Source organism: Zophobas morio, unplaced genomic scaffold (genome assembly GCF_036711695.1).
Source record: "Zophobas morio isolate AGI-343-1 ecotype UQ-CSIRO unplaced genomic scaffold, CSIRO_AGI_Zmor_V1 ptg000027l, whole genome shotgun sequence".
NCBI classification, from domain to species: Eukaryota; Metazoa; Arthropoda; class Insecta; order Coleoptera; family Tenebrionidae; genus Zophobas; species Zophobas morio.
Genome location: NW_026972132.1, coordinates 598,679 through 651,857, shown reverse-complemented (window position 1 = coordinate 651,857; position 53,179 = coordinate 598,679). Strand labels below are relative to the sequence as shown.

General features: G+C 27.0%; 1 protein-coding gene across 1 annotated transcript; it reads right to left on the bottom strand.

Annotated features, from left to right (window-relative positions):
• Positions 1–450: 450 nt before the first annotated feature.
• Positions 451–43,340, bottom strand: LOC135136807 (uncharacterized). Its single transcript, XM_064066227.1, has 9 exons — positions 43,199–43,340; positions 42,771–42,983; positions 31,560–32,114; positions 19,427–20,828; positions 12,211–12,514; positions 11,916–12,163; positions 11,439–11,868; positions 1,147–1,270; positions 451–1,091 (listed from the first exon to the last, which is right to left on the bottom strand). Exons 2-9 carry the CDS (start codon positions 42,979–42,981, stop codon positions 805–807), a joined length of 3,561 nt encoding a protein of 1,186 aa, XP_063922297.1. The 5' UTR covers positions 42,982–42,983; positions 43,199–43,340; the 3' UTR covers positions 451–804.
• Positions 43,341–53,179: the final 9,839 nt, after the last annotated feature.

Below are 53,179 nucleotides of genomic sequence, written 5' to 3'. Positions count from 1 at the left end.
GACCTTTGTGTATCTTCATCAATTTTTTCAAAGTGCAAAAAGTAGCCCCGCCCACCCACCCTCTCTTTTCTTAGAGGACATGTCATTTGCTAAAATCAGTTTCATCTTAGCAAATACTAACTTTTACAAAAAGTTATCAAAATTTGAAACATTAGGAGCTTACTTAGACAGGAATTTTGAACATCTTCTCTAGTGTTTAGTTGGTTATGCTTTAATGGATTTTTCTTTTGTTGGTTTTGTTTTTGTGTATAATTTATAAATGTTTTTTTTTGGTTTATTTATTAATGAAAAATAACAGCTTGTTTTATTAATAATAATGCACGATTACTGGTTGCTATGGCTATTGTCTTAAAAAAAAAATAAAAGGTGGATTTCAGTCACCATTGTTTTTTAGACAGCCATTGGCGTCACAACCCGGGATTGGGTGACCAGGTCAGAAAAAACCCGTCCCACTTGATAAAATCTGTAATTATCTGCATCATTTATATCACATCGAATTTGATTTCCTACGTACATAGTGGATAAAATCTATCACAGTGATGACACCTCCGACGCTTTCTCTGGAAGCATTACCGCGCCCCAGAAAAACCCGTCGGAAAAGTCACAACAAAATAAAATCTTCATCTAGACATAACAAGTCATATAAAAACCATAAACAAGTAGTAAAGACGTGTAGAAAAAACGTACAAATCAAACATCAGTCTATGCTAAGGCTTAGGAAATTCACTCTAAAACAATTCGCAAATAATCCCGGAGTTTGTGCTTTAGTTTCACGTTTGGTCGAAGCGATAGAATTTGGAAAAATTACAAGTTGAGGGTGCAGAGGAGCTGCTGGCCCGTCGTGTTAATAAGCTTGTTGATTTGATTCGCGTGCATGGTTTCCTTGCAGATGATCACGAAGGGCTCGTAGTTCTGGATCTCGTTGAGGATGTCGAGCTCGTTCTCGATATATCCCAGGTCGTTGCCGCCGACGTAGTTCAGCTCGGCGGCCTTGTTGTCGCAGTCGGCGGCCGCGGAGGTGCTGAAGCGCTGCGGAAAGACCTGGACGAGCTGGTCGAGGGTCATGGAAGTGGCGACGTGGGTCAGAATATCTGGATTTTGCGCAATAATAATAATAACGACGACAATTACCACTAGATAACTAACCTTTGAGGAGTTTCTTGTGGAAAAAGCAAACCCTTTTCAGTACTTCGTTCTGACTCAGCCGCAAAATTCGCCTCTGCACCGTCGCTATAAGAAACTTCCATTCGTCAGTGCGTGAGAACCGGTCCTAAAACGTCTTCATTGTAAAAAAATTGGTCAAAGATTGTTTCAACAGAACTTCCCTTGCCCCTGAAGCGTCCAATAAATTGCGCTCCATTGAAAAATTATAATAAATTTTTGCGGATTTTGTTTACTGATAAAGTGATAGTCTCTATAAGGTAAAAAACCAGTGGCAATTTTTTGTTTCGGTTTGTTATTTTAAAGATTTCCTCAATTACCTGATTTTTCAATGTTTAGATTTTATAGTTTTTTGTTTTTTCAATTTTAATTTTTTGAATTTTTTGTTTCTTCAATTTTTCATTTCTTCAAATTTTCGACTTGCAATTTTTGGTTTGGGATTTTTATTTTCTTTACTTTTACAATTTTTCGGTTTTTCAATGTTTTGACTTTATAATTTTTTTGGTTTTTTTATTTTAGATTTTGCAATTTTTCGGTTTAAAATTTCTCGAATTCTCAATTTTTAATTTTTCGATTCTCTAATTTTTCATTTCTTCACATTTTTGACTTTTTTTTATTTAGGTCTTTTATTTTTCCTTTTTGTACAATTGTGCGATTTTATAAACATTTGTTTTTCCAATTACAAGTTTTTCAATATTTCGATTTGGGTTTCTCAAGTTTTCGTTTCGGTTTTTCATTTTCTTTATTTCTTCAATTATTCGATTTTTTAGTGTTTGAATTTTAATTTTTTCAATTTCTTGTTTCTTCAATTTTTATATCTTGCAATTTTTAGGTTTAAATTTAATTCTTTAATTAAGTATTCATTTCTTCTATTTTCGATTCAAAATTTTTTTGTTTTGAGTTTTTATTTTCTTTATTTATATAATTTTTCGATTTTTCATTGTTTCGGTTGTATAATTTTTTGATTTTCCAATTTAAATTTTTCCCAATTTTTCGTTTCAAAATTTCGATTTCAATCATTTTCCAACATTTTGCAGTTCGTCGTTTTTTGTTTTCAAACTTCGATGTTTCCCAATATTAATTTTTTCGAATTTTCCACATTTTGTGTCCCCAGTTTTTCGATTTTTCAAATTTTGAATTTTTCAGTTATCAAATTTTTCAAATTTTAGATATCCTAAGTACTCATTTCGTCAGTTTCTCAAGTTTTAAAATTTAATTTAACTGTTTTGAATTTTTTGTTGCTTTAATTTTTCGATTTGTTCGACTTTTGGATTTTTAAAGTTTACGAATTTTGAAGTTTTCTTTAAATATACGATTGTACAAGGTTTCGATTCTTCAATATTTACGATCTTTAATTCTTGGGATGTTCACTTTTTCGATTTTACGACTTCGAAAATTTCTGGAATTTTAATTCTCAAAATAAAAAAATTCAAAAGTTAATTCGAAAATCGAAGAACTGTAAAATCGAAAATGCAAAATGGAAAAAGTTTAATTCAAAAACTTAAAAAACGGAAAAATTTGTTTGAATTAAAAAAAAAAATAAAAATGAAAAATTGACGTTTCTAAAAATTGTAAAATTTAAATGAAAGTTTAAATAATTGTAAAATTGAAAAAATCCAAAAGTCGAAAAATTGAAAAATTTTAATTTAAAAACTTGAAAAACCGAAAAATGGGAAACTGAAAAAACAAAATTGTAAAATAGCGAAACGAAATTCAAAAATCAGAAAACTGAAAAATTGAAAAATTTTAAATCGGAAAACTTGAAAACTGAAGAAACGTAAAATGAAAAATCCAAAAAAAACAAAAATCGTTTCTTTAATTCAATGATTTTTCAATTTTTCGACTTTCGTTTTTTTAGGTTTACGAATTTTAAAGTTGTTTTAAATTTACAGTTTTACAATTTTTCGATTCTTCAATATTACCAATTTTTATTTTTAATTTTATCGGGTCTTAACTTTTTCGATTTTGCAAAGAAATCTCAATTTTTCGTTTTTTCAAATTTTAGAAACTTTAATTTTTTGGGTTTTACACATTTCGTTTCCACAATTTTTTCTTTAAATTTCCGATTTTCAATTTTTCAGCTTCTTGTTTTTTAATTTTTCGATTTTTTAATTCTTCCGGTGTTTTTCAGTTTTCGAGTTTTTGACATTCTTTTGAATTTTTCCTTTTTTTCCGGTTTTTAGATTTTCTTCAACTTTTCGATTGTTATCTATTTCTCAATTTTCGGTTCATTGGTTTTCGAGTTTTCAAATTTAAGTGTTGCTCAGGTTTTTTTTATATTTTCCAGTTTTTATGTTTTTACAATTTTTCGATTTTATAAAATTTTGCTTTTCCAATTTCATTTTGTTAAATTTTTCGATATGCACTTTTATCATTTTTATTTTTTTTTGGTTTCCTCAGTTTCTAAATTTTCGTGATTTTGAAATTTTCATTTATTCAATTTTGCAATTTTTCGATTTCCAGTTTTCATTTTGGTTTTTTATTTTCTTTATTTCTCCAATTATTCGATTTTTCAGTGTTCCGATTTTATAATTTTTTGTTTTTTCAATTTTTATATTTTGCAATTTTTCGGTTTAAAATTTCTTGAGTTTTCAATTTTTGATTTTTTCTATCCTTTAATTTTTCATTTCTTCATATTTTCGACTTTTCAATGATTTTATAAACTGTTGTTTCTTCAATTTCAATTTTTTCCATTTTATTTTTCATTTCTTCAATTTTTCGATTTGCATTTTCCAATTTTTCATTTTTTTTTTGTTTCTTCAGTTTTCCAGATTTTGAATTTTTCAATTCTTAGATTATGCATTTTTTCGATTTAAGTTTCACGAGCTTTCAATTATTTTTTCGATTTTGTAATTTTTTGTTTTTTCAATTTTAATTTTTCATTCTTCGGTTCTTCAATTTTTAGAGTCTAAAATTTTTTGGCTTTAACTTTCTCGAGTTTTCAATTTTTAATTTTTTTGATTCTATAATTTTCATTTTTTCAAATTTTGGGTTTTTATTTTCCTTTCCTATTTCACATTTTTGGATTTTTCAATGTTTAGATTTTACAAATTTTTGTTTTTCCAATTTTTCGTTTCTTCAGTTTTTTTAATTTTCTAAAAATTGGAAACTCGAGAAATTTTATTGCAATTCGATTTTATAATTTTTTGTGGTTTCAATTTTTCGATTTGCGATTTTTCAATTTTTTATTTTTTTTGTTTTTTCATTTTTAGATTTTGCAATTTTTCGGTTTAAAATTTCTCGAGTTTCCAATTCTTAATTTTTCGATTCTTTAATTTTTCATTTCTTCAAATTTTCGATTTTTCAATGTTGCGATTTCATAAATTTTTGTTTTTCAACTTCAATGTTTTCAGTTTTAGTTTTTCTTTCTTCAACTTTTCGATTTTGCATTTTTTATTTTTAATTTTTTTTGTTTCTTTCATTTTTCAACTTTCCAGATTTTAGATTTTGCAATTTTTGGATTTCAGTTTCTCGAGTTTACAATTTTTGATTTAATTTCTCGATTTTCAATTTTTCGTTTCGGACTTTCATTTTCTCTCTTTCTTCGATTATTCGATTTTTCAGTGTTCCAATTTTATGATTTTTTGTATTTTCAATTTTAATTTTTTCGATTCTTTAATTTTTCATCTCTTCAAATTTTCAATTTTTCAATATTGCGATTTTACAAATTTTCGTTTTTTTTGGTTTCTTTAGTTTTTCAACTTTTCCAGATCTTGAATTTTTCAATTTTTACATTTTGCAATTTTTCGATTCGATTTTCTCCAGTTTTTAAATTTTAATTTTTGATTTGGGTTTCTTATTTTTCCTATTTTTATAATTTCTCGATTTTTCCAATTTCAATGTTTGCATTTACGATTTGCATTTTTCAATTTTCATTTTTTTGTATTCCAAATTTTGAATTTTTCAATTTTTCATTTCGGTTTTGTATTTTCTTTCTTTCTTCGATTATTCGATTTTTCAGTGTTCCAATTTTATAATTTTTTGTAATTTCAATTTTAATTTTTTCAATTTTTCGTTTCTTCAATTTTTAGATTTTGCAATTTTTCGGTTTAAGACTTCTCGAGTTTTCAATCTTTAATTTTTTCGATTCTTTAATTTTTCATTTCTTCAAATTTTCAATTTTTTAATATTGCGATTTTACAAATTTTCGTTTTTTCAATTTCAATTTTTTCAATTTTGTTTTTCCTTTCAATTTTCGGTATTTGCATTTTTCAATTTTTCATTTTTTTTTTGTTTCTTTAGTTTTTCACTTTTTCCAGATTTTGAATTTTTCAATTTTTACATTTTGCAATTTTTCGTTTCTTCTAATTTTCGATTCGTAATTTTTGATTTGGGTTTCTTATTTTCCCTATTTTTATAATTTCTCGATTTTTCCAATTTCAATGTTTCCATTTACGATTTGCATTTTTCAATTTTTCATTTTTTTGTTTTCCAAATTTTGAATTTTTCAATTTTTCATTTCGGGTTTTTATTTTCTTTGTTTCTTCGATTATTCGATTTTCAGTGTTCCGATTACAATTTTTTGTATTTTCAATTTCAATTTTTTCAATTTTTCGTTTCAATTTTTGCAATTTTTCGGTTTAAAACTTCTCGAGTTTTCAATCTTTAATTTTTTCGATTCTTTAATTTTTCATTTCTTCAAATTTTCAATTTTTTAATATTGTGATTTTACAAATTTTCGTTTTTTCAATTTTGTTTTTCCTTTCAATTTTTCGATTTGATTTTCTCCAGTGTTTAAATTTAAATTTTTCAATTTTTCGTTTCTTCTAATTTTCGATTCGTAATTTTTGATTTGGGTTTCTTATTTTCCCTATTTTTATAATTTCTCGATTTTTCCAATTTCAATGTTTGCATTTACGATTCGCATTTTTCAATTTTTAATTTTTTTTGTTTTCCAAATTTTGAATTTTTCAATTTTTCATTTCGGGTTTTTATTTTCTTTCTTTCTTCGATTATTCGATTTTTCAGTGTTCCGATTTTATAATTCTTCAATTTTAATTTTTTCATTTTTTCGTTTCTTCAATTTTTATATTGCAATTTTTCGGTTTAAAATTTCTCTAGTTTTCAATCTTTAATTTTTCATTTCTTAAAATTTTCAATTTTTCAATATTGCGATTTTACAAATTTTCGTTTTTTCAATTTCAATTTTTTCAATTTTGTTTTTCCTTTCAATTTTCGGTATTTGCATTTTTCAATTTTTCATTTTTTTTTTGGTTTCTTTAGTTTTTCAATTTTTCCAGATTTTGAATTTTTCAATTTTTACATTTTGTAATTTTTCGTTTCTTCTAATTTTCGATTTGTAATTTTTGATTTGGGTTTCTTATTTTCCCTATTTTTATAATTTCTCGATTTTTCCAATTTCATTTACGATTTGCATTTTTCAATTTTTAATTTTTTTTTGTTTTCCAAATTTTTAATTTTTCTATTTTTCATTTCGGGTTTTTATTTTCTTTATGTCTTCAATGTTTCGATTTCATAATTTTTTGTTTCAATTTTAATCTTTAAAATTTTTTTGTTTCTTCAATTTTTCAGTTTTGCAATTCTTTAGTCATTTCTTCAAAACGTTTTTTTATCTTCAATTTTCCGATATGCAACTCTTCAGGCTTTCAATTTTAAACTTTTCCGATTTTCCATCTGTTGGATGTTTTTTGGATTTGCAATTTTTCATATCGGGTTTTTATTTTCTTTATTTCTTCAACTATTCGATTTTTCAGTATTTCGGTTTTATAATTTGTTGTTTTTTCAATTTTATTGAATAAACGGTAGGTTTTTCTTGTTTTTTTCGAGTTTTCAAACCAAGTTGTTTCTCAGTTTTTCGATTTTTCAACTTTTGAATTTTTCAGTTGTCCAATTTATCAATTTTTAGATATCCTACGTATTCGTTTCGTCAGTTTTTCAAGTCTCATTAAATTTTTTTTTTGCTTTAATTTTGTCATTTTGAATTTTTGTTTTCAATTTTTCAATTTGTTGGACTTTTGGATTTTTTTTTTCATGTTTTCTTTAAATTTACAAAATATTTACGATTTTAAAAATTTTCAAGTTTTCGATTTTTCAGGTTTACGAATTTGAACATAAAAATAAGAAAATTCAGACAAACGTTAAAATTTAAAAATTCGAAAATCGAAAAACTCTAAAATCGAAAATTGCAAAGTTGAAAAATGGAAAAATTTTAATTGAAAAACTTGAAAATGAAAAAACGAAAATCTAAAATCCGAAAAAATTATTGAAAAATAAAAAATTAAAATTTAAAAAAATTGTAAAAAAAAGTTTAAAAAATCGTGAAATTGAAAAATCAAAAGTTGAAAAATTGAAAAAACAGAAAACGTGAAACGAAAATTTACAAAGTCGGGAAATTGCAAAATCGTAAAATTAACGAAACGAAAAATTCAAAAATCGTAAAACTGTAAAAAACAAAAGCTGAAAAATCTAAAAATTGCGAAGTAAATAGAAAGGAAAAATTCGAAAATTATAAAGTAAAAAATCGAAAAATTTTAATTCGAAAACTTGAAAAACTGAAGAAACGTAGAATGGAAAAATAAAGAAAACAGAAATCGTTTTTTCAATTTTATAATTTTGCAATTTTTAGATTTCTTAATTTTTCGAAGTTTTTTTCAGATTTCCGAATTTTGCAGTTTTTTTTTAAATTACAGTTTTATAATTTTTCGACTCTCCAATATTTACGATTTTTTATCTTTCAGTTGTTCGAGTTTTTACTTTTACGATTTTGCAAAGAAAAGAAATTTTAAATTTTTGGATTTTTAATTTTTCGTTTCCACAATGTTTCAAGTTTTCGATTTTTTCTTTCTACTTTTTGATTTTTCCTTTCTTTAAATTTATGATTTTAAGTTTCCCATTTTTCAATTTTTCAGCTTCTTATTTTTTAACTTTTGATTTTTTAATTTTTCAGTGTTTTTCGATTTTCGAGGTTTTTACTACTTTCGAGTTTTCAAATTTAAATGTTGCGCAATTATTTTTTAACTTCCTAATTTTCATGGTTTTACAATTTTTCGATTTTTATAAATTTTTGCTTTTCGAATGTCAATTTTTCATATTTTTTTGTTTCTTCAGTTTTTCAATTTCCCAGATTTTGAATTTTTCAATTTCCAATTTTTTGTTTAGCTATTTAATTTTCTTTATTTCTTCAATTCTCCGATTTTTCAGTGTTTCGATTTTATACTTTTCTGTTTGTCCAATTCTGATTTTTTTTGTTTCTTCAAATCACCAATTTTTCATTTTTAAATTTTTTCGATTTTCTATTTTTTGGATATTTTCGTACGGTTTTTTATTTTCTTTATTTTTTCAGTTTTCCGGTTTTTAAATGTTCTACTTTTCTATTTTTCAGTTTTTCAAGTTTTTTCAATTTTCTTTTGGATTTTCCATTTTCGTTTCTTAATTTCTCAAGTTTTTAGAATTTTTTCTTTCTTTAAACTTACAACTTTTCAGATTTTCACCTTATTTTTTAATTTTTCGATTTAACAATTTTTCAATTTTTCAGGTTTTCACTTTTTCGATTTAGCAAAGAAATCTGAATTTTTCGTTTTTTCAAATTTTAGAAATTTAAATTTTTTGGATTTTTCCATTTTTTCTTTCCACAATTTTTTAAGTTTTCGAATCAAAATTTTTCGATATTTCACTTTTGATTTTCAATTTTTCCTTTCTTTAAATTTATATGTTACTCATAGTTTTTCCAATGTCAATTTTTCATATTTTTTTGTTTCTTCAGTTTTTCAATTTTTCGATTTCCAATTTTTTGTTTAGGTATTTCATTTTCTTTATTTCTTCAATTCTTCGATTTTTCAGTGTTTCGATTTTATACTTTTTTGTTTGTCCAATTCTGATTTTTTCGTTTCTTCAAATTACCAATTTTTCATTTTAAAATTTTTTCGATTTTCTATTTTTTGGATATTTTCGTACGGTTTTTTGTTTTCTTTATTTTTTCAATTGTCCGGTTTTTAAATGTTCTACTTTTCTATTTTTTTCATTTTTTTTAATTTGAAATTTTCATTTTATTATTTTTCGAATTTTCAACTTTTAGATCTTTTAATACTTCGTTTTTTCAATTTTAGACTTTTCAGTTTCTCGATTTTTCAATTTTTCGATTTCATAGTTTTTCGTTTCTTCAATTTTCGACTTTTTATTACTTATTTTTAATTTTTTGTTCTCTCCGGTTTTTCGATTTTCGATTTACAACTTTTCGTTTTTTTTTTTTTAATTTTTTATATTTCTCAGATTTTCGATTTTTCAGTTTTCGAGATTTCATATTAAATATTTCCCAACTTTCCATTTTTCGCGTTTTCAGTTTATCAAATTTTTGAAACTTAAATTTTCCAATTTTTCGAATTTTGGCCCTTTTTTGAATTTATGATTTTCCAATTTTTCAATTTTTCGGGTTTTTGCTTTTTCGATTTTGCAATTTTTAAAAATTTAACTTTTTCTTTATCAATTTTTGGAAATTTGAATTTTCTAATTTTTCAGGTTCTCGTTTTTTATTATTTTCCAAATTTTCGAAATCAATTGTTTCGATTTTATACTTTTAATTTTCGAATTTTTCGATTTTTCAATTTTTCAGTCTCTTGTTTTTTAGTTATTCGATTTTATAATTTTTCGTTTCTTTAATTTTATGGTTTTTCTATTTCTCGATTTTTCAATTTTTCGTTTCTTCAATTTTCGACTTTTTATTATTTTTTTTTTATTTTTTGTTCTCTCCAGTTTTTCGATTTTCGATTTACAACTTTCCGCTTTTTTTAATTTTTTATATTTCTCAGATTTTCATTTTTTTCAGTTTTCGAGATTTCATATTAAAATATTTCGCAATTTTCCACCTTTCGTTTTTTCAGTTTATCAAATTTTTGAAACTTAAATTTTCCAATTTTTCGAATTTTGGCGTTTTTTTGAATTTATGATTTTCCAATCTTTCAATTTTTCGGGTTTTTGCTTTTTCGATTTTGCAAGTTTTAAAAATTAAAATTTTTCTTTATCAATTTTTGGAAATTTGAATTTTCTAATTTTTCAGGTTCTCGTTTTTTATTATTTTCCAAATTTTCGAAATCAATTGTTTCGATTTTATACTTTTAATTTTTGAATTTTTCGATTTTTCAATTTTTCAGTCTCTTGTTTTTTAGTTATTCAATTTTATAATTTTTCGTTTCTTCAATTTTCGTTTCTTTATTTTATTTTTATGGTTTTTCAATTTCTCAATTTTCCACCTTCCGTTTTTTCAGTTTATCAAACTTTCGAAACTTAACTTTTCCAATCTTTCGGGTTTTTACTTTTTCGATTTTTCAGTTTTTAAGAATTTTAATTTTTCATTGTCAATTTTTGGAAATTTTGGGGGTTTTCGGTCCTTATTTTTTCGGATTTACTATTTTCTGTTTTCTTAGTTTCTCAAATTTTCGAATTAAAGTGTTTCCATTTTACATTTTTTCATATTTTAATTATTGCTTAAAAATTTTTATTTTGCAATTTTTCGATTTTTCAATTTTTCGCCTTATTGTTTTTAATTGTTCGATTTTATAATTTCTCATTTCTTAATTTTCGAGGTTTCTTTTTAATTTTCAAGTTTTTTGTTTTCCCCAGTTTTTCGATTTTTCACTTTCTTTTCTCAAATTTTCGATTCTTCAACTTTTCGAATAAAAAAAAAAAAAGAAAAATTGATTGCAAGATTGTAAAATCAAAAATGAAAAAACGGAAAACTATGAAATGAAAACTTTGAAAACTCTAAAATTGGAAATTAAAAACTTGAAATATTGAAGAAACGAAAAATCGGGAATTTGAAGAACTGAATACACGAAAAATTATAACATCAAAACAAACATTGAAAAAATAAAGGAAATGAAAAACGAAAAAAAAAATTGTGTTATAAAAAAATTGGTCGAAGGTAAGTCCAGATTTTTCGAAAAATTATAAGCTTCGATTTTGTTTTTTTTCCATTACAAAATTTTGTGACGTCATCAATTTTTTGAAAGGGCGAATACATTTTGATTAACGATTTACCATGCTTACGATAACTTTTAAATGTCTGCAAGATTCCAGAGTATTCGGCTTTGCAGTTTCAAAGTTAAAACGCAAAATATTTTATAATTTTGATTTTTTTTTCAAAAATTCGCAACTGCATTGGGAAAACTCAAAACGGATTCATACACCACAAATATAGTATCTTATTCTATGTAAAAATAATCAGTGTGTAATAAAAATCCGGACAGACAGCAGACAGACAGACAGACAGACAGACAGACGGAAACAGGACACCTAATTCTTAAACGAAAAATAAAATCTACCTTTCCAAACTGCAACAAACACTGCGGACACGCGTCAATCAACAACTGCACGGCATCATTAGTGTTCATGATGATTGACTGCAAACTCAAACTCCCCCTCAGATTCTCGTTCAACGACAAAAACGCATTCACTTCGCCTATCACTTGCTTCGAAACGATCTGACTCGACAAAACCGCCTGCAACTTCTTCAACACAAAGTCGGCATCTTCGTTCGCTCTAAACGTCTCCTTCGCCGTATAATTCTCCAGACACGCCTCGTACAACTTCGACGTAATCTCGACCTGAAACGGCGCCATTTTGTCCAAATAGTCGTACCTGAAGCTCGCGAACAAGTAACTCTCCTGCGACTTCTTATCATTCTTATCGTCGAAGTACGGCTTCGGCTTATCATCCCCCTCCCCCAGAATCTCGCGCTCGAGTTTGCTGAAACTAATTGACTTAAGTAAGTTTAGTCTGCGGTCCGCGTACTTACTCACCTTGACGTCATCTCCTCCTTCTTCGACACGTCTTCCTTGAGTTGGAGGATTTGGAGCTGCGACAAGTACGACCGGACTAGGAGTTTCATGGCCTCGTTGGCCCCGCGCTCGTATATGATTTTGGAGATGTCGGTGTCGCCGACCTTGACGAAGTACTGCTTGAAGTACATTTCGAGGGTTTTCTGGAGGACCAGGCTGGCGGTGTTGCTGTCGCTGCCGATGCTCGAGGGGAGGTACTCGAGGAACACCTGGAACGATCGGGTGAGTCTAATACGGGGAGGCAGTGGCGGCTCACCTTGATCAGTTTGTTCAGGTTGATGGCTTTTTTGTCCATTATGAGGACGACGAGGGTCTCGGAGATGGTGTCGGGGTAGGAGCTTATCAAGACGACGGCGAATTCGGAGAAGGTGGTTACGATTTTTGTTTTGTTTTGGTAGTTTTGGGTGGTGTCGAAGAGGAGTTCCCAGTTGTCGGATAAGGAGGTGAGGAGGGAGCCTTGGGGGATTTCGGAGAGGCAATCTTGAGCTTTTTTGATGTTGCATTTTTGGGTGTAGAGGATGGCGAGGGCTAGGGAGAGGTCGGCGGATTTTGTGTCGTCTCTGGAATATAGTTTTGATTTAGAATTAATACAGTGGTGTATATCAAGCTAATATAGGCGTAGTATGTGGTGGGTCATCTGGTCCACTATATGACAGTTTTTATAATTTTTTTAACTTTCTAGGTATGTGTAATAAAGAAGAGAGAAGAAAAACGATGAAAATAGAACTATTTTTAAACAATTATACGCCCGAGACGCAGCCGAGAATTGTAAAACAATCGCAAAGTTTGGATTTTCGATTTCAGTAATTTTGTATTTTGCAGTTCGTCTCTAAATGTTTTTTATCTCCCGATGTTTAGAGTTTTCAAACAAAGATTTTTCAACTTTTAAATTTTTCAATTTTTTTGAATCAATCTAAATTTTTTTGAATTTTTCGACTTTTAGATTTTTCAAGTTTACGAATTTTAAAGTTTCAATTTTACAATGTTTCGATTCTTGAGTTGAAAAATGGAAAAATTTTAACCCAAAAATTATAAAAATGAAGAAACGATAATTTCAAAAATTTGAAAAAAAAACAACAATCAAAATTTCTAAAAATTGTAAATCGAAAAATTGAAAAATACAAAATTGTAAAATCCAAAGTCGAAAAATTGAAAATTCGACTTTTGTATTTTTCAAGTTTACGAATTTATAATTTTTTTCTAATTTAGGGTTTTACAATTTTTCGGATTTTCACTTTTTTGGTTTTGCAAACAATTTTCAATTTTTCGTTTTACCAAACTTTGGAAATTTTAATTTTCTGGATTTTTCACTTTTTAATTTTTGATTTTCCTTTCTTTTCTTCAGCTTCTTGTATTTTTCGATTTTACAATTTTCGAGTTTCTTTAATTCCATAATTTTGCAATTTCTCAGTTGTTTTTTTAATTTTCCAGTTTTTATTTTTTCAGTTTCTTTAAATTTAGATTTTTGAATTTTACGATTTTTGGAAGTTTTCTTTAAATCGACGATTTTGCAATTTTTCCGAGTCTCCAATATTTAGATTAAGAATTTTTCCATTTTTTGATTTTTCAGTACCTCGATTTTTATTTTTTGGATTTTCCATTTTCGTTTCTTCATTTTTCATGTTTTTGAATAAAAATTTTTAGAATTTTTCCTTTGTTGAAATTTACGATTTTTCAGATTTTCACCTTATTTTTTAATTTTTCGATTTAGCAATTTTCCGTTTTTTTAATTTTCCGATTTTGAATTTGTCGTTTCTTTAATTTTAATTTTCGACTTTTGGATTTTTCAAACATACGAATTTTAAAGTTTTCTTTAAGTTTTCGGCTTTATAATTTTTCGATTCTTCAATAGTTACGATTTTTTATTTTTCAATTTTTCTGGTTTTCACTTTGTCGACTTTGCAAAAATTAGAATTTTTCGTTTTTTCAAATTTTAGAACTTTTATTCCATTTTTCGTTTCCACAATTTTTCAAGTTTTTGAATCAAAATTTTTCCATTTTGCAATTTTAATTTTTCGTTTTTTTCATATTTCGAGTTTTTTAATTTCTTCTGAATTTTTCATTGTTTGTTTCTCCACTTTTTCAATTTTTCCATTTTTGATTTTTTAAAATTTAAATGTTTCTCAGTAGTTTTTTCAATGTTCGAGTTTTCATGTTTTGAGTTTTTCAAGCTTTCCAAATTTATATTTTTCAATTTTACGATTTTTCAAAGTTTTCTTTAAATCCATGATTTAGCAATTTTTCCGACTGTCCAATATTTAGATTTTCAATTTTTTGAAAAATTAAAAAGTGGAAAATCGACAATTTTTAACTCGAAAACTTGAAAAACTCAAGAACGTAATCCAAAAAAAAATCCTTTCTTTTACGATTCTGCAAATTTTCGATTATTCAATTTTTAGCTTTCCCAATATTTTAACTTTTGTATTTTTCAAGTATTATCCTTCAATACGTTAGATTTTTCATTTTTTAATTTTTCGGGTTTTCATTTTTTCGATTTCAAATTTTAGAAATTCTAATATTTTGGATTTTCCGTTTTTCGTTCCCACAATTTTTCAAGTTTCCGAACCAAAATTTTTCGATTTTTCATTTTTTAATTTAGATTTATGAGGTTGAAAGTTTCCGAGTTTTCAATTTTTCAGGTTCTTTTTTAATTTTTGGATCTTTCAATTCTTCGGCTGTTGCAGTTTTCGAGTTTTTTACTTTCTTTTGAATTTTTCATTTTTTGTTTCTCCAGTTTTTCGGTATTTCTACTTTTAATAGTATCAAATTTCCGAATTTTTAATTTTTCGTTTCTTTAATTCTATGATTTTTCGGTCCTTCGGATTTCCGAGTTTTCAAATTTAAATATTTTTCACTTGTTCTTTCAATTTTCCAATTTTCACTTTTTCAAGTTTTTTCAAATTTAATGTTTCTCAATTTTCCGATTTTTGAAAGTTTTTAATTTTTTTTCCGACTTTCCAGTATTTAGATTTTGAATTTTGCAATTTTTCGGGTTTTCACTTTTCAGATTCTGCAATTTTTGGAAATTTTAATTTTTCTATTGTTCAATTTTTCATGTTCTCGATTTTTTTTTTTTGGATTTTAACTTTCATTTTTCAATTTTTTGCATTAAAATTTTTCAACCTCTGAATTTTAGAATTTTTCCTTTATTTTTTAATTTTCGATTTTACAATTTTTCAATTTATCAAATTGATATTTTTGATTTTGAATGTCGTTTCTTTAATTTTAATTTTCGATTTTTGGATTTTCCAAGGATACAAATTTTAAACTTTTATTTAAATTTAGGGTTTTTTCATTCTTTAATATTTAGGACTTTCAATTATTCAACTTTTCGGGTTTTCACTTTTTCAACGTTGATTTTTCGAATTTTCATTTTTTTACTCAAATTTTAGAAATTTTAATTCTTCACTTTCTTCCACTTTTCGATTCTTCGCTTATAATTTTTGATTTGCCCTTTCTTTAAATTTATGATTTTGAAAGTTTTGAATTTATTTTTTTAATTTTTCGATTTTTTCGATTTTCGAGATTTTTACTTTCTTTTCAATTTCTCATTTTTTGTTTTTATCACTTTTCAGATTCTGCAATTTTTAGAAATATTAATTTTTCGATTTTTCGAATTTTCAGGTTCTCGATTTTTATTTTTTTGGGATTTCGTTTTATCATTTTTTCAAGTTTTTCAATTTTTTGACTTTTCAATCCTTAAATTTTAGAATTTTTCCTTTGTTTAAATTTATGATTTTTCAGATTTTCACCTTATTTTTTAATTTTTCAATTTATCAATTTTTCGTTTTTTCAATTTTCCGAGTTTGAATTTGTTGTTTCTTTAATTTTGATTTTCGATTTTGGATTTTCAAATTTTCAAACTCTCTTTAAATTTTGGTCTTACAAATTTTTTGATTTTTTAATATTTAGAAGTTTCAAATATTTGAGTTTTCAATTTATAGATTTCTTAATTTTTTGATTTCTCAATATTTAGAAGTTTCAATTATTTGATTTTTCAATTTATAGATTTCTTAATTTTTCGATTTTTCAATTTTTAGAAATTTTAATTTTTCACTTTTAATTTTTAATTTTTCCTTTTATGATTTTGAAAGTTTTCAGCTTCTTGTTTTTTAATTTTTCGATTTTTTCAATTTTCCAGTTTCTTTTGAATTTCTCATTTTTTGTTTCTCCAGTTTTACGATTTTTCCACTTTTGATTTTTTCAACTATCCGATTTTTGATTTTTCGTTTCTTTAATTCTTAATGATTTTGCAATTTCTCGTTTTTAGAATTTTTCCAATTCTCAATTTTTCGTTTCTTCGGTTTCCGAGTTTTCAAATTTAAGTGTTTCTCAGTTGTTTTTTCAATTTTCCAGTACTGATTTTTGTAGTTTTTCAAGTTTTTCCAAATTTAAATTTTTCAAGTTTACGATTTTTGGAAGTTTTCTTTAAATTTACGTTTTCGGTTTGGGAGATTTTTGATTTTTATTTTTTCGAATTTTCCATTTTCATTTCTTCATTTTCGGAGTTTTCAAATTTAAATGTCTCATGATTTAATTTTTTTCGAATATTTCCATTTTCCGATTTTGAGTCTGTCGCTTCTTTAATTTTACTTTTCGAGTTTGGATTTTTCAAGCATACGAATTTTAAATTTACGGTTTTATAATTTTTCGGTATTCAATATTTAGGAGCTTCAATTTTTTGGGGTTTTCATTTTTTCGATTTTTCGAATTTTCAGGTTCTCAATTTTTATTTTTTGAGATTTTCCATTTTCGTTGCTTCATTTTTAAAGTTTTTGATTTTTTTGACTTTTCAATCCTTAAATTTTAGAATTTGTTCTTTGCTTAAATTTATGATTTTTTAGATTTTCACCTTATTTTTTAATTTTTCAATTTATCAATTTTTCGCTTTTTCAATTTTCCGAATTTGAATTTGTTGTTTCTTTAATTTTGATTTTCGATTTTGGATTTTCAGGCATACGAATTTTAAAACCTTCTTTAAATTTACGGTTCTAGAATTTTTTAATTTTTAGTATTTAGAAGTTTCAATTTTTAGAAATTTTAATTTTTCACTTTTTTCCATTTTTCGATTTTTTTCTTTTAATTTTTGACTTTTCCTTTTATGATTTTGAAAGTTTTCAGTGTTCTTGTTTTTTAGTTTTTCAATTTTTTTCAATTTTCGCGTATTTACTTTCTTTGGAATTTAACATTTTTTGTTTCTTCAGTTTTACGATTTTTCTACTTTTGATCCGATTTTTTGATTTTTCGTTTCTTTAATTCTTAATTAATGATTTTGCAGCTTCTGGTTTTTAGAATTTTTCAAATTTAAGTGTCTCTCAGTTGTTTTTTTCAATTTTCCAGTACTGATTTTTTAGTTTTTCAAGTTTTTCCAAGTTTAATTTTTTCAAGTTTACGATTTTTGGAAGTTTTCTTTAAATTCACGTTTTCGGTTTTTGAGATTTTCGATTTTTATTTTTCGGAGTTTTCAAATTTAAATGTCTCATGATTTAATTTTTTTTTAATATTTCCATTTACCGATTTTGAGTTTATCGCTTCTTTAATTTTACTTTTCGATTTTGGATTTTTCAAGCGTACGAATTTTAAATTTTCTTTAAATTTTCGGTCTTCAATATTTAGGAACTTCAATTTTTCGGGGTTTCATTTTTCCGATTTTTCAATTTTTAGATTTCTCTATTTTTTGTTAATTTTTTTTTCAATTTTTAGAAATATTAACTTCTCGATTTTTTGAATTTTCAGGTTCTCAATTTTTATTTTTTGAGATTTTCCATTTCCGTTGCTTCATTTTTCAAGTTTTTGATTTTTTTGACTTTTCAATCCTTAAATTTTAGAATTTGTTCTTTGTTTAAATTTATAATTTTTTAGATTTTCACCTTATTTTTTAATTTTTCAATTTATCAATTTTTCGTTTTTTCAAATTTCCGAATTTGAATTTGTTGTTTCTTTAATTTTGATTTTCGATTTTGGATTTTCAGGCATACGAATTTTAAAACCTTCTTTAAATTTACGGTTCTAGAATTTTTTAAGTTTTAGTATTTAGAAGTTTCAATTTTTAGAAATTTTAATTTTTCACTTTTTTCCATTTTTCGATTTTTTTCTTTTAATTTTTGACTTTTCCTTTTATGATTTTGAAAGTATTCAGTTTTCTTGTTTTTTAATTATTAAATTTTTTTCAATTTTCGCGTATTTACTTTCTTTGAAATTTATCATTTTTTGTTTCTTCAGATTTACGATTTTTCTACTTTTGATCCGATTTTTTGATTTTTCGTTTCTTTAATTCTTAATTAATGATTTTGCAGCTTCTGGTTTTTAGAATTTTTCAAATTTAAGTGTTTCTCAGTTGTTTTTTTCGATTTTCCAGTACTGATTTTTTTAGTTTTTCAAGTTTTTCCAAATTTAATTTTTCAAGTTTACGATTTTTGGAAGTTTTCTTTAAATTCACGTTTTCGGTTTTTGAGATTTTCGATTCTTATTTTTCGGAGTTTTCAAATTTAAGTGTCTCATGATTTAATTTTTTTCGAATATTTCCATTTTCCGATTTTGAGTTTGTCGCTTCTTTAATTTTACTTTTCGATTTTGGATTTTTCAAGCATACGAATTTTAAATTTACGGTTTTACAATTTTTCGGGTTTTTATTTTTTCGATTTTTCAATTTTTAGATTTCTCTATTTTTGATTTTTTTTTTCAATTTTTAGAAATTTTAATTTTTCTGTTCGATTTTTCAGGCTCTAGATTTTTATATTTTTGGATCTTCAATTTCACGTTCCTTCGGTTTTTCAAGTTTTCGAACCAAAATTTTTTCGATTTTTCAACTTCTAATTTTGAAATTTTTCCTATTTTCAATTTTTGGAGTTTTTACTTTTCTTGAATTTTTAACCTTCGATTTCTTCAATTTTGCAATGTTTGTTTTTTTCGTTTCTTTAAATTTACGATTTTGCAATTTTTCCGACTCTTCAATATTTAGATTTAGAATTTTTCAATTTTTGGGAATGAATTTCTCAATTTTTCAATTTCCCGATTTTTATTTTTTTATTCAATGTTTAGATTTTTTTTCAATCTTTCAATTTTTCAGGTTCTTGATTTTTATCTTTTCGGGTTTTTCATTTTTGCATCTTCAGTTTTTTCGACTTAAAATCTTTCGATTTTTTGACTTTTTACGTTTGAATTTTCTTTAAATTTATGATTTTGCAATTTTTGGATTTAAATTTTTAAATTTTGAAGAACCAATTTATTCAAACTGCGATTTTTAAAAATCAAAAAATCGCCAAATTAAATCGGAAAGTTGAAAAAACGAAAAATCGGAAAAATAAAAGATGTATACGTAAAACAAACGTCAAAACTGTCAAAACGGAAGTTAGGTTCACCATCTACGAGAGGCGCATTTGGATCCGTATACCCAAAAACCTCTCGAAAACGGTTAATTTGTGAACCGCTCTATAAACATACTACACCCATACTACATCCACTCCCCTTACCTTGCGATTTTGTCGCTCAAAATATGAATCAACCTATCCGTGGAGTACTCCCTCAAAATACTACTCTTCAAAATCAAACTGGCCAAATCATCAAAATCGTGACTCTCCAACAACCCCAAAATCGTCTCAGCGAAACTCTGCTTCGACCCCCCACTGAAAAACTTATCAGCCTCCCAACTGTGCCTCACCTCCAACAAAATCGCCTTCAAATAATTAATCAACCCCCTAGTCTGATGATTATTCGACTGCTCTTGAATCTTCTTCACCCTCCTCAAAACCTCAGTGGGCGACACCCGCGCCATCTTGTAGTACGGAATCGCCAAACAATAATCCTCCTCATTACCACACATGATATAATGATCAGCCAATAACGCACACGACGTCCTATACGTCTCGATGACGTCATCGTTATTACTCTTAACCGCCAATATCAACTTGACGTTCTCGTCGACCACGCCCCACTTTTTCAAAACAAGCGCCACCCGCAAGATCACGTGAGCCTCGCTCATCAAATGACAGTAGGTCTGGCTGGACGTGAACCTATGAACGTTGGCCAGGATCGAAATGTCGTTGAAAATGGTCTTCGGGGTCGGCAGTTCAAGGTTGTACAATGTCCAATAGGCAGCGGTCGAGCTACTATTCGAACTGACCGAGTGGGTGGGGGAACTGTCAGAATTCGCAAGGAGGACTAGATTATGCTCTGACAACAAAATCTGCTCCACTCCTAGAAACGGTCGCAAACCCACTAAACAAATGCTGTCGTTGATCGAAGGGCACGCCACACTGACGTCATCCACTATCTCGAAACTCCTGAAGAGTTTGTGTCCGAAACGTAGCGTGTACGACTCGAGCCCGGTTTCGGTCAACGCGTGCAGAAAATAATCTTCCATTACGAGTTTGTGTACGGGGGCGGTGAAGGGGTATACAGCTATGCAATGATCGCCTTCTACGCACTCCGCTTCGCTGAAATAGTGTAAATAACCCTCTTGTTGCGTAGCAACCATGCAAACGACGCTGTTCAAGCTCTTTCGGTAGTCGCTTCTGAGTAGGCGGCTTTCGCCGTCCTTGACTTTGTTCAGGCTCTCGTCGATGTAGAGCGGCTTCAGGATCATGCATTTGAACTCTTCGGTGATTTGGCGCTGCGCGCTCTCCACCAGGATCGGGATTAGTTTCAACTGGATTAGGTTTTTGATGACGTAGTTGAATATTTTTATGTCGCCGCCTAGGTTGGAGTGGATTTTGGCCGTCATTTCTTTGTCGGTGAAGGTGAAAGGGCTGTGTTTGTGGATTATGCTGTTGTCGCGGATTATGGTGGGGAGGTGCACGGTTAGTTTGGTTTTGGATACGCCGAAGGCTTCGTCGCGGACGAGTTTTTTGTAGTCGAGGGGCTCGTCGTGGGAATCTGGAACGGTTTTGAGTAGGTTGAAATTTAGCTGGTTCTGTTCGGTGTTTGTTGACCAGATATTTGATTAGATAACAATATTATCAAGATAGAATAACTTTTTCTAATAATTTTGAATGATAATTCAATATTTGTCTTTCATACAGTAACAGGTTATGGACCCAAATTTGAGAATGCTGTACTGTTATTATTAATATTACACTGCCTCTATTCAAACTGATTTACGTGCCCTTGTAAAAATGTTGACGTCATTTAGTAAAAAAAATTTTCGAACTGCATTTTTCAGTTTTGCAATTTTTCTATATTACAGTGTTTCATTTTTCGATTTTTCGTTTCCTTAGTTTTTCCAAGTTCTTGTTTTTCATTTTTCCGAATTTTTAATTTTCATTTCTTCGATTTTATGTCACAATTCTCCGCTTTTTCATTTCTTTTACTTTTCAGTGTTTCTTTCGGTTTTATAATTTTTCGTTTATTCGATTCTTCAAATTTTAAATCTGTGATTTTTCAGTTCCCCGATTTTCCAATTTTGCAATTTTTGGATTTCTCAATAATTCGATTTTCCGATTTCTTTAATTTTCAATGTTTCGATTTCACAATATTTCGCTTTTTCGATTTTGCAGTTTTTCAATTCTTCAAGGTCATGACTTTCCATTTTTTGATTTTTCAAGTTTTCATTTTAAACTTCTTTGTTTTTTTATTTTTTTTTCAATTCTACAATTTTACCATTGTTCCATTTTTTTTAATTAGAAAAATAAAAAAATCGGAAAAATTGAAAAACTGAAAAAACGGGAAATTGCAAAAATTGAAAAAGTGGAAATTCGATTTTATAATTTTTGCTTTTCCATTTTCCATTTTTTCGATTCTTTTCTCCAATTTTTTGATTTGCACGAGTTTTCAATTTTTCGGTTTTTCAATTTATTTCCAAATTTACGATTTCTGAACTATTCGTTTTTTCAATTTTTCATTTCTTCAGTTTTTGAGTTTTCCAATTTTTCAATGTTTTGTTATCAAATTTGCATTCGTCTTTTTTAGTTTTGCAGATTTTAAAATTTAAATTTTTGGGCTTTCGGATTTTTAAAATTTTTCAATTTTACGATTTTTCGAAGATTTTTCTACATTTACGATTTTGCAATTTTTTCAACTTTTCATGAAGTTTTGAATTTTTCAGTTTCTAGGGTTTTACTATTTTTCCAATTTTTGGGAATTTAAATTTTTCAATTTTTTGACTTTTCAGTTTTATGATTTTCATTCATTTCAGTTTTTGTTTCTTGAGTTTTCAAATTTTTCAGTAAAATTTTTTCGATTTTTCAGTTTTTTAATTTTAGCACTTTTTTCCTTCCTTTAAATTTACGATTTTTCAGTTCTTCATCATCTTACTTTTTAATTTTTTGACTTTTGGATTTATTCAGTTTACGAATTTTTGAAGTTTTTTTTAAATTTAGTTTTAGAATTTGTCGATTCTCCAATATTTATGATTTTTCAGGTTCTGCATTTTAATTTTTTTGGATTTTCCGTTTTCCGTTTTTTCAGTTTTTCAAGTTTTCGAAAGAATTTTTTTTGATTTTACACTTTTTATTTTTTTAATTTTTCCTTTCTTTAAATTTACGTTTTTGCAAGTTTTCGGTTTTTCAATTCTTCAGCTTGTCTTTTAATTCTTCGATTTTTCAATATTTCGATTTTTTCAATTTTCGAGTTTTTTACTTTCTTTTGAATTTACATTTTCTTTCTCTAGTTTTTCGATTTTTCCACTTTTGATTTTTTCAACTTTCTCATTTTTTAATTTTTCGTTTCTTAAATTTTTTTATTTTACAACTTTGTTTTTAGAATTTTTCAATTTCTCAGTTTTTTGATTCTTCGGTGTTCTAGATTCTGGAATATTTTGAAAAATATTTTGGATTTTCCAGTTTCGTTTCTTCATTTTTCAAGTTTATAAATTGAGGTTTTTCGATTTTTCAACCTTTAAATTTTAGAATTTTCCCTTTCTTTAAATGATTTTCCGAATTTTCACCTTATATTTTTTATTTTTCGAATTTACAATTATCCAATTTATCAGTTTTTGTATTTCAGTTTTCGAGTTTTCAAATTTAAATGTTCCATGATTTAATTTTTTCGAGTTTTCGTTTCGGCAATTTTCGAGTTTTCAAATTTAAATGTTTTTCAATTTGTCAGTTTTCCGATTTTGCATTTTTTTTTCAAAATTTAGAAATAAATTTTTCAATTTTTCAAGTTACTGAATTAAAATTTTTTGTTTTTCAACTTCTTAATTTCAATTTTTCAGGTTCTTGATTCCCAGTTTTTAGATTTTATAAAGTTTTCAACATAGAACACTTTTTTATTTTTTCATTTTTGATTTTTATTTTTACAGTTTTGCATTTTTCCACTTTTTTATTCGAAAAGTAGAAAAATTGAAAAATCGAAAAACTAAAATATCGGAAAAAGTGAAAAATCGAAAAACTGAAAAAAGGAAAAATTGCAAAATTGAAAAGTGGAAAACCGAAAATTGCAAAATGAAGAACTGAAGAAACGAAAAATCAACACATGAAAAACTGAAAAACCTAGAATCGAAAAAATGGAGAAGTAAAAGATCTAAAAGTTGAAAAATTGAAAGTTGAAAACCGAAAAAGGCAAATCGAAAAATTGCAAAATCCAAAAACTGAAAATTTTCCCATTGAAAAAAAGAAAAATTATAAAATTAGAACATGGAAATGGGAAAAAATTATTCAAAAACTTGAAAACTGAAGAAACGAAAATGTAAATTTCTAATAAATAAAGATCAGGAAAAAACGGGAAATTGCAAAATCGAAAAAGTGAAAATTCGATTTTATAATTTTTGTTATTCCGTTTTCCATTTTTTCCATTCTTTTGTCCAATTTTTTGATTTGCAATTTCACGAGTTTTCAATTTTTCGGTTTTTCAATTTATTTCCAAATTTACGATTTCTGAATTATTCGTTTTTTCAATTTTTCATTTCTTCAGTTTTTGAGTTTTCAAATTTTTCAATGTTTTGTTATCAAATTTGCATTTCGTCTTTTTTAGTTTTGCAGATTTTAAAATTTAAATTTTTGGGCTTCCGGATTTTTAAAATTTTTCAATTTTACGATTTTTCGAAGATTTTTCTACATTTACGATTTTGCAATTTTTTCAACTTTTCATGAAGTTTTGAATTTTTCAATTTTTTGACTTTTCAGTTTTATGATTTTCATTCATTTCAGTTTTTGTTTCTTGAGTTTTCAAATTTTTCAGTAAAATTTTTTCGATTTTTCAGTTTTTTAATTTTAGCACTTTTTTCCTTCCTTTAAATTTACGATTTTTCAGTTCTTCATCATCTTACTTTTTAATTTTTTGACGTTTGGATTTATTTAGTTTACGAATTTTTGAAGTTTTTTTAAATTTAGTTTTAGAATTTGTCGATTCTCCAATATTTATGATTTTTAATTTTTCAATTTTTCACTGTTCCAATTCTCAGTTTTTGATTTTTCAGGTTCTGCATTTCTATTTTTTTGGATTTTCCGTTTTCCGTTTTTTCAGTTTTTCAAGTTTTCGAAAGAATTTTTTTTTGATTTTACACTTTTTATTTTTTGAATTTTTCCTTTCTTTAAATTTACGTTTTTGCAAGTTTTCGGATTTTCAATTCTTCAGCTTCTTGTCTTTTAATTCTTCGATTTTTCAATATTTCGATTTTTTCAATTTTCGAGTTTTTTACTTTCTTTTGAATTTACATTTTCTTTCTCCAGTTTTTCGATTTTTCCACTTTTGATTTTTTCAACTTTCTGATTTTTTAATTTTTCGTTTCTTAAATTTTTTTATTTTACAACTTTGTTTTTAGAATTTTTCAATTTCTCGGTTTTTCGATTCTTCGGTGTTCTAGATTATGGAATATTTTGAAAAATATTTTGGATTTTCCAGTTTTGTTTCTTCATTTTTCAAGTTTCTAAATTGAGGTTTTTCGATTTTTCAACCTTTAAATTTTAGAATTTTCCCTTTCTTTAAATGATTTTCCGAATTTTCACCTTATATTTTTTATTTTTCGATTTTACAATTATCCGATTTAATTTTTTCTAATTTTTCAATTCAAGAAATTATTATTATTATTATTATTTTTCGTTTCGGCAATTTTCGAGTTTTCAAATTTAAATGTTTTTCAATTTGTCAGTTTTCCGATTTTGCATTTTTTTTTTCAAATTTTAGAAATAAATTTTTCAATTTTTCAAGTTACTGAATTAAAATTTTTTGTTTTTCAACTTCTTAATTTCAATTTTTCAGGTTCTTGATTCCCAATTTTTAAATTTTATAAAGTTTTCAATATAGAACACTCTTTTGTGTTTTCATTTTTGATTTTTTATTTTTACAGTTTTGCATTTTTCCACTTTTTTATTCGAAAAGCAGAAAAATTGAAAAAATCGAAAAATTAAAAATCGAAAAACTAAAATATCGGAAAAAGTGAAAAATCGAAAAACTGAAAAAAGGAAAAATTGCAAAATTGAAAAGTGGAAAACCGAAAATTGCAAATTGAAGAACTGAAGAAACCAAAAATCAAAACATAAAAAACTGAAAAACCTAGAATCGAAAAAATGGAAAAGTAAAATATCTAAAAGTTGAAAAATTGAAAGTTGAAAACCGAAAAAAGGCAAATCGAAAAATTGCAAAATCCAAAAACTGAAAATTTTCCCATTGAAAAAAAAGAAAAATTATAAAATTAGAACATGGAAATGGGAAAAAATTATTCAAAAACTTGAAAACTGAAGAAACGAAAATGGAAATTTCTAATAAATAAAGATCGGAAAATCGAAAAATTAAAATTTCCAAAAATTCGAAAAAAAAAAATTAAAATTTCTAAAAATCTCGAAATCGAACATGTGGAAACCCTAAAATTCAAAATCTACATACGTATTGAAACGTCAGAAAATTTGGAAAATCGTAAATTGATAGAACTTTGGAAAACCGAAAAATTGAAATCTCGCAAAATCCAAGAATTGAAACATCCAAAAGTTGGAAATTGAAAAACTGAAAAATATCGTAAAATTGAGGGAACAAAAAAAAGAAAAATTGCAAATCGAAAAATTGAAGAAAGGAATTGAAAAAAATGAAAATCAAAAAACAAAAAATTAAAAAATTGGAACATTGAAAAATCGAAAAAAAATTGTAAAAACAAAGTTTCTCGATTTTTAGTGTTATGATGTTTCACTTTTTCGATTTCGCAATTTTTCGTTTTTTCAGTTTTTTCCAATTTTTTAGTTTTTCGACTTTTCAATTTTTCAACTTTTCGAAACCGAAAAAATGGAAAAAATTACAAAATTGAAAAATAAAAAATGAGAAAACGAATAAATATAAAACGAAAAACTGAAAAAACGAAAAATTAAAAATTGAGAAACTTGAAAATCGAAAAAATTGAATATTTAAAACTGAGAAATTCAAAAATTGCAAAATTGAAAAATTAAAAAATCGGAAAACTGAGGAACTGAAAAAATAAAAAATTGGAATTTTGAAAAATTGAATAAACGAAAAATTGTGACACGAAAAATTGTGACACGAAAACGAGAAACTGGTAATTAAAATGTCGGGAAAATGAAAAATAAAAATCAAGAACTTGAAAAACTGAGGAAACGAAACACTGAAAAATCGAGGAAACTAAAAATCTAAAATTGAGAAAATGTAAAACTAAAAGTTTTCAAAAATGAAAAATTTCACATTAAAAAAAGATAGGATCAGTAACGAAAAACCGAAAAATTGAAAAATAAAAAAAATAATTAAAAAACCGAAACGAAAAATTGACGAAATGAAAACTGAAAACTCGAGAAATTACAAATCCAAAAGTAGGAAAATCGGAAAAGTGAAGAATTGAAAAAATTGAAATTGAAAAACAAAAAATTATAAAATGAAAAATCGAAAAATTATAAAAATAAAGTTTCTCAATTTTTGGGGCTTCAATGTTTCAATCTTTCGTTTCTTCAGGAAAAAATTTTTCAACAACTTGAAAACTGAAGAAACGAAAATGGAAATTTCTAATAAATAAAGATCAGGAAGTTGAAAAGTCGAAAAATCGAAAAATTAAAATTTCCAAAAATTCGAAAAAAAAATTAAAATTTCTAAAAATCCCAAATTCGAACATGTGGAAACCCTAGAAATTGAAAATTCAAAATCTAAATACGTATCAGAAAATTTGGAAAATCGTAAATTGATAGAACTTTGGAAAACCGAAAAATTGAAATCTCGCAAAATCCACGAATTGAAACATCCAAAAGTTGGAAATTGAAAAACTGAAAAATATCGTAAAATTGAGGGAACAAAAAAAAAGAAAAATTGCAAATCGAAAAATTGAAGAAAGGAATTGAAAAAAATGAAAATCAAAAAACAAAAAATTATAAAATTGGAGCATTGAAAAATCGAAAAATTGTAAAAACAAAGTTTCTCGATTTTTAGTGTTACGATATTTCACTTTTTCAATTTTGCAATTTTTAGTTTTTTCAGTTTTTTCCAACTTTTTAGCTTTTCGACTTTTTAATTTTTCAACTTTTCGAAACCAAAAAATGGAAAAAATTACAAAATTGAAAAATAAAATATGAGAAAACGAATAAATATAAAACGAAAAACTGAAAAAACGAAAAATTAAAAATTGAGAAACTTGAAAATCGAAAAAATTTAATATTTAAAACTGAGAAATTCAAAAATTGCGAAATTGAAAAATTAAAAAATCGGAAAACTGAGGAACTGAAAAAATAAAAAATTGGAATTTTGAAAGATTGAATAAACGAAAAATTGTGACACGAAAACGAGAAACTGGTAATTAAAATGTCGGGAAAATGAAAAATAAAAATCAAGAACTTGAAAAACTGAGGAAACGAAACACTGAAAAATTGAGGAAACTAAAAATCTAAAATTGAGAAAATGTAAAACTAAGTTTTCAAAAATGAAAAATTTCACATTAAAAAAAGATAGGATCAGTGCAACGAAAAACCGAAAAATTGAAAAATAAAAAAATAATTAAAAAACCAAAACGAAAAATTGACGAAATGAAAACTGAAAACTCGAGAAATTACAAATCCAAAAGTAGGAAAATCGGAAAAGTGAAGAATTGAAAAAATTGAAATTGAAAAACAAAAAATTATAAAATGAAAAATCGAAAAATTGTAAAAATAAAGTTTCTCAATTTTTGGAGCTTCAATGTTTCAATCTTTAGTTTCTTCAGGAAAAAATTTTTCAAAAACTTGAAAACTGAAGAAACGAAAATGGAAATTTCTAATAAATAAAGATCAGGAAGTTGAAAAGTCGAAAAATCGAAAAATTAAAATTTCCAAAAATTCGAAAAAAAAATTAAAATTTCTAAAAATCCCAAATTCGAACATGTGGAAACCCTAGAAATTGAAAATTCAAAATCTAAATACGTATCAGAAAATTTGGAAAATCGTAAATTGATAGAACTTTGGAAAACCGAAAAATTGAAATCTCGCAAAATCCACGAATTGAAACATCCAAAAGTTGGAAATTGAAAAACTGAAAAATATCGTAAAATTGAGGGAACAAAAAAAAAGAAAAATTGCAAATCGAAAAATTGAAGAAAGGAATTGAAAAAAATGAAAATCAAAAAACAAAAAATTATAAAATTGGAGCATTGAAAAATCGAAAAATTGTAAAAACAAAGTTTCTCGATTTTTAGTGTTACGATATTTCACTTTTTCAATTTTGCAATTTTTAGTTTTTTCAGTTTTTTCCAACTTTTTAGCTTTTCGACTTTTTAATTTTTCAACTTTTCGAAACCAAAAAATGGAAAAAATTACAAAATTGAAAAATAAAATATGAGAAAACGAATAAATATAAAACGAAAAACTGAAAAAACGAAAAATTAAAAATTGAGAAACTTGAAAATCGAAAAAATTTAATATTTAAAACTGAGAAATTCAAAAATTGCGAAATTGAAAAATTAAAAAATCGGAAAACTGAGGAACTGAAAAAATAAAAAATTGGAATTTTGAAAGATTGAATAAACGAAAAATTGTGACACGAAAACGAGAAACTGGTAATTAAAATGTCGGGAAAATGAAAAATAAAAATCAAGAACTTGAAAAACTGAGGAAACGAAACACTGAAAAATTGAGGAAACTAAAAATCTAAAATTGAGAAAATGTAAAACTAAGTTTTCAAAAATGAAAAATTTCACATTAAAAAAAGATAGGATCAGTGCAACGAAAAACCGAAAAATTGAAAAATAAAAAAATAATTAAAAAACCAAAACGAAAAATTGACGAAATGAAAACTGAAAACTCGAGAAATTACAAATCCAAAAGTAGGAAAATCGGAAAAGTGAAGAATTGAAAAAATTGAAATTGAAAAACAAAAAATTATAAAATGAAAAATCGAAAAATTGTAAAAATAAAGTTTCTCAATTTTTGGAGCTTCAATGTTTCAATCTTTAGTTTCTTCAGGAAAAAATTTTTCAAAAACTTGAAAACTGAAGAAACGAAAATGGAAATTTCTAATAAATAAAGATCAGGAAGTTGAAAAGTCGAAAAATCGAAAAATTAAAATTTCCAAAAATTCGAAAAAAAAATTAAAATTTCTAAAAATCCCAAATTCGAACAAGTGGAAACCCTAAAAATTGAAAATTCAAAATCTAAATACGTATCAGAAAATTTGGAAAATCGTAAATTGATAGAACTTTGGAAAACCGAAAAATTGAAATCTCGCAAAATCCAAGAATTGAAACATCCAAAAGTTGGAAATTGAAAAACTGAAAAATATCGTAAAATTGAGGGAACAAAAAAAAAGAAAAATTGAAAATCGAAAAATTGAAGAAAGGAATTGAAAAAAATGAAAATCAAAAAACAAAAAATTATAAAATTGGAGCATTGAAAAATCGAAAAATTGTAAAAACAAAGTTTCTCGATTTTTAGTGTTACGATATTTCACTTTTTCGATTTTGCAATTTTTAGTTTTTTCAGTTTTTTCCAAGTTTTTAGCTTTTCGACTTTTTAATTTTTCAACTTTTCGAAACCGAAAAAATGGAAAAAATTACAAAATTGAAAAATAAAAAATGAGAAAACGAAAAATTAAAAATTGAGAAACTTGAAAATCGTAAAAATTGAATATTTAAAACTGAGAAATTCAAAAATTGCAAAATTGAAAAATTAAAAAATCGGAAAACTGAGGAACTGAAAAAATAAAAAATTGGAATTTTGAAAAATTGAATAAACGAAAAATTGTGACACGAAAACGAGAAACTGGTAATTAAAATGTCGGGAAAATGAAAAATAAAAATCAAGAACTTGAAAAACTGAGGAAACGAAACACTGAAAAATCGAGGAAACTAAAAATCTAAAATTGAGAAAATGTAAAACTAAAAGTTTTCAAAAATGAAAAATTTCACATTAAAAAAAGATAGGATCAGTGAAACGAAAAACCGAAAAATTGAAAAATAAAAAAAAATAATTAAAAAACCGAAACGAAAAATTGACGAAATGAAAACTGAAAACTCGAGAAATTACAAATCCAAAAGTAGGAAAATCGGAAAAGTGAAGAATTGAAAAAATTGAAATTGAAAAACAAAAAATTATAAAATGAAAAATCGAAAAATTGTAAAAATAAAGTTTCTCAATTTTTGGAGCTTCAATGTTTCAATCTTTCGTTTCTTCAGTGCTTTGTTTTGCAATTTTGCAATTTTCCACTTTTTCGATTTTGTAATTTTCGTTTTCAGTTTTTCGATTATTGAATTTTTTCCGATTGTTCTTCAATTTTTCAAAAAAATGGGAATCAAGAACTCGAAAAAATGAAGCAACGAAAAACTGAAAAATCGAAAGAATAAACATTGAGATACTTAAAAAATGAACAAGTGCGAAATCGAAAAAAAAAATGTGAAATCGATATGTTGAAAATTAAAGAAATAAAAAAATCCGATAATTGAGAAATCCAAAAATTGCCAAATTGAAGCACAATTTTTCGTTTTTTCATTTTCTTGATTTTTTTCAATGTTTCTTTCGATTATTATTTTTCAAAATTTTTCATCTTTTATGTATTTATCAATTCATTGGTATTCCAGTTTTTAAATTCTTATGAAAAAATTGTAAAAATCGAAAAAAATGAAAAACTCGAAAGTAAACAAATTCAGATTTTTTGAAAAATTATAAGATTTGATTTTTAGAATTTTATTTTTTTATGATAACTCGGCGAAATTCTGAGACGTACCTACGTCATCAATTTTTTGAGAGGGGATCAACGAATAAATTTTGATTAAGGATTTACCATGCTTGCGATAACCAGAAGACGTTTGCAAGATTTCAGGGCATTATTATTAAAACCCACCACCATTATTATTACTATTATTAATATTATTACTATTATTATTAAACAATTTTGTTTTTTTTTTCAAAAATCTTGAGGTGTAGGCTATAAGGGTGAAAATTCAACAATACACCACAAATATAGGAGTATCTCTTATTTTATGAAATAAAAACAAATTTACTATTGTAAATTATGGAGATGACGTCTTCAAATTGTTGGTGGGTTTGATTACCCAATTTTTGGTTGACGTTTTATCATCTACATGATATTCCTAATACATACAAAATTTGACAATCGGTCCAGTAGTTTACAAGAATATCTGTCTAATAAAAATACGGACAGACGACAGACAGACAGACGGAATGAGATTTTCGAAAATGGTGTGCAGTACCCATCTGGGGAGCACTCGACTCGAGGGGAAGTGTTGAAGACAATACAAAACTATAATAACACACTTACATCCAAAATTAAAATCATGTTCCCCGGAATGACTCATCTCCCCGCCGCCATCTTTGCTCCCCACCACCAGCTTAAACATGTACATGCTGTCCCTGCTCATGCACGCCACGTAGTTCTCGCACACGGCCATCTGTATCGGATAGAACGTCAACTCCAAGCAGAACCCCATTTCCTCGAAATCGATGAACCTCATCCGGGATATGTCGTGGGTTTTCACTTGGAACTTGTAGATGTTGATGACTTTTCCGGATAGAATGAAGAGGTTGCCCGAGACTTGGCAGCATGCGATGTGGTTAGGGTTACGTTTGACGGGTATCTCGATCATCTCCAGGCTGCCTAACTCCGATTGGTTGGTTGTTGGTGTCACTCTTCCGGCGATCCGGGCCCGCATTGGCTGGACCATGCCGCACTCGGACGAGCCCAGGCTCACTCCGCTGCTCGTCATCTTCGACTGCTGGAGAGCAGCTACGCTGTCCCAGTTGATGTAGACGCGGACGAAGTTCGTGTCTTTGTTCTGGCGGTTGAATTTGGTTTCGAGGGTTGCGACGAAGTCGCCTGAAAGCGTAGATTAAGATATAAAATACAGGATGTCCTGAGTGAAAAGAGTACGAATATGACAACTTGCGAATTTAATCATCCTGTATCTCAGTGTTGTACAAAATTTTTTGAAATCGTTATCTTTATGGTGAGACTGTTGACTAAAAAATCTTTGTATCTGGTAATTTTTATTTTTTTTGACGACAAATCAAAATATATAAAAATTTAGTTTCATATTAAACAAAAGACTACTTTCGTCGCATCTTTAAATGAGACACCCTGTATATTTGTAATTAATTGTAAATTGTAACTTCAATGATGTACTAGACAGACAACAAAATTAATAATTATATTATTTGTCAGGATACGTTTCATGACGTCATTTTTTTGCTGTTGACATGTCAATTTTGTCAATTTATATCGGAATTTTAGATTTTCAATGAAATTCACATTAAAATATATCAGAATTAGGAAATTAATTCTTCAATTTTGAAATTTAGTACTTGCAAAAATTTGGTTCAGATTTTCTTACCCATTTTTTTCGAGTTCTACAGAACCTTCTTAACAACGTACCATCGAGCAAATACGTAATTTTTTCATCACCCTGTATATTGTTTCATACATATGAAAAAGAAAAACACAACTTTTTTTAAGAAAAAAAGTCCATTGACAAAACACCAACAATTTTCAAAACATGAAAAAAAACGAAAAATCGAAAATTTGATAAATCCAAAACGGAAATATCGGAAAACAGAGAATTCGAAAATTAAAAAAAATCGAGGAATTTAATTTTTCGGTTTTCACTTTAGATTTTTATTTTTGTGATTTTTCAATTTCTGCTTTATTCGATTTTTGAATTGCAATTTTTCTAGTTCTTATTTTAAATATGTAATAACATAATTTTAAAATTTTTTCAATTTTTCAATTTTGTCATTTTCGAATAGTTCCATTTTTCAACTAATGGATTTTAAATAATTTTCATTTATATGATATTTCAATTTTTTTATTTTTAATTTCTCAATTTTGGATCTTTTAATGTTTTTCGACTTTACAATTTTGACGATTCCATAATTTTTCAATCTTTTGTTACTTCAATTTTTAGACTTCTCGAATTTCCAATTTTTAATTTTTCATTTCTTCAAATTTTCGATTTGTTTTCTCTTTTCTCTACTTGTACAATTTTTTGATTTTTCAATGTTTCGATTTTATGAATTTTTGTTTTTCCAATGTCAATTTTTTTCAATTTTTAGATTTTCCAAATTTTCGATTTGAGTTTCTAGCGTTTTTTATTTTTTTCAATTTGTCGGTTTCTCAATGTTCTGGTTTTATAATTTTTTGTTTTTTCGATTTAGATTTTTGAGTTTCTTGATTTTTCATTTCTCGTTTCTTCAGTTTTTGGTTTGCAATTTTTTTAATTTTCATTTTAAATATATGTAATAATAATTATAATTTAAATATTTTTTCACTTTTTCAATTTTATAATTTTAGAATTGTTCCATTTTTCAATTAATGGATTTTATAAATCATTTTCATTTATACGATATTTCAATTTTTCGCTCTTTCATTTTTCAATTTTGGATTTTTTAATGTGTTTTTACTTTACATTTTCGACAAATACATTTTTTTTTTGATTTCTCAATTTTTGTAGATTTTTGAATTTTTCGTTTTTTCAATATAGATTTTTCAGTTTCTAATAATAATTTTAATTTAAAGAATGTTTCAATTTTTTACGGTTTTAGAATGTTTCCATTTTTCAATTAATGGATTTTAAATCATTTTCATTTACGCGATATTTCAATTTTTCAATTTTGGATCTTTAAATGTTTTTCGACTTTACGATTTTGACCATTCCATGATTTTTCGATTTTGCAATTTTTGGAATTTCCAATTTTTCCATTAGTTTTTCGAGTTTCCAATTTTTAATTTTTCAATTTTCCGATTTTCAATTTTTCATTTCAGTTTTTTTTTTTATTTTTGAACTATTCGAGTCGATGTTTCAATTTATAATTTCTTGTTTTTGCAATTTTAATTTTTTTAAATTTTTGTTTCTTCAATTTTTTGAATTGCGTTTTTTTTTGTTTCAATTTTCACATTTTGCAATTTTTCGATTTAAAATTTCTCGAATTGTCAATTTTCAATTTTTTGTTTTGGTTTTTTGTTTATTTTTACAATTTGTCGATTTCCAAAGTTCTGATTTTGTAATTTTTTGTTTTTTCAATTTGTTCAATTTCAGTTTTTTCATTTGCAATTTTTCTTTTTCCCCTTTTTTTATTTCTTCAATTTTACAATATGTATAAATATAAAAGGTAAAATCACTTACTTTTTTAACAGCTTTTTTACCTTGAATTTTTCTGTTGTTCTATTTTTTCTTTTTTTGTTTTCGGTTTGCAATTTTTCGAATTTTCAATTTTCCAACTTTTAAATGTTTTGTGCAATTTTTCGTTTCGGTTTTTTATTTTCTTTGTTTTCTCAATTATTTTTTGTTTCAATAATTTTTTTTTTCAGTTTTTCGTTTCTTAAATATTTCGATTTGTAATTTTCCAATTTTTCATCTTTTTTTGTTTCTTCAATTTTTCAGTTTAAATTTTTTCAATCCTACGTTTCTTCAAATTTTCGAATAGCAATTTTTCAATTTTTTTTTTGTTTTCCAATTTTACAACTTTTTGAGTTTTCATTTTCAAATTTTTCGGTTTTCCGATTTTCCAACCTTGGTGTGTTTAAAATTTTCGATTTCGCTTTTTTATTTCCTTCATTTTTTCAGTGTTATGATTTTATAATTTTCCAAATTTACAACTTTCACATTTTTTAATTTTTCGTTTTTTCAATTTAGATTTTTCAGTTTCTGGATTTTTCAATTTCTTCAATTTTTGATTTGCTACTTTTCTAGTGTTCATTTTAAATATGTAATAATAATTATAATTTTCTCAAATTTTTCACTCTTTCAATTTTACGATTTTAGAATTTTTCCATGTATCAATTAATGAATTTGAAAACTTTTCATTTAGGTACGATATTTTAATTTTTCGATTTTTTATTTTTCAATTTTGGATATTTCAATGTTACAGTTTTCCGAGTTTACAATTTTGACGTTTCTATAATTTTTCGATTTTACGATTTTTGGGTTTTTCTATATTTCGATTCTTTTCATTAATTTTTTTCAATTTTTCAGTTCCTCGATTTGTCGTTTCTTCAGTTCTTCGATTTGCAATTTTTCGATGTTTCACTTTTTCGATTTTGTCATTTTTTTCAATTTTTTTTGTTTTTTGACATTTCAATTTTTCGAATAAAAAAATTCAAAATTGTAAAATTGATAAATATAATACAAAAACTTCTTCAATCTTTAAATGAGACACCTGTATATTTGAAATTAATTGTAAATTGCGTTGTATTACACTGATTTTTTTTTTAGAAAAAAAATTGGTCGAAAGTTATGTGCACAGAACTTCCCTCGCCCCTGAAATCCATCCCAACCAATCCCTCTTTGAAAAATTAAATAACACATTGACTTGAATTTTTCAAATTCTTCAATTTTTCAGTTTTTCAATTTTCCAACTTTTGGATGTTTCAATTTTTAAATTTTGAAAATTTTTTGATTTGTAAATTGTTTTTAAATTTTAGAATTTTAGATTTCGATTTGAGTTTTTCGAGTTTTCAATTTTTAATTTTTCAATTTTTCGAACGGCAATTTATCGTGTCACGGTTTTTTATTTTCTTGATTTTTTCACTTACTCGATTTTCCAATGTGCCAATTTTATTTTTAATTTTTCGTTTCTTCATTTTTTCGATTTGCAATTTTTCAGTTTTTCATTTTTTGTTTCTACAATTTTTCGATTTTCCAACTTTTGGATGTTTCAATTTTTAATTTTGCAATTCTTCCTTTTGGTTTTTTCTTTTGTCTAGTTTTTAATTTTTCGGTTTCCAATGTTTTGACTTTATAATTTTTCGTTTTTTCAATGTGAAATTTTTCAATTTTTCGATTTTTCAACTTTCAGTTTTTTTGATTCTTCGTTTTCTCAATTTATATTTTTCCGTTTCTTGATTTTTCAATTTCTCGTTTTTTCCATTTTGGATTTGCAATTTTTCTAGTTTTCATTTTAAATTTGTTCCATTTTTCAATTAATGGATTTTAAACCATTTTCGTTTATACGGTATTTGAATTTTTCGAGTTTTAATTTTTGAATTTTGGATCGTTTAATGCTTTTCGACTTTACAATTTTGACGATTTTTGGATTTTTCAATTTTCCGATTTGCCATTTTTCGTTTCGGTTTTTTTCTCTGTATGTTTTCAATTGTTCGATTATTCAATGTTTCGATTTTTCAGTTTTTCGTTTTTTTTTATTCTTCTATTTTCGAATTTTGCATTTTTCGATTTAAAATTTCTCAAGTAGTCAATTTTCAAATTTTTGCTTTGTTTTTTTTTAATTTTTCGATTTGGCGTTTTTCGATTTTCAATTTTTCGATTTTTTAATTTTTCGTTTTTCACTTTAGATTTTTCATTTTTTGATTTTTCAATTTCTGGTTTATTCGATTTTTGAATTGCAATTTTTCTAGTTCTTATTTTAAATATGTAATATCTATAATTTTTCAATTTTTCAATTTTGTCATTTTAGAATAATTCCATTTTTCAACTAATGGATTTTAAATCATTTTCATTTATATGATATTTCAATTTTTTTATTTTTAATTTCTCAATTTTGGATCTTTTAATGTTTTTCGACTTTACAATTTTGACGATTCCATAATTTTTCAATCTCTTGTTACTTCAATTTTTAGATTTCTCGAATTTCCAATTTTTAATTTTTTCAATCCTTTAATTTTTCATTTCTTCAAATTTTCGATTTGTTTTCTCTTTTCTCTACTTGTACAATTTTTTGATTTTTCAGTGTTTCGATTTTATGAATTTTTGTTTTTCCAATGTCAATTTTTTTCAATTTTTAGATTTTACAAATTTTCGATTTGAGTTTCTAGCGTTTTTTATTTTTTCAATTTTTCGGTTTCTCAATGTTTTGGTTTTATAATTTTTTGTTTTTTCGATTTAGATTTTTCACTTTCTTGATTTTTCATTTCTCGTTTCTTCAATTTTTGATTTGCAATTTTTTTAAATTTCATTTTAAATATATTTAATAATAATTATAATTTAAATATTTTTTCACTTTTTCAATTTTATAATTTTAGAATTGTTCCATTTTTCAATTAATGGATTTTATAAATCATTTTCATTTATACGATATTTCAATTTTTCGCTCTTTAATTTTTCAATTTTGGATTTTTAACGTGTTTTGAGTTTACATTTTCAACAAATACATTTTTTTTTGATTTCTCAATTTTTGGTTTTTCCAATTTTTCGATTTGGGTTTGTCGAGTTACCAATTTTCAATTTTTGTAGATTTTGGAATTTTTCGTTTTTTCAATATAGAATTTTCAGTTTCTAATAATAATTTTAATTTAAAGAATTTTTCAATTTTTTACGATTTTAGAATGTTTCCATTTTTCAATTAATGGATTTCAAATCATTTTCATTTACGCGATATTTCAATTTTTCAATTTTGGATCTTTAAATGTTTTTCGACTTTACGATTTTGACCATTCCATGATTTTTCAATTTTGCAACTTTTGGAATTTCCAATTTTTCCATTAGTTTTTCGAGTTTCCAATTTTTAATTTTTCAATTTTCCGATTTGCAATTTTTCATTTCAGTTTTTTTTTATTTTTTGAACTATTCGAGTCGATGTTTCAATTTATAATTTCTTGTTTTAGCAATTTTAATTTTTTAAATTTTTTGTTTCTTCAATTTTTTTAATTGCGTTTTTTTTGTTCCAATTTTCAATTTTTTGCTTTGGTTTTCTCTTTATTTTTACAATTTGTCGATTTCCAAAGTTCTGATTTTCTAATTTTTTGTTTTTTCAATTTGTTCAATTTCAATTTTTTCATTTGCAATTTTTCTTTTTCCCACTTTTTTATTTCTTCAATTTTACAATATGTATAAATATAAAAGGAAAAATTACTTACTGTATTAACAGCTTTTTTACCTTGAATTTTTCTGTTGTTCTATTTTTTCTTTTTTTGTTTTTGGTTTGCAATTTTTCGAATTTTCAATTTTCCAACTTTTAAATGTTTTGTGCAATTTTTCGTTTCGGTTTTTTATTTTCTTTGTTTTCTCAATTATTTTTTGTTTCAATAATTTTTTTTCAGTTTTTCATTTCTTAAATATTTCGATTTGCAATTTTCCAATTTTTCATCTTTTTTTGTCTCTTCAATTTTTCAGTTTAAATTTTTTCAATCCTACGTTTCTTCAAATTTTCGAATAGCAATTTTTCAATTTTTTTTTTTGTTTTCCAATTTTACAACTTTTTGAGTTTTCATTTTCAAATTTTTCGGTTTTCCGATTTTCCAACCTTGGTGTGTTTCAAATTTTCGATTTCGCTTTTTTATTTTCTTCATTTTTTCAGTGTTGTCATTTTGTAATTTTTCGTTTTTTCAATTCAGATTTTTCAGTTTCTGGATTTTTCAATTTCTTCAATTTTTGATTTGCTATTCTTCTAGTGTTCATTTTAAATATGTAATAATAATTATAATTTTCTCAAATTTTTCACTCTTACAATTTTACGACTTTAGAATTTTTCCATGTATCAATTAATGAATTTGAAAACTTTTCATATAGGTACGATATTTTAATTTTTCGATTTTTTATTTTTCAATTTTGGATATTTCAATGTTACAGTTTTCCGAGTTTACAATTTTGACGTTTCTATAATTTTTCGATTTTACGATTTTTGGGTTTTTCTATTTTTCGATTCGATTCATTAATTTTTTTCAATTTTTAAGTTCCTCGATTTGTCGTTTCTTCAGTTCTTCAATTTGCAATTTTTCGATGTTTCACTTTTTCGATTTTGTAATTTTTTTCAATTTTTTTTGTTTTTTGACTTTTCAATTTTTCGAATAAAAAAATTCAAAATTGTAAAATTGATAAATACAATACGAAAACTTCTTCAATCTTTAAATGAGACACCTGTATATTTGAAATTAATTGTAAATTGCGTTGTATTACACTGGTTTTTTTTTTTAGAAAAAAAATTGGTCGAAAGTTATGTGCACAGAACTTCCCTCGCCCTGAAATCCATCCCAAGCAATCCCTCTTCTTTGAAAAATTAAATAACACATTGACTTGAATTTTTCAAATTCTTCAATTTTTCAGTTTTTCAATTTTCCAACTTTTGGATGTTTCAATTTTTAGATTTTGAAAATTTTTTCATTTGTAAATTGTTTTTAAATTTTAGAATTTTAGATTTCGATTTGAGTTTTTCGAGTTTTCAATTTTTAATTTTTCAATTTTTCGAACGGCAATTTATCGTGTCACGGTTTTTTATTTTCTTGATTTTTTCACTTACTCGATTTTCCAATGTGCCAATTTTATTTTTAATTTTTCGTTTCTTCATTTTTTCGATTTGCAATTTTTCAGTTTTTCATTTTTTGTTTCTACAATTTTTAGATTTTCCAACTTTTGGATGTTTCAATTTTTAATTTTGCAATTCTTCCTTTTGGTTTTTTCTTTTGTCTAGTTTTTAATTTTTCGGTTTCCAATGTTTTGACTTTATAATTTTTCGTTTTTTCAATGTGAAATTTTTCAATTTTTCGATTTTTCAACTTTCAGTTTTTTTGATTCTTCGTTTTTTCAATTTATATTTTTCCGTTTCTTGATTTTTCAATTTCTCGTTTTTTCAATTTTGGATTTGCAATTTTTCTAGTTTTCATTTTAAATTTTTTCCATTTTTCAATTAATGGATTTTAAACCATTTTCGTTTAAACGGTATTTGAATTTTTCGAGTTTTAATTTTTAAATTTTGGATCGTTTAATGCTTTTCGGCTTTACAATTTTTCGTTTCGGTTTTTTTCTCTGTATTTTTTCAATTGTTCGATTATTCAATGTTTCGATTTTTCAGTTTTTCGTTTTTTTTTATTCTTCTATTTTCGAATTTTGCATTTTTCGATTTAAAATTTCTCAAGTAGTCAATTTTCAAATTTTTGATTTGTTTTTTTTTTAATTTTTCGATTTGGCGTTTTTCGGTTTTCAATTTTTCGATTTTTTAATTTTTCGTTTTTCACTTTAGATTTTTTATATTCTTGATTTTTCAATTTCTGGTTTATTCGATTTTTGAATTGCAATTTTTCTAGTTCTTATTTTAAATATGTAATATCTATTTTGCAAATTTTTCAATTTTTCAATTTTGTCATTTTAGAATAATTCCATTTTTCAACTAATGGATTTTAAATCATTTTCATTTATACGATATTTCAATTTTTCGCTCTTTAATTTTTCAATTTTGGATTTTTTAACGTGTTTTGAGTTTACATTTTCGACAAATACATTTTTTTTTGATTTCTCAATTTTTGGTTTTTCCAATTTTTCGATTTGAGTTTCTCGAGTTAACCAATTTTCAATTTTTGTAGATTTTTGAATTTTCGTTTTTTCAATATAGAATTTTCAGTTTCTAATAATAATTTTAATTTAAAGAATTTTTCAATTTTTTACGATTTTAGAATGTTTCCATTTTTCAATTAATGGATTTTAAATCATTTTCATTTACGCGATATTTCAATTTTTCAATTTTGGATCTTTAAATGTTTTTTTACTTTACGATTTTGACCATTCCATGATTTTTCAATTTCGCAATTTTTGGAATTTCCAATTTTTCCATTAGTTTTTCGAGTTTCCAATTTTTAATTTTTCAATTTTCCGATTTGCAATTTTTCATTTCAGTTTTTTTTTTATTTTTGAACTATTCGAGTAGATGTTTCAATTTATAATTTTTTGTTTTAGCAATTTTAATTTTTTTAATTTTTTGTTTCTTCAATTTTTTGAATTGCGTTTTTTTTTGTTTCAATTTTCACATTTTGCAATTTTTCGATTTAAAATTTCTCGAATTGTCAATTTCCAATTTTTTGCTTTGGTTTTTTCTTTATTTTTACAATTTGTCGATTTCCAAAGTTCTGATTGTGTAATTTTTTGTTTTTTCAATTTTACAATATGTATAAATATAAAAGGAAAAATTACTTACTTTATTAACAGCTTTTTTACCTTGAATTTTTCTGTTGTTCTATTTTTTCTTTTTTTGTTTTCGGTTTGCAATTTTTCGAATTTTCAATTTTCCAACTTTTAAATGTTTTGTGCAATTTTTCGTTTCGGTTTTTTATTTTCTTTGTTTTCTCAATTATTTTTTGTTTCAATAATTTTTTTTTCAGTTTTTCGTTTCTTAAATATTTCGATTTGCAATTTTCCAATTTTTCATCTTTTTTTGTTTCTTCAATTTTTCAGTTTAAATTTTTTCAATCCTACGTTTCTTCAAATTTTCGAATAGCAATTTTTCAATTTTTTTTTTGTTTTCCAATTTTACAACTTTTTGAGTTTTCATTTTCAAATTTTTCGCTTTTTATTTTCTTCGTTTTTTCAGTGTTATGATTTTATAATTTTCCGAATTTACAACTTTCACATTTTTTAATTTTTCGTTTTTTCAATTTAGATTTTTCAGTTTCTTAATTTTTCAATTTCTTCAATTTTTGATTTGCTAGTTTTCTAGTGTTCATTTTAAATAGGTAATAATAATAATAATTTTCTCAAATTTTTCACTCTTTCAATGTCACAGTTTTCCGAGTTTACAATTTTGATTTTGACGTTTCTATAATTTTTCGATTTTACGATTTTTGGGTTTTCCTATTTTTTCTTCAGTTCTTCGATTTGCAATTTTTCGATGTTTCACTTTTTCGATTTTGTAATTGTTTTCATTTTTTTTTTGTTTTTTGACTTTTCAGTTTTTCGAATAAAAAATTTCAAAATTGTAAAATTGATAAATACAATACGAAAACTTTGAAAAATCTATAAATTGGAAATCAAGAACTCGAAAAATTGACGAAACGATCAATTAAAAAACGAAAAATTAACGCATTTATAAAAATCGAGGAATTGAAAAGTTGAAAAATTTTGTATCAAACAAGCTACTTGGTCTCAACAAACACATAAGAAAACGAGGAGTACTATGACTTATTTATACAGGGTGATTAAATTTAATAAAGATTAAGATAAACTCCAAAATAAATTCAAAAATTCATAAATACAGGGTGTCCTACCTAAAAAATCGAAATCTCCATCTTTAAAAATGGTAGAACCCTGAATCTTTACTTATGGTACCAAAAAATGGTTGTATCTAATATCATATGTATTTCTTTTTTTTGTAAAAAATTTAAATATTAAAAAACTCAATTTTCTCATGTTCTTAAATGGGACCTCCTGTATGAGCTTTTGTATAAGTAAATTATACTGAAATTCTTGTTAGGATGAACCCGAAAATACAACTTCAAAAATGTATAAATACAGGGTGTTCTATCAAAAGCACATTGAAACCGCCATGTTTAAAAATGGTGGAAAAAATTTTACTGGTTTTTTCTTTCTCCAAAAAATGCAAATATCGTGAAAATTGTTGTATCTGCATCAATAAAAGCGTAATTTTCCATTATTAGACCATTGGGACAGTTATAATTATTACAACAAATGCTCAATTCCACACCACCAAATACTTTAGCGTTGCAAAAAAACAAATTTACTTAACCCAATAACAACTTCTGACAATTATTGATCAACAAAATCAGATTTATATAAATTAGGAGCCCCCCAATACGCACCATTTCGACAATGCACAATCTGGATAACTTCGTCCACCGAAGGGAACGTGAACAGCACATCCGACTCATTCTTCAAGTCCCTCACTTCAATGCAGTTACTCGTTAGGGCCAGCAGCAGCTTATCTGGGGGTGCCACCGTGCATGCCGTGGGCTGTTCGACTGTCTGTATGTGCTGGCTGGAGAAATGGTGCACCGAGATAACTCGCACCATTGCTGGAAAAAAACGGTTCTGGGGTTACGTGGGCTCGAAATGGGTGCAGCCCGTGGGCCTACATTGATTTTGGGTGCGTTAATTTATTTAGGGGATGTTTGTTAAAATTTATTCCGAGTGGGATAGTCCCATGTAAATTATTGATTAACCTGTTAACCTAATTTTACGAGCCGGTGGCAGGCACGGGATGGACGGCGTGGAAATGGGCGAGTCTTACCTGGAGTGGTGGTCGAGGTGCCGAGTTTCTTGCGAGAGGCGTGATTTGGGTTTTTTTCGTGGAGGAAGTGAAGAATTAGGTTTTTAAATTCATTTCTGCGGATATTTTTGTTGATTATTTTGACATTTGGTTGACATTTGTGTGGGGCGGCATCTGGAGGGACTGATGGGAAGGTGTTGGTGGCGGGAATTGGTGCAAATTATAGTCATGTTTGGCTCTGAGAATTGTTAAATGGAAAATTGGTATTAATAACGATAAAGTGTGTTTAAGCGAAAATAGGTTTTGTTTTGCATTACTTTCGCTTTAAAACTTTCGAATAATTACGAAAGCGAAAACTTTGACTACTGGTATTGAGATGGCGCTGCTATACAAAAAAAATTAACTGAATACAAAAATAGGAAAGCATGATTATAATATTACTCTGTAATGATGTATCAGTAAATGAGTCAATTATTAATTGGAAATTAATGTAACCTTTAAAAATAAATGCATAAGTACATATTTATAACATTTACATTTTTAAATATGTAGGCAACACATAATACTTGAGCGGCTTGTGACAGAAACATTGATTGACTTATTTCGTTAGGTCCACTTATAAATTAAAATTCTTCTATTTGAAATCTCTAATTCCAATGATTCCCCATTTTGTTGCCTCCTCTATTCTTTTGTTCTTCTTATTCATGTGTTCGTTCCCATTCCGTTCTTTACAGTCCTTCTTAGACTAGTTCTTCTTTTGAGTTTTATTTTGATATATTCTTCTTACTCCCGTCCTAAACCTCATGCACGTTCTCGTTCTTCATTATCCATATTCGTCTCTACGTTCCTGTTTTCGTTCTAATTTCCTAATTTTCTTATTCTCCACAAACTTTTCATCCTAATTCTAATTGTGATATTGGCTTTATTAATATTCCCGTTCTTATTCTCATTGTCGTTGCTATTCTCTTTAATCGTTGTACTTTCCATCTAGTTCACGTTCACACTCTCTTTTTTATAATTCTAATAGGGTAATTCTAATTTTAATTTTCATTTTCCTTCTATGTTCCATATGTTCGTTCTCGTTTTCGTCGGCATTCTAATTTTCGCCACGTTCTCGTTATCATTTATTTTCTCATTCTAGATCGTGTTTTGCTGTTCATTCTTATTCTAATTCTATACAGTTTTAACACTCTAGTTCTAATTTTGGACCTTATTTTATTTGTGTTGTCGTTCTTAATTCCATTCTGGCCTCTCGTGGAAATTATTCCTTTTTATTCTTTGTTCTACAAATCCTTCTCATTTTAATTCTGACATTGGTTCTTATTTTCTAATATTTTCGTTTTCTTTCCTCATTCTCGTTTCTATTCTTCTTAATCATTCAACTTTTGTTCCAATTGACGCTCTCACTCTCTTTTTTATAGTTTTCATTTATTTTCTCATTCTAGAGCGTGTTTTTCTGCTAAATCTCATTCTTCTTCTTGACAATCTGCTCATTCTTGTTCCAGTTTTGGTTCTAATTTCCATTCCCCCCCCTTGTGCACATTCTCACTCTCTAGTTGTTATTCTCATTCTATTCTTCTTCACACTTTCATTTATTGTAATTCCCGTTTACAGCCTCGATTTTCTGACTGTAATTCTAATTTAGATTCTCTCCTTCCATTCTCGTTTCTCTTTTTCCCGTCCATATTTCATTCTCATTAGTTTTCATTGTCACTCTAATTTTGAATCTTCTTTTCTCAATTGTTTTTTCATTTTCGTTCCTACTCAACTTCTGATCCCAGTTCATCTTCACTCTCATTCTTTTTTCGTTCTTTCGTCATGAACTTCCTTGTTTTGCTTTTAACTGTGGTTCTCATTCTCATTACATTCTTGTTGATATATATATTTCCTTCTCTTCCATATTCTCATCTATATTCTTGTTCTCGATATTCGTGCATTATAGTTTTCGATTTCATTTTGATTCTCATTTTTCTATCATTGTCATTCTTGTTTTACAATACATTTTGATTTTAATTCTTGTTCGTATTTACGTTCTGATTTTTTGGCTTAATTCTTATTCTATTCTATTGGTTCTTATTTTTTATCTATTCTGGTTTTCATTTTTGTTGTTTTCTCATTCTCGTTACTATACTCTTTAATCATTCTCTTTTCGTTCTAATTCAAGTTTTCACTCTTTTTTTATAGTTCTTTAGTAGTAATTCTAGTTCTGATTTTGAATTTCTTGCTGTTCTTATCCATTTGTTCGTTCTCGTTCTCATTTGTTTTTCATTCTCATTCTTTTTCTCGGCAATTCTTCTTATTTGTGTTCCAATTTTGGTTTTTATTTTATTTATATTCTTGTCCTTATTTTCATTGTTCCTCCCCGTTCACATTTTCACTCTATAGTTGCCATTCTCATTGTATTCTTCTTCACATTTTTATTCATTCTAATATCCGTTTACACCCTTGATTCTCTGACTGCAATTCTAGTTAATTTTCTTTCGATTGCCGTTTTCTTCTCGTCCATATTTCATTCTCACTGGTTTTCGTTGTCACTCTAGTTTTGGTTCTTCTTTTCATTCTCAAATGTTTTCTCATTTACGTACGTATTCTACTTCTGATTCTAGTTCACCTTCACTCTCATTTTTTTTCGTTCTTGTTTTAATTTGCATTCTCATTTTTATTCCATTCTTGTTAATACATATTTTTTTTCTTCCATATACTTGCTTTTATCTTTGTTCTCCATTCTCGCTCATTTTCTCTAACCATTCTCATTGTAGTTCTCGTTTTGATTTTGGTTCTCATTTTTCTTTCAGTCTTGTTCGTATTCCAGAATATATTTTGATACTGATTCTGGTTCGTGTTTACGTTCTCATTCTTGGCTTAATTCTCATTCTCTTTCAAATCCTTGTTCTGCAAAATCCTTTGCTCTTTAGTTTTATATATTCTCGTTTTCGTATCAATTTTTTCTCATTCTCGTTTCTAGTTTCCTTAATCATTCTACTTTCGATATAATTCACGTTCTCACTCTCTTTTTTATTCTTCTCTTATTGTAATTCTAGTTCTCATTTTCATTTTCCTTCAGTATTCAAATTGGAATTACAGTCAGAGGATCGAGGGTGTAAACGGGGACTAGAATAAATAAAAATGTGAAGAAGAATAGAATGAGAACGACAACTACAGAGTGAGGATGTTTACGAAGAGGGAGAAAGGAAATAAGAATAATTTAAATAAAATAAGAACCAAAATTAGAAGACCAAGAATAAGAATGAGTAGGGGAACACGATCTAGCATGAGAAAATAAATGAGAACGAGAACGAGAACAGACAGATGTTTTCTGCATTGTCTTCTTCTTGTCCATATTTCATTCTCACTCGTTTTCGTTGTCACTCTAATTTTAGTTCTTCATTTTGTTCTCAATTGTTTCCTCAACTGCGTTCGTATTCTACTTCTGATCCTCGTTCATTTTAACTCTCTCTCTCTTTTTTTTGTTCTTGTTCTAATTCCAGTTCGTCATGAACTTACTTATCCTGTTTTAATTCTGGTTCTCACTCTCATTCCATTTTTGTAAAATATATTTTTTTCTCTTCTATATTCCTTTTTATTCTTGTTCTCGATATTCGCCCATTTTCGTGTATTTATTCTCGTTGTAGTTCTCGTTTTGATTTTGGTTTTCATTTTTCTTTCATTCTTGTCCTTATTCTAGAGTACATGTTCATCTTAATTTTCGTTCGTATTTACCTTATCATTTTTGGCTTAATTATCTTTTTTCTTGATCCTTTTTCTACAAAATCCATTTAACTTCAGTTCTAATATTGATTCTTATTTCCTATATATTCTTGTTCTCATTCTCGTTTCTAGTCTCCTTAATCATTCTTCTTTCGTTCTAATTCAAGTCAAGTTCCTACTCTCTTTTTTATACTCATCTCATAGTAAATACAGTTCTGATTTTCATTTTCCCTTTATGCTCATCCATTTGTTAGTTCTCGTTCTCATTTATTTTCTCATTCTAGATCGTGTTTTCCTGCTCGTTCTCATTCTTCTTCTTGACAATTCTTTTTTCTGTTCTTGTTTTAGTCCTAATTCTAGTCCTCATTTCATTCTTCTTGATATATACTTTTTTATCTTACATTATCTCGTTTTCATTCTTTTTCTCGATATTCAACCATTTTCGTTTTCATTTTCACTGTTGTCCTTGTTCTGGTTTTGGTTATCATTTTTCTTTCATTCTTACTTTCTTTTTCTTATTCTAGAATAATTTTTTCACATTAGTTTTAATATTGGTTCTTTTTTTCTATATATTCTCCTTTAAATCTTCATTTCTATTCCCTTTAATCATTCTACTTTCGTTATAATTCGCGTTCTCACTTTCTTTTTTTGTAGTTGTCTCATAGAAATTCTAATTTTGATTTTCATTTTCTTCTATTCGCATCTATATGTTCAGTCTCGTTCTCATTTATTTTCTCATTTTAGATCGTGTTTTCCTGCATATTCTCAGTCTTCTTCTTGACAATCTTGTCATTCTTGTTCTAATTTTGGTTCTTATTTTATTTATATTCGATCTTATTCCCATTCTCCTTCACATTTTCATTTATTGTAATTCCAGTTTTTATTCTATTTTCCTTCCATTTTCGTCGTTTTCTCGTTCATATTTCATTAGTAGTACTCTAATTTTGGTTATTCTCTTCGTTCTCATTCCATTCTTACTGATGTGTCTTTATCTTCCATATTCTCGTTTTTGTTCTTGTTCTCAAATATTCCTGGTCATTCTCATTCTTGTTCTAATTTTGATTCTTATTTTATTTATAATCTTGTTCTTATTTCCGTTCTCCCTCCTCGTGCACATTCTCACGCTACCGGGGTCATTCTCATTCTATTCTTCTTCACATTTTCATTTATTCTAATTTCCGTTTACACTTTCGCGTCTCTGACTGTCTCCTCTTTTTTCGTCAATATTTCATTCTCACTCGTTTTCCTTATTACTCTAATTTTGATTCTTCTTTGCGTTCTCATTTTCGTTCGTGTTGTACTTCTGATCCTTCTTCTTTTTGTTCTCGATATTCGACCATTTTCGTTTTCATTCTCATTGTAATTCTCGTTCTGATTTTGGTTCTTATTCTAGACTACATTTTGATTCTAGTTCTCGTCCGTTTTTATGTTTTTATTTTTTGTTGAATTCTAATTCTCTTTTTAAACCTTGTTCTACAAAATCCTTTTCGCTTTAGTTCTAATATTGGGTCTTATTTTCTGTATATTCTTGTTTTCATCTTCATTTTTTTTTCACGTTCTTGTTTCTATTCTCCTTAATTATTCTACTTTAATTCTAACTCACGCTCTCACTCTCTTTCTTGTAGTTCTTTCATGGCAATTTTGATTTTCATTTTCCTTCTATTCTCGTCTATTTGTTCGTTTTCTTTCTCATTTATTTTCTCATTCTAGATCTTGTTTTCCTACTCATTCTCATTCTTCTTCTTGACAATCTTCTCATTCTTATTCTAATTTTGGTTGTTATTTTATTTACAATCTTGTTCTTATTTCCGTTCTCCCTCCTCGTGCACATTCTCAGTCTACAGGGGTCAGTCTCATTCTATTCTTCTTCACATTTTCATTTATTCTAATTTCCGTTTACACTTTCGATTCTCTGACTGTCTCCTCTTTTTTTCATCAATATTTCATTAACACTCGTTTTCCTTATTACTCTAATTTTGACTCTTCTTTGCGTTCTCAATTATATTCTCAGTTTTGTTCGTATAGTACCTCTGATCCTTCTTCTTTTTGTTCTCGATATTCGCCCATTTTCGTTTTCATTCTCATTGTAATTCTCGTTTTGATTTTGGTTCTTATTCTAGATTACATTTTGATTCTAATTCTCATCCGTTTTTATGTTCTCATTTTTTGCTTCATTATAATTCTCTTTTTAAACCTTGTTCTACAAAATCCTTTTCACTTTAGTTCCAATATTGGGTCTTATTTTCTGTATATTCTTGTTTTCATCTTAATTTTTTTTCACGTTCTTGTTTCTATTCTCCTTAATTATTCTACTTTAATTGTAACTCATGCTCTCACTCTCTTTTTTGTAGTTCTTTCATAGTAATTCTGATTTTCATTTTCCTTCTATTCTCGTCTATTTGTTCGTTTTTTTTTCTTATTTATTTTCTAATTCTAGATCTTGTTTTTCTACTCATTCTCATTTTTCTTCTTGACAATCGTCTCATTCTTGTTCTAATTTTGGTTCTTATTTTATTTACAATCTGGTTCTTATTTCCGTTCTCCCTCCTCGTGCACATTTTCACTTTACAGGGGTCATTCTCATTCTATTCTTCTTCACATTTTCATTTATTCTAATTTCCGTTTACACTTTCGCTTCTCTGACTGTCTCCTCTTTTTTTCATCAATATTTCATTCTCACTCGTTTTCCTTATTACTCTAATTTTGATTCTTCTTTGCGTTCTCAATTATATTCTCATTTTCGTTCGTGTTGTACTTCTAATCCTTCTTCTTTTTGTTCTCGATATTCGCCCATTTTCGTTTTCATTCTCATTGTAATTCTCGTTTTGATTTTGGTTCTTATTCTAGACTACTTATTTTCTGTTTATTGTTGTTTCCATTTTGATTTTTTTTCTCGTTCTTGATTCTATTTTCCTTAATCATTCTAACTCACGCTCTATTGGTTTCGTTTTCGTTCTCATTCTCGTTCTTCTTCTTAATAATCTTCTTATTCTTGTTCTAATTTTGGTTCTTATTTTATTTTTCTCGTTTTAGTTCTCGGCCTAGTTCTCGTTCCAGTTCTCGTACTTATTCTCATTTTCATTATCATCCCTATTCTCGTTCACGTTTCCGTCCTCGTTCTTTTCCTGGTTCTAATTCTCGTTCGAGTTCTCTTTCGAGTTCTCATCCTCGACCTCATTCTCCACCGACCTCATTCTCGTTTTCACTCTGGTCGCCGTTCTAGTCCTCATTATCGTTCTCAATTTCGTCCTTATTTTCACTCTTGCCTTCATTCTGGTCGTCATTTTCGCCCTCTTTATCGTTCTCAATTTCGTCCATATTCTAGTTCCCATTCTCGTCCTCATTCTTGTTCTCTATTTGCGTTCTCATTCTCGTCCTCATTTTCATTCTCATTCTCGTCCTCATTTTCGCCCCGATTTTCGTCCTCATTCTCGTCCTCATTCCTGTCTTAATTCTCGTCCTCATTCTCATTCACATTCTCGTCCTCATTCTCTTACCTGTTCTCTTTGCCATTTTAGTTCTCGTTCTCATTCTCATTGGTGTGCTCATTCTTGTTCTCATTCTCGTCCTTATTCTCGTCTTAATTCACGTCCTCGTTCTCGTTTCACTTCTCTTTCCCATTTTCCTCATTCTTGTTCTCATTCCAATTCTCTTTCTCGTTCTAGTCTTCGTTCTAGTTCTCATTTATTTTCTCATTCTAAATCGTGTTTTCTTGCCCATTCTCATTCTTCTTTTCGACAATCTTTTCATTCTTGTCCTTATTTTGGTTCTTATTTTATTTATATTCTTGTTCTTACTTCCGTTCTCCCCCCTCGTGCACATTCTCCCTCTACAGTTGTCATTCTCATTCTATTCTTCTTCACATTTTCATTTATTCGAATTTCCGTTTGCACTTTTTATTCTCTGACTGTCTCCTCTTTCTCTCATCAATATTTCATTCTCACCGGTTTTCTTTATTACTCTAAATTTGATTCTTCTTTGCATGCTCAATCGTATTCTCATTTTCAGTCGTACTGCACATCTGATCCTTCTTCTTTTTGTTCTTAATATTCGCCCATTTTCGTTTTCATTCTCAATGTGATTCTCGTTTTGATTTTGGTTCTCTCTTTTCTTCATTCTGGTTTTTATTCTAGACTACATTTTGATTCTAATTCTCGTCCTTTTTTATGTTGTCATTTTTTGCTTAATTCTAATTCTCTTTTTAAACCTTGTTCTACAAATCCTTTTCACTTTAGTTCTAATATTCGGTCTTATTTTCTGTTTATTGTTGTTTCCATTTTCATTTTTTTTTTCTCGTTCTTGATTCTATTTTTCTTAATCATTCTAACTCACGCTCTCACTCTTTTTTCCGTAGTTTTTCATCTTAATTCTAGTTTTGATTTTCTTCTATTCTCGTCTATTGGTTTCGTTTTCGTTTTCATTCTCGTTCTTCTTCTTGATAATTTTCTTATTATTGTTCTAATTTTGGTTCTTATTTTATTTTTCTCGTTTTAGTTCTCGGCCTAGTTCTCGTTCCAGTTCTCGAACTTATTCTCATTCTCATTATCATCCCTATTCTCGTTCACGTTTCCGTCCTCGTTCTTTTTCTAGTTCTAATTCCCGTTCGAGTTCTCTTTCGAGTTCTCATCCTGGTCGTCATTCTCGCCCTCTTTCTTGTCTTCTATTTGCGTCCTCACTCTCGTCCTCATTTTCATTCTCATTCTCGTCCTCATTTTCGTCCCTATTTTCGTCCTCCTTCTCGTCCTCATTCCTGTCTTAATTCTCTTTCCTGTTCTCTTTGCCATTTTAGTTCTCGTTCTCATTGTCATTCGTGTGCTCATTCTGGTTTTCATTCTCGTCCTTATTCTCGTTTTAATTCACGTCCTCATTCTCGTTTCACTTCTCTTTCCCATTTTCGTCCTCATTCTTGTTCTCATTCCCGTTCTCTTTCTCGTTCTAGTTCTCATTTTATTTTCTCATTCTAAATCGTGTTTTCTTGCCCATTCTCATTCTTCTTTTTGACAATTTTCTCATTCTTGTGCTTATTTTGATTCTTATTTTATTTATATTCTTGTTCTTACTTGTTTAATCACTATGTCAAAAATAAATTTTTAATTTTTCGTATTAAGTATCTTATACGTTTAATTAATAATGGGGAAACATTTGATTTCATTTATACAGGGTGATTTTCTTGGCAATTTTTTTTACTCAGATTGCTAGTTTTTCAATTTTGACTAACTTCGTTTTATTGGAGGCAAAATATGAAGGAAATTGTATTTATTCACCCCACCTAACAAACTGATGACGTCACTCCAAGAAATTATTAAACAAGCATATTTTTAGCAGAATACTTTTAACTTATATAGTGAATTAGAGAGTTTACAAGCTAATTATAAACCAAAATAATTGTAGATTAGAACTGAATCAGTAAAAAATTCGCGAATAAGAACCTCGTCGTATTCTTGCCGTACGATAATTCGAATCTCGTTGTCGAAAACGAAGCTCGAAATCATCTCAATATGTACGTACCGTCGCCTCGAGCCAAACCTGCACCGAATTATGAATAAATGTGCCACTCAGAGCACGGCCATGCCCCCAAATTCGGCAATTTCGGCTTAACCGTCCGTTAAACCTCGCCGCCCAATCTTCCACCTCGGCACAAAACAAGAAGGCCACGAAGCGCCAAAAAATCAAAATTCCGAAACGATTAAAGTAGCGATTACATTTTACGAGCTATCAACCGTTAGTAGCGCAAAAAAGATCTTAAACATGATGGGCCAATAAAAATTAATGGTCCGTTTTGCGATGGGATCGCCCGAACCCATCAATTTGTCCCCCCGCGTCGAGCAAAAAGAACACCCTGTATAACGTTATGATCGCGATGATGATGGATTCGTGTACTTTATCACCGAATTCTCGGTACACCGGCCCATGCACCTAGCAGCGTGAAATTTTCATGTTACGTAATTCGAAAATTTAAAATTCAGATTCGAAACCTTCACCCCGTGAAATTCGTTGCAGCGACACGCACACTAGGGATTTTCGATTTTCTGCAGCGTCTGCATAGGTAAGTTTAGTTCGTGCGCCACCTGTGGTCGGATGTTTGACGTTTCGTCATTACCTTATCCTTCCTGAATAATCCGGGCGTCCCGCGACGGAAATGATATCAATCAAACTGACGATATGTCCACATGGCACGAGATTTCGGATTTGAATTTCAAATCGCCATTCAACGACTATTGTTGTATAATATTTGCAATGAATTTATAATAAATTATTCCGGGCGGAAATGCGAATATGTAAGGGGCAATTACA

What these genes read in the sequence shown, in the direction of transcription:
- LOC135136807 (XM_064066227.1), bottom strand. Translation starts at nt 42,981, where the DNA reads ATGGTGCGAGTTATCTCGGTGCACCATTTCTCCAGCCAGCACATACAG. An exon ending in ACCTGAACAAACTGATCAAG is followed by an intron (nt 12,164 to 12,210) that starts GTGAGCCGCCAC and finishes CGATCGTTCCAG; the next exon opens with GTGTTCCTCGAGTACCTCCC. An exon ending in CCACAAGAAACTCCTCAAAG is followed by an intron (nt 1,092 to 1,146) that starts GTTAGTTATCTA and finishes CGCAAAATCCAG; the next exon opens with ATATTCTGACCCACGTCGCC.